At 47.6% G+C, this 72,089-nt stretch overlaps 2 protein-coding genes and 2 long non-coding RNA genes across 4 annotated transcripts; 3 read left to right on the top strand and 1 right to left on the bottom strand.

Moving 5' to 3' along the window:
• The first annotated feature begins 6,419 nt into the window (after positions 1–6,419).
• Positions 6,420–10,496, top strand: LOC140420138 (uncharacterized). The gene is made up of 2 exons (XR_011946196.1): positions 6,420–6,928; positions 9,111–10,496. It is a non-coding gene; the product is annotated as an uncharacterized lncRNA (long non-coding RNA).
• A 14,988-nt stretch (positions 10,497–25,484) lies between these two features.
• Positions 25,485–34,266, top strand: LOC140420125 (uncharacterized). Its single transcript, XM_072504145.1, has 2 exons — positions 25,485–25,628; positions 28,015–34,266. The coding sequence occupies exon 2, from the start codon at positions 28,372–28,374 to the stop codon at positions 29,377–29,379; it is 1,008 nt and encodes a 335-aa protein (XP_072360246.1). The 5' UTR covers positions 25,485–25,628; positions 28,015–28,371; the 3' UTR covers positions 29,380–34,266.
• A 19,003-nt stretch (positions 34,267–53,269) lies between these two features.
• Positions 53,270–61,807, bottom strand: LOC140420139 (uncharacterized). The gene is made up of 2 exons (XR_011946197.1): positions 61,509–61,807; positions 53,270–58,316 (listed from the first exon to the last, which is right to left on the bottom strand). It is a non-coding gene; the product is annotated as an uncharacterized lncRNA (long non-coding RNA).
• Positions 61,759–71,812, top strand: LOC140420116 (uncharacterized). Its single transcript, XM_072504131.1, has 2 exons — positions 61,759–61,956; positions 66,114–71,812. The coding sequence occupies exon 2, from the start codon at positions 66,473–66,475 to the stop codon at positions 67,817–67,819; it is 1,347 nt and encodes a 448-aa protein (XP_072360232.1). The 5' UTR covers positions 61,759–61,956; positions 66,114–66,472; the 3' UTR covers positions 67,820–71,812.
• Positions 71,813–72,089: the final 277 nt, after the last annotated feature.

Raw genomic sequence — 72,089 nt, 5'->3', positions numbered from 1 at the left:
GGCCTCCACAAAATAAATAGCCGGGTCTGTGGCCCCCCTGACCACACCCTCGCCAGAACAGAGATCCTGTCCCTTTAATCAGAGAGACCCTGTCCTTGGAACAGAACAGAGATCCTGTCCCTTTAATCAGAGTGACCCTGTCCCTGGAACAGAACAGCGACGGTGGGGCAGTTGATAAGGGTGAGAGGGGCGGTGTATGAGTATGGGGAGAAGGCAAGCAGGGTGCTAGCCCACCAATTGAGGAAACAGGAGGCTGCGTGGGAGATCGGGAAAGTGAAGGACGAGGGAGGGAAGATGGTCTTGGACCTGGCGGGGGTGAATGGGTTGTTTCGGGACTTTTACAGCAAGCTGTACGAGTCAGAATCCCCAGCCGGCGCGGAGGCGATGAGGCGGTTTATGGAGGGGTTGGAGTTCCCAAAGGTGGATGAGGAGCTGGTGGAGGTCCCGGGGACCCAATTAGGCTGGTAGAAGCGGTGGAGGGACTGGAGGCGATGCACTTGGGCAAGGGTGCTGACAGGTACCTGGTGGAATTTTATAAGAAATTCATGGGGGGTATTGGGGTCGCTTCTGGGAAGGGATTTTAACAAGGCAAGGGAGCTGGGAGTTCACCCCCGACGTTGTCGCAGGCTTCATTTACCCTCATTTTGAAGTGGGAAAAGGACCCGGAACAATGTGGGTCATAGAGACTCATCTCCATGCTAAATATTGGCTAAGATCTTGGCCTCGGGAATAGTGGATTGTGTCCCAGGGGTGATAGGGGAGGACGCAACATGGTTTGTGAAGGGGAGGCATTTGACGGCCAACATCAGGAGGCTACTCAATGTGATCACGATACCGCCAGAGGGACGAGAGGTCGAAGTGGTGGTTGCCATGGAGGCAGAGGTCTTTGATCGAGTGGAGTGGGACTATTTGTGGGAGGTCCTGGGGCAGTTTGGATTTGGGCAGGTTTTGTGGACTGGGTCTGGTGGCATTTATACGGACGAACCGGGTGATTTCAGATTATTTCATTCTGCACTGGGGGACGAGGCAGGGGTGCCCCCTCTCCCCACTGGTGTTGCCCTTGCCCTGGCGATAGAACCGTTGGCGATGGACTGAGAGCGTCAGGGGATAGTGGGATTGTGGATATTATGAAAGAGAACATTCTTTTAGCCAGACAAATAAATGTGTCAAGCTGAGGGAGCAAAGGATGTCAATGTGTTAAGAGAGAGAGAGACCTGGGCCAACCTTTCTGTGGTGTTGGGCGTTCTGACACACAGATGAGCCAACACAGTTGTATTTGGTACAACGCTGTTTTATTCAAACTTACTATCTACAGTATTGTCTTGATACTCTGCACGTGGGGACTCCCTGTCTGTGATGTTAAAACAGGTCTTGTCGTTGTCCTTGTCCCCAGATCTACTGTCCACCAGGTGTCGTGTTTGTCCTTTTATACAGTCCCTGTCTTTGTCTGTGATTGGTTGTGGTGTTGTGTGTTCTGATTTGTCTGTTGGTGTGTCTATCATGATGTGTGTGTTTGAATATCATGACATCCCCCCTTTTTACAAAGATATGTGCCTGCGTGGTTATAAATATAATCGTGTCGTGAGTGCATCTAAGAGTGTGTGTGTGTTGTGTACAGCATGTGCATATGACGTAACTATTTACATGGGGCGATGTCGGGTGCGTCAAGCTAACGAGGTTGTACCATAACAAAACATGAATGCGAAAAAAAAACTTTGAATAGTGGTCCGGTCAAACGATATCTGGAACGATAAACAACAACAGGTTATAATACAGTAGTGTTTAACTTTTTAAAAGTATGAACAGTGTTATAAGTCCAGTCTAATGGGTGTGCGACGAATTCGGGTTGACTGCCTCAAGGGTGGGTCAAGAACCACCGGCTGATGTGCAAGCCTGGCCATGGGTGGCGATGGAAGGGGCGTGATCTGCGGCAGCTCCACAAAGTCATCCTCGGAAGCCTGTTGAGGATCCGGCGTGTGTGTACAGTGTGGCTGCGAGCGTGGAAGTCGGCGAAGGGCGCGCCGATTGCGGCGACGCACTGAACCATCCGGCATGCGTATCAGGAACGAGCGGGGAGCCACACGTCGGAGAACTTCGGCCGGTGCTGACCAGCCACCATGCGGTAGATGGATGTGTACTTTGTCTCCGGAGGACAGGGGGGGAAGGTCCGTCGCCCGTGTGTCGTACAGACTCTTCTGGCGATCACGCTGCATTTGCACCTTACGAAGAACCGTATCATGGTCCGTTGTTGGTGCCAGGATGGATGGTACCGTCGTCCTGAGGGAGCGACTCATCAGGAGCTGTGCTGGCGAGAGACCCTTGGCTAGCGGGGCCGATCGATAGGCCAGCAAGGCGAGGTTAAAGTCCGATCCGGCAGCAGAGGAGCCGCTTGGCAATGTGAACGCCCTTCTCTGCCTTCCCATTCGACTGTGGATGTAGAGGGCTGGACGTCACATGAGTGAAACCATATGCTGCGGCAAAGGACGACCATTCACGGCTGGCGAAACAGGGTCCATTGTCCAACATGACAGTCATTGGAATGCCATGGCGAGCAAATGTTTCCTTGCAGGCCCCAATGACTGCGGACGACGTCAGATCATGTAGAGGCATGACTTCCGGGTAGTTGGAAAAGTAATCTATAATAATGATGTAATCTCTGCCGAGCGCGTGAAATAGGTCAACACCCATTTCGCCCAGGGGGACGTCACCATCTCGTGTGGTAGAAGCGTCTCCGGAGGTTGCGCCGGCTGAAACCTCTGACAGGTTGTGCAATTGAGCACCATGTTGGCTATGTCTTCATTAATACCCGGCCAATATACCGCCTCTTGGGCCCTCCGTCTGCATTTCTCGACTCCCAAGTGGCCTTCGTGTAGTTGATTAAGAATCATCTGGCGCATGCTGTGCGGAATGACAATCCTGTCTAACTTCATAAGGACCCCGTCAATGTTGGTAAGGTCATTTCGCACATTATAAAACTGCGGGCACTGCCCTTTGAGCCACCCTTCCGCCATGTGGCGCATCACTCGCTGTAGAAGGGGGTCAGTCGCTGTCTCTGCGCGTATGCGGGCCAGACTTGGGTCGTCAGCCTTCAGATTTGCTGCTGTCAGAGTAACGTGTGCCTCAATTTGACATACGAACCCCTCCGCATCTGGTGGTGTACTCACTGCTCGGGAGAGCGTGTCCGCCACGATGAGATCCTTCCCCGGAGTGTAGATCAGTTCGAAATCATACCTCCTGAGTTTAAGTAAGATGCGCTGGAGGCGAGGGGTCATGTCGTTCAGGTCCTTGTTTATTATGTTGACCAGGGGCCGGTGGTCAGTTTCGACCGTGAATCGTGGAAGACCATACACATAGTCGTGGAACTTGTCCAATCCAGTTAACAAGCCCAAACATTCTTTTTCTATTTGCGCGTAGCGCTGTTCCGTAGGGGTCATGGCTCGTGAGGCATATGCAACCATGGCCCATGACGACGTGCTATCTTTCTGCAAGAGTACTGCTCCAATACCAGATTGGCTGGCATCCGTCGAGATTTTTGTGGGGCGAGCCGTGTCAAAGAACGTCAACACTGGTGCCGTGACCAGTTTGTGCTTGAGCTCCTCCCATTCCAGCTGGTGCGATTGTTGCCATTGGAATTCTGTTGATTTCTTCACGAGATGGCGCATAGCCGTTGTATGAGAAGCAAGGTTGGGAATTAACTTCTCAAGGAAGTTGACCATGCCCAAGAATCTTCGGACAGCCTTCTTGTCAGCCGGCCGTGGCATGGCTTTGATGGCGCTAATTTTGTCTGCATCGGGACGGACCCCTGATTGTGAGATGTGGTCCCCGAGGAACTTCAGCTTAGTCTGGCCAAAGGCACACTTGGCGCGGTTGAGACGCAGGCCATTTTGTCATATGCGGGCGAAGACGCATCGTAGACGATGCATGTGTTCCTGCGGAGTGGTGGACCAAATGATGATATCGTCCACATATACACGTACCCCTTCGATGCCTTCCATCATCTGCTCCATGATTCGGTGGAAAACCTCAGATGCCGAGATGATGCCAAATGGCATCCGGTTGTAGCAGAATCTGCCGAAAGGGGTGTTAAACGTGCATAGCCTTCGGCTGGCCGGGTCCAATTGGATCTGCCAAAATCCTTTGGACGCATCCAGTTTGGTAAATATTTTAGCTTGGGCCATCTCGCTGGTGATTTCCTCTCGTTTCGGGATGGGATAGTGTTCCCGCATGATGTTGTTATTTAGATCTTTAGGATCTATGCATATGCGGAGCTTGCCAGAGGGCTTTTTTACACAGAGCATGGAGCTGACCCATGGCGTGGGCTCCGTGACCCTGGATAGGACCCCTTGGTCCTGAAGAGCCTGCAGCTGCAACTTGAGGCGATCTTTGAGTGGCGCAGGAACCCTGCGAGGTGCGTGAACAACCGGGATGGCGTCCGGTTTGAGGCGAATCTTGTAAGTGTATGGCAATGTCCCCATGCCTTCAAATACCTCCTGGCTGTGAGCAAGGAGGGAATGGAGATTTGCGTGGAACTCAGCATCCGGGAAGTCGGATATCTCATCTGGAGAGAGAGACATAATGCGCTGTACCAGGTGAAGGACCTTACATGCCTGTGCGCCCAGTAACGAATCTTTTGATGAGCCAACAACTTCGAAGGGGAGTGTGGCCGTGTGCATTTTGTGAGTTATCTGTAGCTGGCAAGAACCCATGGACGGGGTGACGTTCCCGTTATAATCAACCATCTTGAGCCGGGATGGCATGATGGGTGGTTTGACCTTCATGGCCTGGAATTCAGAATATGCAATCAGGTTGGCGGATGCGCCGGTGTCCAGACGGAAGGTGACGTGCGATCGGTTGACCGTTAGGGTGGCACTCCACTCATCGGCCGGATTGATGGCATTGACCCTGTTTACATTGATGACGGAAACCCGGAAGGCATCCTGGTCATCTGCATCATTTAGCTGGAAATCTTGATGCGTGGGCTGGACGGTCCTGACGTGTCTGCGAGGTTGTCGGAGATGTGTAGGATCCATGGGTTGAGCCGCACGACAGTAGGCAGCATAGTGGCCCATCTTGCCACATCGGAGGGACTGTCGGTTTTTAGCAGGACATTGCCCTTTTAAGTGTACAGCTCCACAGTTGCCGCACGTCATGACGTCACGGCGTTCGTTGCACCACTGCGCATGCGCAGTGTGATCTTGCATTGGGCGCGCCTGCGCGGTGCGTCCCTCGATGTTGCCGTTGGTTTTGGCGCGCACAAGCGCAGGAGACCGCGAAAAGCGCGGGAAGCGGCCGCTCTCGTCGGGGCCGCGGGTCGGGAGATAATCGATGGCCTGGATGCGTTCGGCGTCGTGGGCGGCCTGGCTTGCCGATTCGACGGCTGGGGACCCCCTCCGTGCCAATTCGGACGCCTGAAATTGGGCAAAACGGCTGGTTGCATTCTCGTGGAGGACACAGGCTTCCACTGCAGACGCTAAGGTGAGGCTTTTGATTTTAAGAAGCTGCTGGCGTAGGCCACTGGAGGCAACGCCAAAAACAATCTGGTCCCTGATCATGGACTCTGAGGTGTTGTCGTAACTGCAGGACTGCGCTAGAATTCGGAGGTGCGTCAAAAAGGGTTGAAAAATCTCCTCACCTTGCAGGCGTTGCTGAAAGAGATATCTTTCAAAACTTTCATTCTCTTCAACATTAAAGTGCTGGTCTAGCTTGAGGATGACTGTGTCATACTTGGATTGGTTTTCACCTTCTTCGAACACCAGTGAGTTGAAGACATCGATGGCATGCTGACCTGCGTAGAAGAGGAGCATTGCAATCTTTCTTTAATCCGAGGCACTCTGCTTCTCGTTGGCTCGGATGTACAGGTCGAATCGCTGCTTGAAGAGCTTCCAATTGGTACCAAGGTTCCCCGCGACTTGCAACGGCTGCGGTTTATCGGTGAAGTCCATGTCCAGAATGGCAGGTTAGTCGGCAGGTATCGATCCACTCCTGTACCATGTGGTGTTGGGCGTTCTGACACACAGATGAGCCAACACAGTTGTATTTGGTACAACGCTGTTTTATTCAAACTTACTATCTACAGTATTGTCTTGATACTCTGCACGTGGGGACTCCCTGTCTGTGATGTTAAAACAGGTCTTGTCGTTGTCCTTGTCCCCAGATCTACTGTCCACCAGGTGTCATGTTTGTCCTTTTATACAGTCCCTGTCTTTGTCTGTGATTGGTTGTGATGTTGTGTGTTCTGATTTGTCTGTTGGTGTGTCTATCATGATGTGTGTGTTTGAATATCATGACACTTTCCAGAGTCTACACCCTCCCTGGATTCACTTCCTTTCCCTTCAGTTGCTGCAAATCACCAATTGAAGGTCAGAATGAGAAAAGAAATGGAAAGGGGGAAAAAAGAAAGTGTTTGACTCACAGATGTTGGAGACAGGAGGAAGTTTGAATCTGTGTGAAGTTCAATCGTCATTCACACAAAACTCGAACTGATTGGCTAGAGGACCAGAGTCCTTCCGGTCCTAACTCTTGCCATTGGTCAATACCTCAGCAGGAAGGTCAGGGAGTGGACTTTCCCTCGAACATGCGCAGCCTCTCCTCTCTCTTGGACATGCGCAGCCCCGTGCCGGGGGGAGGGGAAATCACCCAGTGGCTTCTCGCTCTGGCCGGAGCTGTCAGCCGGTTGCCTGGAAACCTTATCTCGAGGAGGGGGAAGAATGAGTGGGGCGGAGCTGCTGTGTCCGCGCGCTGAGCCTGCGCACTGGAACCCTGGGACGTCACCGCGGACTCCGAAGCGTGCACCGGAAGGTTGTTGGTGAGCCGGAAGGAGTCTTTTCCACCATCCAATCAGCTCCCCCGTTGTCTGAATGCGGAAGCTGGACAATGAGGAAACCTGGGGCTTTCCACAGACTGCAAACCCCTCCTGTCTCCAACATCTGTGAGTAAAACACTTTCTTTTCTCCCCCTTTCCATTTCTTTGCTCATTCTGACCTTAAATTGGTCACTTGCAGCAAATGAAGGGAAAGGAAGTGAATCCAGGGAGGTTGCAGACCCAGGAAAGGCCCAGGCCTCTCTCGTAAAGACATTGACATCGTTTGCTCCCTCAGCTTGACACATATATTTGTTCACATTCAAAGGGCTGTTTTTTCCAGGAGATGGCTGACATTTAAGAAGACAGTAAATTAATGTCGGACAGAGACATGTCTCGTGTTGTTGTATGGTACAGATTAAATATAGTATTTATGGTTCTGTAGTACATTAAAGTACATTTATTATTATTTCTAACCTTGTAATATTGTACTGTTGCTATGTTATATCTTTCCAGTCATCTCACTCAGAGGGCTATTAGCCTCTGGATTTCACTTCCACAGGGACCAGTGGGGTGTGGGGGTCATTGAATATATTCACGGATGAGGTGGACAGATTTTTAATAAATTGTTATTTTTTAAATCATTTCTAAACAATGAGTGCAACAGATATATTGCCAACATAAATACAAGCAACACATTGCAGAATTAATTTGGAACAGGATATTTGAGGGACCAGAGCCTCGAGATGAAATGCCAAATCAATTGAACAACCAGTTAACAGGTTAAAATAGTGAGTGGGGAAAGAGGGTAAGATTATATAAAAACAGAGGATAACAATTCAGTTTGTAAAATATTACAAACAGACTAACAACATATACAAATTAAAATGAATAACACAACATGGATGACATAGAACTCCCGTAGTGCAGAAGGCCATTCACCCCTCAAGTCTGAAGTGACCCTCAGAAAGAACACTTCAATGAAGCTCACTCCCCATCCTATTCTCGTAACCCGGTGCATTGATCATGGTCAAGCCATCTAACCTAAACATCTTGGACACTAAGGGGTAATTTAGTGTGACCAATCCACTTTAGCACAGTGGAACCACCCTTCGGCAATGGCACCACTCTGTTCTGCCATGATTAACGCTCGGATAATAGAAGAAAGACGACGGATAATAAGCAAACGGCACATCTACCATAACTGAGATAAGATAATACGAGTCCCTGGAACACTCGAGGAGGAGAAGAAGACATTTAATCGGTGCTCACAGAATAACAACTCCCTTCAACAGTATAAAAGATAACAACACCATGATAGGGAAAGAGTCTGGATTAGAGCCTGAGTTAGTCTGAGCTGCAAATCATTGCTCCAATCCTATCCTTCAAGGATTTAGCGAAGACCAAGGCAGTAGTCGGATTATTGAAAGACTTGACGGAGTTGTCAGATACAATTTTCAGGGTTACAGGATAAAGCGACATAATTCACTGTAAGGTGAGGTGGGAGCCAGGTCCCACCTCACCTTACCCGTCTCCAGGACCCTCTGGTGATCTTTCAAGTTGTGGAAGTGAATGATTACAGGCCTGGGATGAAAACGATCCCTCGGCCTCAAAGACAGGATCCGATGCCCTTTCTATTTTGAAACACCCAGGCTTCATATCCAGCTTGAGAAAACGTGGCAGCCGGTCCTCGAAGAACCTAACGGGTTCTCCACACCCTCCACACCTTCTGGCAGGCCGACAACTTGGATGTTCTTTCTCTGACCCTCGGTTCTCCAAGTTCTACAGGAGTCCGCCACATCACTCAGCCGGTTTCCAAGGATTGAATTTGTGCCTCCGCCGAGGAGGCATCAGGCTCAACGTTCAGGATTCTCTCCTCCGGATCATCGAGCCTCTTCATGGTGTTTTACAGCTCGGCCTCATGAGCTCACAGATATTGAGTCAGCACATCCAGCCTCTGGTCAACAACACGGAGAATGCCGCTGACATAGATCGGCCAATGATCCCACAGAATAGATGGAGGCTCGATGGGCCGAATGGCCAACTGCAGCTCGTATTTGTTATGATCTCTGCCGAAGACACGAAGCAGTGAGCATGGATCTGTCAATCAACCTGAATCAGCACCTTCAGGAGAATTGGGAGGATGGATATTAGATACGGCAGAGTGAGAATGGAGGGAGAGTGTGTGGGATGGAGATTTACAGCTTTTGGGGAATGAGCGAGGAAAGAATGTTCTCTAGAAACTGGAATTGTCTGTTCTGAATTTCTATCCTGTACTGACAGTGATGTCTTTTGTAAATTGTTTTTACAGGCTATTAGAAGAGGAGGAATTACAGACCGAAATCTCAACTGTCAGCTCTCAGTCTGACTGAGTCTCTCAATTCCTTGGAAGTGAATATCACCGGACTCTGAATCTAGAAGGAGAAATGTTTGTCTTTTCTGTCTGCTTCAAAAAATTTTAACTATCAGTGTGACTGGAAAAGCACCGAAACACACACACCGGTGTGAGAGTGTTCCAGAGCACTGACTGTGGAAAGAGCTTTAACCAGTTACACAGCCTGAAAAAAAATCACACCATTCACAGGGGAGAGAACGGACACGTGTTCTGTGTGTGGACGAGGCTTCAACTGATCGACAAACCTGGAGAGACATGACGACACCCGGGCCCTGGAGAAACGGTGGAAATGTGGGGACTGTGGGAAGGGATTCAGGGCTCCATCACAGCTGGAAGCTCATCGGCGCAGTCACACTGGGGAGAGGCCATTCAGTTGCTCTGTGTGTGGGAAGGGATTCATTCAGTTATCCGCCCTGCAGTCACACCAGCGAGTTCACACTGGGGAGAGGCCATTCATCTGCTCTCAGTGTGGGAAGGAATTCACGCGGTTAGGCAACCTGCAGATGCATCAGCGAGTTCACACTGGGGAGAGGTCGTTCATCTGCTCTCAGTGTGGGAAGGGATTCACTCGGTTAGACAACCTGCGGATACATCAGCGAGTTCACACTGGGGAGAGGCCGTTCACCTGCTCTCAGTGTGAGAAGGGATTCACTACTTCATCGAGCCTGCTGAAACACCAACGAGTTCACAGTGGGGAGAGGCCGTTCACCTGCTCTCATTGTGAGAAGGGATTCACTACTTCATCGAGCCTGCTGTCACACCAGCGAGTTCACACTGGGGAGAAGCCATTCGCTTGTTCTCAGTGTGAGAATAGATTCACTCAATCATCCGACCTGCAGAAACACCAGCGAATTCACACTGGAGAGAGGCCGTTCACCTGTTTTCAATGTGAGAAGGGATTCGCTCGGTTATCCAACCTGCGGATACATCAGCGAATTCACACTGGGGAGAAGCCATTCACCTGCTCTCAGTGTAGGAAGGGATTCACTCAATCATCCCACCTGCAGACACACCAGCGAGTTCACACTGGGGAGAAGGCGTTAACCTGCTCTTAGTGAGAGAAAGGATTCAGATATCCATACACCCTGTGGGAACACTAGCGAGTTCATACCTGGAAGAAGCCATTCACCTGCTCTGAGCAGGGGAGACATTCAATGATCCATCCCAATCTCAGAGACACTAGCGAGTTAATTCTGGGGAGAGACCATTCATCTGCGCTCAATGTGGGGAGGGGGTTTGTGGTTCATCACACCTGTTGTGACTCCAACAAGTTCACAGTAAATTACAGATGTTGGCTCAGTTGTTATTGTTTCTGCTCTCACTGACATCCAGGACTGCATTTTGTTCATTCTGACATCTGGTGAATGGTGATGATTGGAGGGTTTCTTTCTGCTGGACTGGCCGGTCTAACACCTCTGCCTCCGGTGGGCTGACCATTTTTGAGCCTCGTTGCGATTATCTGGTTCCAAGTTTGACAAGGGGCTCAGAATGAAAAGGTGTTTGCACGTTGAAAGATATTTAGTCCCCAAGTAGCCATGTTGCCATGAAGATGGGCTATGGTGGTTACAGGGTTCTTTTGCCTAATTTATCTGTGTGTTTCTCGCAGAAGGAAACTGTCATGGTATGAGGGGCAAGTTGTCTGTGGTAGATTGGGAAATTACAATAAACATATCAAAGAAAGTGGCAACGCATGTGGATAAGGAGCTAAGAAGGCAGACGGCATGCTTGTCTTCATTGGTCGGGGCATGGAGTATAAAATTGGCAAGTCATGCTGCAGCTGTACAGAACCTTAGTTAGGCCACACGTGGAATATTGCCTACAATTCTGGTCACCACATTACCAAAAGGATGTGGCGGCTTTGGAGAGAGTACAGACGAGATTTACCAGGATGCTGCCTGGCCTGGAGGGTATTAGCTGTCAGGAGAGGTTGGATAAACTCGGATTGTTTTCACTCGAGCGACGGAGATTGAGGGACGATCTGATAAAAGTTTACACAATTCTGAGTGGCATGGACAGAGTGGATAGTCAGAAGCTTTTTCCCAGGTTGGAAAAGTCAATTACCAGGTGACAGAGGTTTAAGGTGCGAGGGGCAAAGTTTTAAAAATATTTGATTAAGGCATTTAACAAAGAACAAAGAACAAAGAAATGTACAGCACAGGAACAGGCCCTTCGGCCCTCCAAGCCCGTGCCGACCATACTGCCCGACTAAACTACAATCTTCTACACTTCCTGGGTCCGTATCCTTCTATTCCCATCCTATTCATATATTTGTCAAGATGCCCCTTAAATGTCCCTATCGTCCCTGCCTCCACTACCTCCTCCGGTAGTGAGTTCCAGGCACCCACTACCCTCTGCGTAAAAAACTTGCCTCGTACATCTACTCTAAACTTTGCCCCTCTCACCTTAAACCTATGCCCCCTAGTAATTGACCCCTCTACCCTGGGGAAAAGCCTCTGACTATCCACTCTGTCTATGCCCCTCATAATTTTGTATACCTCTATCAGGTCGCCCCTCAACCTCCTTCGTTCCAGTGAGAACAAACCGAGTTTATTCAATCGCTCCTCATAGCTTATGCCCTCCATACCAGGCAACATTCTGGTAAATCTCTTCTGCACCCTCTCTAAAGCCTCCACATCCTTCTGGTAGTGTGGCGACCAGAATTGAACACTATACTCCAAGTGTGGCCTAACTAAGGTTCTATACAGCTGCAACATGACTTGCCAATTCTTATACTCAATGCCCCGGCCAATGAAGGCAAGCATGCCGTATGCCTTCTTGACTACCTTCTCCACCTGTGTAGCCCCTTTCAGTGATCTGTGGACCTGTACTCCTAGATCTCTTTGACTTTCAATACTCTTGAGGGTTCTACCATTCACTGTATATTCCCTACCTGCATTAGCCCTTCCAAAATGCATTACCTCACATTTGTCCAGGTTAAACTCCATCTGCCATCTCTCCGCCCAAGTCTCCAGACAATCTAAATCCTGCTGTATCCTCAGACAGTCCTCATCGCTATCCGCAATTCCACCAACCTTTGTGTCGTCTGCAAACTTACTAATCAGACCAGTTACATTTTCCTCCAAATCATTTATATATACTACAAAGAGCAAAGGTCCCAGCACTGATCCCTGTGGAACACCACTGGTCACAGCCCTCCAATTAGAAAAGCATCCCTCCATTGCTACCCTCTGCCTTCTATGGCCTAGCCAGTTCTGTATCCACCTTGCCAGTTCACCCCTGATCCCGTGTGACTTCACCTTTTGTACTAGTCTACCATGAGGGACCTTGTCAAAGGCCTTACTGAAGTCCATATAGACAACATCTACTGCCCTACCTGCATCAATCATCTTAGTGACCTCCTCGAAAAACTCTATCAAGTTAGTGAGACACGACCTCCCCTTCACAAAACCGTGCTGCCTCTCACTAATACGTCCATTTGCTTCCAAATGGGAGTAGATCCTGTCTCGAAGAATTCTCTCCAGTAATTTCCCTACCACTGAAGTAAGGCTCACCGGCCTGTAGTTCCCGGGATTATCCCTGCCACCCTTCTTAAACAGAGGAACAACATTGGCTATTCTCCAGTCCTCCGGGACATCCCCTGAAGACAGCGAGGATCCAAAGATTTCTGTCAAGGCCTCAGCAATTTCCTCTCCAGCCTCCTTCAGTATTCTGGGGTAGATCCCATCCGGCCCTGGGGACTTATCTACCTTAATATTTTTTAAGACACCCAACACCTCGTCTTTTTGGATCACAATGTGACCCAGGCTATCTACACCCCCTTCTCCAGACTCAACATCTACCAATTCCTTCTCTTTGGTGAATACTGATGCAAAGTATTCATTTAGTACCTCGCCCATTTCCTCTGGCTCCACACATAGATTCCCTTGCCTATCCTTCAGTGGGCCAACCCTTTCCCTGGCTACCCTCTTGCTTTTTATGTAAGTGTAAAAAGCCTTGGGATTTTCCTTAACCCTATTTGCCAATGACTTTTCATGACCCCTTCTAGCCCTCCTGACTCCCTGCTTAAGTTCCTTCCTACTTTCCTTATATGCCACACAGGCTTCGTCTGTTCCCAGCCTTTTAGCCCTGACAAATGCCTCCTTTTTCTTTTTGACGAGGCCTACAATATCATTCGTCATCCAAGGTTCCCGAAAATTGCCGTATTTGTCTTTCTTCCTCACAGGAACATGCCTGTCCTGTATTCCTATCAACTGACACTTGAAAGCCTCCCACATGTCAGATGTTGATTTGCCCTCAAACATCCGCCCCCAATCTATGCTCTTCAGTTCCCGCCTAATATTGTTATAATTAGCCTTCCCCCAATTTAGCACATTCATCCTCGGACCACTCTTATCCTTGTCCACCAGTACTTTAAAACTTACTGAATTGTGGTCACTGTTACCGAAATGCTCCCCTACTGAAACATCTACCACCTGGCCGGGCTCATTCCCCAATACCAGGTCCAGTACCGCCTCTTCCCTAGTTGGACTGTTTACATATTGTTTTAAGAAGCCCTCCTGGATGCTCCTTACAAACTCTGCCATTTGTGCTTTTCTTACAATAAGCGATACAAATACAAATGTAAACATAGTTCATTGCGTAAACATCCCTCCATCTCCCACTGCTCCCTCCTACTCTAGACACAAAATAGCCTAACGCCCCCCTATCTCATCACACCCCCCCCACCCTTTATTGCCTCTGCTGACAGTTTAGTTTTCTCTGAAGAAGTCGATAAACGGCTGCCACCTCCGAACGAACCCTAACGTTGATCCTCTCCGGGTGAACTTAATTTTCTCAAGTCTAAGAAACCCAGCCATGTCGCTAACCCAAACCCCTGATTTCTGGGGCTTCGAGTCCCTCCATGCTAACAATATCCGTCTCCGGGCTACCAAGGAGACAAAGGCCAAGACGTCAGCCTCTCTCGCCCCCTGAACTCCCGGATCTTCCGAAACTCCAAAAATCGCCACCTCTGGACTCGGCACCACCCTTGTTTTTAGCACAATGGACATGACATCCGCAAATCCCTGCCAGTGTCCCCTAAGCTTCGGGCATGCCCAAACATGTGGACATGGTTTGCGGGCCCTCTCGCGCACTTTACACACCTGTCCTCTATCCCAAAAAACTTGCTCATCTGGGACACCGTCATGTGTGTCCGATGAACCACCTTGAATTGTACCAGGCTGAGCCTGGCACATGATGAGGACGTGTTGTCTCTGTTCAGAGCATCCTCCCACAGACCCGCCTCTACCTCCCCTCCCAACTCATCTTCCCATTTACACTTTAGCTCACCTAACTGGGTTTCCGCCCACTCCATAAGTTCTTTGTAAATTTCTGAAACCTCCCCCTCCCCACCCCCGTTCCAGAAACCACCTTGTCCTGTATCCCCTGTGGCGGTAGAAGGGGAAAGGTTGAAACTGCCTTCGCGCAAAATCCCTCATCTGCAGATATCGAAACCCATTCCCTCCCGGCAATTCAAACTCCTCCTCCAAATCCTCGAAACGTGGAAAGCTCCCATCAATAAATAGATCCCCTCGCCTCTCAATCCTCTCAAATGAGGGGCTCGTTGGTCTAGGGGTATGATTCCCGCTTTGGGTGTTTCGGTCTTGAAGATAGCGGTTTCAAATCCCGGTCGAGCCTGTTGATGATGTTATCTGTCGGTCAAGCAACATGTTTTCTCAGGGATCAGTGCTGGGTCCTCTGCTATTTGTGATTTTGATCAATGGCTTGGAGGAGGGGGCTGAAGGGTGGGTCAGTAAATTTGCTGATGACACCAAGATTGGTGGACTAGTGGATGAGGTGGAGGGCTGTTGTATGCTGTAAAGAGACATTGATAGGATGCAGAGCTGGGCCGAAAAATGGCAGATGGAGTTTAACCCTGATAAATGTGAGGTGATTCATTTTGGTAGAAAAAATTGAATGCGGATTACAGGGTCAACGGCAGGGTTCTGAGGAACGTGGAGGAACAGAGAGATCTTGGGGTTCATGTCCACAGATCTCTGAAGGTTGCCACTCAAGTGGATAGAGCCGTTAAGAAGGCTTATAGTGTGTTTTCGTTTATTAACAGGGAGCTTGAGTTTAAGAGCCGTGGGATTATGCTGCAACTATACATGACCCTGGTGAGACCACATTTGGAGTATTGTATGCAGTTCTGGTCACCTCATTATAGGAAGGATGTGGAAGCATTGGAAAGGGTGCAAAGGAGATTTACCAGGATGCTGCCTGATTTGCAGGATAGGTCTTATGAGGAAAGGTTGAGGGAGCTAGGGCTTTCCTCTTTGGAGCGGAGGAGGATGAGAGGCGACTTAATAGAGGTTTATAAGATAATGAGGGGGGTAGACAGAGTGGACGGTCAGAGACTATTTCCTTGGGTGGATGTAGCTGTTACAAGGGGGCATAACTATAAGATTCAGGGTGGAAGATATAGGAGGGATGTCCAAGGTAGGTTCTTTACTCAGTGAGTGGTTAGGGTGTGGAATGGACTGCCTGCTGTGATAGTGGAGTCGGACACTTTAGGAACTTTCAAGCGGTTATTGGATAGGCACATGGAGCACACCAGAATGACAGGAGTGGGGTAGTTTGATCTTGGTTTCGGACAATGCTCGGCACAACATCGAGAGCCGAAGGGCCTGTTCTGTGCTGTCCTGTTCTATGTAATCCCTGCTCTCTGCCACCTCCGAAGCCCCCAATCAAGCCTCCTCGGGACAAACCAGTTGTTGCCACAAATTGGATCCCACACCAACGCTCCCTGCACTCCTGTATGCTTCCGCTACGGCCCCCAAACTCTTAGAGCCGCCACTACCACTGGGTTTGTGAAGTACCGGGCTGGGGAGAACGGCCATTACCAATGCCCCCAAACTTGTGCCCTTAAATGATTCCACCTCTACCCGCTCCCACACTGACCCATTTGCTGGCCAGTAGTAGTTACTAAAGTTCGGCAGTGCCCCCCACCCCACCCAGCTCTAACAGCACCTTCTTTACTCGCGGGGTTTTACCCGCCCACACAAAACCAGAAATCACCCTGTTCACCCGCTTAAAAAAGGCCTTTGGTATAAAAATAGGGAGGCACTGGAAAACAAACAGAAATCTCGGGAGGACCGTCATTTTTACGGTCTGTACCCTCCTCGCCAGTGACAATGGGAGCATGTCCCACCTCCGAAAGTTCTCCTTCTTTGTTCATCTATCCGGGTCAAGTTTAATTGATGTTACTGCTCCCATCCCCGTGCCACCTGAATTCCCAAGTAACGGAAACTCCCACCATTTTAAACGGCAGTTCCCCCAGTCTCCTCTCCTGCCCGCTCGCCTGGATCACAAAAACCTCGCTCTTACCCATCTTCAATTTGTACCCCGAGAACCGGCCAAATTCCCCTAAGATCCGCAAAATCTCCCCCATCCCGCCTAACGGGTCAGAAATGTATAGGAGTAGGTCGTCTGCAGAAAATGACCCTGTGTTCCACTGCATGGCCTCCATTCCCTCTATTCTACAATCCCGATCGGGGCTCCCACCCCCTCAACTAACCCTTTCTCCACCTTCGGAAACTCCAACCCTTCCAAAAACTGCCTCAACCCCTCCACCCCAGCTGGGGGCTCCGACTCATACAGCCGACTATAAAACTCCTTAAACACCCCATTCACCCCCACTGGGTCCAAGATCGTGTTCCCCCCTCTGTCCTTCACTCTTCCTATCTCCCTGGCCACCTCCCTCTTCTTTAGCTGGTGTGCTAGCATCCTACTGGCCTTCTCCCCATACTCAGAAACCGCCCCCCTCGCCTTCCTCAGCTGCCCTACCGCCTTCCCTGTGGATAACAGACCCAACTCCATCTGCAGCTTCTGCCGCTCCTTCAAGAACCCTGCCTCCGGGGCTTCAGAATACCTTCTGTCCACCTGGAGTGTTTCCCTAACCAGCCTATCCATCTCTACCCGCTACACCTTCTCCCTTTGAGCCCGTATCAAAATTAGCTCCCCCCTAACCACCACCTTCAGCGCTTCCCACACTGTTGCTGCCGAAACCTCCCATGTCATTTATCTCCAAATAATTCTGGATGGCCTCCCTCACCCGCCCGCACCCCCCCTCGTCCACCAACAATCCTACATCCAATCTCCAGTGCGGTCGCTGACCCTACTTCTTGCTCACCCGTAGATCCACCCAGTGTGGGGCATGGTCCGATACAACAATCGCCAAATACTCGGTATCCACCACTCCCGCCAGCAAAGCCTTGTTCAAAATGAACAAAATCATCCGGGAATACACTTTGTGCACGTGGGGGAAAAAAAGAAAACTCCTCCGTTCTTGGCCGTCCAAACCTCCATGGGTCACCCCCCCCCCCCTCATCTGTTCCATAAACCCCTTGAACTCCTTTGCCGCGGCTCGCACCCTCCCTGTCCTTGAACTCGATCGATCCAACCTCTGATCTATAACCGTACTGAAGTCCCGCCCCATGATCAGCTTATGCGAATCCAGGTCCGGAATTTTCCCCAATCCGCGCCTCATAAATTCCGCGTCGTCCCAATTTGGTGCGTGAATATTCATTAATAGCACCGGCATCCCCTCCAGCTTCCCACTCACCATGATATACCTGCCCCCTGAGTCCGCCACTATATTCCCGACCTCAAATGACACCCGCTTATTAATCAAGATCACAACCCCCTGAGGGGCAGCATGTGGCGCAGTGGTTAGCACTGGGACTGCAGCGCTGAGGACCCGGGTTCAAATCCCGGCCCTGGGTCACTGTCTGTGTGGGGTTTGCACTTTCTCCCCATGTCTGCGTGGGCTTCATCCCCACAACCCAAAGATGTGCAGGTTAGGTGGATTGGCCACGCGAAACTGCCCCTTAATTGGAGAACAATTAATCGGGTACTCTAAATTTATATTAAAAAAAAGATCGCAACCCCCCTAGTTTTCGAGTCTAGCCCCGAATGAAATATCTGCCCGACCCACCCGTTCCTCAGCCCAGTCTGATCCACTACCCTCCGGTGTGTCTCTTGTAACATTGCCACGTCCGCCTTCAACCTCTTCAAATGCGGGAACACACGAGCCCTCTTGACCGGCCCATTCAGCCCTCTCGCATTCCATGTGATCAGCCTGGTCGGGGAGCACCCACCCCCCACCCCCGATCAACCATCACCCTTCTTAGGCCAGCCCACCAACACTCTACTTTCTCAGAAGACTAAGGAAATTTGGCCCGTCAGCTACGACTCTCACCAACCTCGCCAGATGCACCATAGAATGCATTTTTTCTGGTTGTATCACAGCTTGGTATGGAGCCTGCTCTGCCCAAGACCGCAGGAAACTACACAAGGTCGTGAATGTAGCCCAGTCCATCATGCGAACCAGCTTCCCATCCATTGACTCTGTCTACAATTTCCGCTGCCTCAGAAAGGCAGCCAGCATAATTAAGGACCCCACGCACCCCGGACATACTCCCTTCCACCTTCTTCCGTCAGGAAAAAGATACCAAAATTTGAGGTCACGGACCAACCAACTCAAGAACGGCTTCTTCCCGATCGCAACCATCAGACTTTTGAATGGACCGACCTCATATTAAGTTGATCTTTTCTCTACACCTTGCTATAACTGTAACATTATATTCTGCAGTCTCTCCTTCCTTCCCTATGCACGGTATGCATTGTTTGTACTACATGCAAGAAACAATACTTTTCACTGTATACTAATACATGTGACAATGATAAAACAAATCAAAAGCCTCCAGCTCGCGTCCCGCACCTCCTCAGGCCTGCCCTCGAGCGCCTACTATCATCGGCCTCCAATTGGTCTCCCAGCGCCAGTCCCTCCCGTCAGCAGAACAATTCCCCCCCCCTCCCCCCACCACACACTAACAAAACAGCAATCCCAACCCCCCATACCAAACTAGTCACCTGCTCGGCCCCCACTGAGCTGGCCCACCCAGCTAGCCTGGTAACCCCCGCCCATGGCACCAAACATCCCACCCCCCCATTGATCTCCCTCCCCCCGCTCGAACATACAGATGCAAAACATAACAATTCCCAACAAACATAAAGAAGAAAATTCCACCAACCATCCCCCCCCACAAGAACAAAGTTAACCCGCAAACAAAACTGAACAACGGCCCCAAAATTGGTTCAAAAACACTGTATACACAGCCCATGAAGAAAAGAAAGTTACCAGCATAGGTACAGGATTACTCGGCCCCAAGTTCAATGTCCTCCATCACCTGCCAGTCCCCTGTCCTTAACAAAGTTCTTCGCCTCATCTGGCGATCCAAAATAAAGTTCTTGCCCTTGGTAAGTAACCCACAAATGAGCTGGTTACAACGTGCCGATCTTCACCCCTTTCTGAAAGAGGCCGTTTTAACTTTGTTGAAGCTCGACCTTCTTTTGGCCAGTTCCGCACCCAAGTCGTGGTAAATGTGCAGCTCGTTATTTTCCCATTTACCGCAGCTCGTCTGCCTGGCCCACCTCAAGATCTGTTCCTTATCCAGGAACCGGTGCATTCGTACCACCATTCATACCACCATCACGCTCGGCGCCTCATTCATCCGTGGCTTCCTTGCAAGTGCTCTGTGCGCCCTGTCCACCTCCAAGGGTCGAGCAAACCTTCCCCCAGCAGATTCTCGAACATACACGCCACGTATGCCCCTGCGTCCAATCCCTCAATGCCCTCCGAGAGGCCTACGATCCTCAGGTTCTGCCTGTGTGACCTGTCTCCAGATCCTCTACCTTCTCTTGCAGCCTATTCTGATGGTCCCTCATCAGCTCCACTGCCATCGCGGTTAGTTGGTCCTCGTGCTCAGCCACCGTCTCTTCCACCTTCTGGATCGCCTGTCCCTGGGCTTCCAATCTTTGCCCCACCTGGTCAATCCCTGTCTTCATCGGGTCCAGGTACTCTTGTCTTTGCTTGGCGAAGCTCTGCTGAAGGAATTTCACCAGCTGCTCCATTGACCACTGGGCCGGCAATCCCAGTCCCTGAGCCTCCACCATGTTATCCTGTGCAGTCTTCACTCCCTTCTTTGCCCAACAGTCTCCCCTTTCCAGACCACTTCTGGTCCATGACTCCATAAACCCAGTGGGGGATTCTTCTCTACCTCACCAGTCTCCAATTTTACCGATCAAATCCCCAATAAGTCAGGGGAAAAGGTCCCAAAGGTCCACCACGAGCCGGAGCTACCAAATAAGCGACCTCTCACTCCAAGGCCGCCACCGGAAGTAATCTTTGACCTTCTTAAGCAAGAAGAAAATGGACGCCTGCCCCATCGTTTGCGGCAAGGCAACACTGTCCATTGCATCCTTGAACATTAACCATCAAAGGCACCAACCTATCCTTAAATCTTTAATAACATTCAACTCTGCCTCCCACCCCCCCCCCCCCCCCCCCCCCCCCCCCCCCCACCACCACCACCAATACTCAGACAGCCCCACTCGCCCTTCTCAGCAGATGCACCACTTTCCCTGTGGACAATCGGTCAAACCTCGCCTGTAACTCCTTCCTCTTTGCCAGGAGCCCCGGGTCCAGGTCCCCCACCTACCTCCCATCCACCTTCAAAATCTCTTCCATCAGTTGTTGGCATTCCTCCCTCTCCTTCCTATCCACCTTGGCCTTAAACAGGATCACCTCCCCCCTTACGACTGCTTTCAGAGCCTCCCAAACCACCGATGAAATGCCAAGCAGAACTTGAGTTGGCACCTTTAACCACAATTTCTGAAGAATGGATCTGTGGTTGGAAGAAAGATGTCATTCGACAGTTTGAAGTAGAGTCAATTTGACCTGTCTGGGACACTGGTCAGAAGGAGAATAAGAGCCAAGCCTCGAAGATTCTGTTTCAGCGACGACCGAGGATCAAATGGGTGAGGCTCAGAGAATAGAACAGACCTCCGAGAAGAATGTGGCCAATTCAGTTCAAAGGGGTAATATCTACTTATGTCTGAAGCTCTGACATCACCTCGGTCAGAGTATCCCCGGTGAGGGGAGCGGCCCCACCCGACGACCCAGCCCCGCCATCTTCCTTCCTGCAGGACTCACAGCAGCACTCGCTGACGGACCTTCGCTCGCCCCCTTCTTTCCAACACCTTTCCTCTGGGACTTCGACATTCGTCGGCCTCCTTATGACTTCCCTCAACAACTCATCTAAAAACTGCCCCAAAACTGGGCATAAATGTCCAAAAATCCGAGACTCTCACAGGAGCCACCTAACGTGCGACATCCAACGACATGTTGTCACCGGAAGTCCCCGGAATGAACAATATCAATATGACACCAGCATCTCCATATTAACGACAGGCCATTCATCTGCTCTGCTGTGGACAGAGCTTCTCTCAGTCAGGCAGCCTGCTGGCACTGGGGAGAGGACATTGAAAAATGTTCCAGGAGTGGGATGGAATTCAGCCAATCCTCCAGCCTGTTGACACACCAGCGAGTTCAAATTGGGGAGCTGCTGTTTCCATGTTCTCTGTGCGGATAGAGAGTCACTCACTCATCCCACTTCCTGACACACCAGTGACTTCATATTTGACTGCAGGGGTTGGACTCTGCTGAGGGGAATATTCCTGTATCTGAGCCCCTCAGAATTACACACAACTCAATTCAATCTCCACTCAGCCTCCTCTGTTCCAATGAGAACAACCCCAGCCTCTCCAATCTTTCCTCATAGTTAAAATTCTCCCTCCTGGGTACCATCATCATAAATCCCCTCTGCAGCCTCTCTCGTGTGATCACATCCTTCCTGTAATGTGGTGATCAGAACTGTCTACAGTGCTCCGGCTGTGGTCTAATTGGTGTTTTATACAGTTCCAGCACAATCTCCCTGTTCTTATATTCTTGGCCCTCGGCTACCAAAGGAAACTATCCCACCTGCCTTCCTAAGCACTGATAACAGAGAGTGAGAGGCAGCTGAGAGTGTCAGAGGGAGAGAGAGGCAGCAGAGGGAGAGAGAGGCACCAGAGGGAGAGGGGAGCATCAGAGACTGAGAGAGGCAGGAGAGATACAGAGAAGAGAGAGAGAGGCACCCTAGTCAGTAACAAAAGTAAGACACGGATCTGCATGAACTGACACCACTTTGTTCACAGATTAACAGAGTAATCACTGCATTTGAATAAATGTTATTCACTTTTGGAATTGAATGAATTAAGGGTCAGATTAACTATATCACCTCCAGTATCAGATAGGTCTGTTTAAGACAGAACAGGGTTAAACCCAGTGTCCATTATTACAGGTCTCTGTGGCTGTTGGATGCCTGGTTTCATTGTACAGCTGACGAGCCCACAGCTTCAGTGAACTCGTCTACCCAGGGTCTGTTTCTAAACCCTCATCACAACATATTACTTGGTTAGTTATTTATATATGGTCATCATGGTCAGACAGATAACACAAAGCTCAACCAGATACTGTGGTTCATCTTTCTACTGATTTCAGCTCCTAAAAGGAGTGACGGCATCTCCAGCACTCAGCTCTGTTGCTGGGCTGTCATTGACATGAGCAATAGAGAGACAGAAGTTGCCTGATGCTGAATAGGAAGTTGAAACTTGTAGCTCTAAATCAACTGTGTAAGATTTCTGAAAAGATCATTAACTTTAAAAGATAAATTCTAAACCCAGTGAACAAATTAAAGAGTTAGAAGGCAAAATCTTCACGTTTGATGACTTTTTCTGCAAAAAACTAGAAGTAACAATGCCTAAACACTATTTTTATTAGGAATGTATCTCTTAACCTATAAATAGTCTTTGCCCTTTTACTTTTTTTTAATTTTAGAGTACCCAACTTATCTTTTCCAATTAAGGGGCAATTTAGCATTACCAGTTCACCTACCCTGCACATCTTTGGGTTGTGGGAGTGAAACCCACGCAAACACGGGGAGAATGTGCAAACTCCATACAGACAGTGACCCAGAGCCGGGATCGAACCTGGGAGCTCGGCGCTGTGAGGCAGCAGCACTAACCACTGCGCCACCATGCTGCCACTTTGCCCCTTTACTTTAATATGGTAATGCTTGCGTTGGACTGGGGTGAGCACAGTAAGAAGTCTTACAACACCAGGTTAAAGTCCAACAGGTTGGTTTCGAATCACTAGCTTGCGGAGCACAGCTCCTTCCTCAGGCAAATGAAGAGGTGGGTTCCAGAAACATATACATAGACAAAGTCAATGATGCACGATGATACTTTTGAATGTGAGTCTTTGCAGGTAATTAAGTCTTTACAGGTCCAGACGGAGTGAGTAGAGAGAGGGATAATTACAGGTTAGAGAGGTGTGAATTGTCTCAAGCCAGGACAGTTGGTAGGATTTCGCAAGCCCAGGCCAGATGGTTGGGGGGTGGGGGGGGGTGAATGTAATGCGACATGAATCCAAGGTCCCGGTTGAGGCCTTACTCATGTGTGCGGAACTTGGCTATAAATCTGTGCTCGGCGATTTTGCGTTGTTGTCCTGAAGGCCGCCTTGGAGAGGCTACTCCCACTTAATAATAATAATAATAATAATCTTTATTTTTGTCACAAGTAGGCTTACATTAACACCGCAATGGGGCAGCTTGGTGGCGCGGTGGTTAGCACTGCTGCCTCATAGCGCCGAGGTACCAGGTTCGATCCTGGATCTGGGTCACTCTCCGTGTGGAGTTTGCACATTCTCCCCGGTATGAGTGGGTTCGCCCCCTCAACCCAAAGATGTGCAGCCCAGGTGGATTGGCCACGCTAAATTGCCCCTGAATTGGAAAAAATGAATTGGGTACTTTAAATTTTTTTAAAACACGGCAATGAAGTTACTGTGAAACTCCCCAAGTCACCACATTCTGACACCTGTTAGGGTACACAGAAGGAGAATTCAGAATGTTCAATCCACCTAACAGCACGTCTTTCAGGCATTCTAGAACGAGAGGTAATAGTCTTAGGATAAGATGGGCAGCATGGTAGCACAGTGGTTAGCACAGTTGCTCCATATCTCCAGGGTCCCAGGTTCAATTCCGGTTTGGGTCACTGGCTGTGTGGAGTCTGCATGTTCTCCCCATGTCTCCGTAGATTTTGTACCCGTGTTCCGGTTTCCTCCCACATTCAAAGATGTGCAGGTTAGGTGAATTGGCCATGATAAATTGCCCTTTGTGTCCAAAAAGGTTAGGTGGGTTTCCTGGGTTATGGGGTTGGGGTGGAGGCGTGGGCTGGGGTGGGGTGGTCTTTCCAGGGGCTAGTGCAAACTCGACGGGCTGAATGCCCTCCTTCTGCACTGTAAATTCTAAGATTCCACCGGGTGCTTCAGTTTCCTCCCACAAGCCCCGAATGACATGCTGTTAGATCATTTGGACATTCTGAATTCTCCCTCTGTGTGCCCGAACAGGCGCCAAAATGTGGAGTGTAGGGGCTTTTCAGAGTAACTTCATTGTAGTGTTAATGTAAGCCTACTTGTGACAATAAAGATTATTTTTAAAAAGAGGATGCAAATTCTAAAGAGTTGAAGAGAAGCTGCTTCTCCCAAGGGCTGTGAATCTGTGGAATTCATTACCCCAGAGTGCGGTGGAGCTGGGACAGTGAATAAATTTAGGGAGGAGTTAGACAGATTTTTAATCGTAGAATAGATTATCATAGAATTTACAGTGCAGAAGGAGGCCATTCAGCCCATCGAGTCTGCACCGGCTCTTGGAAAGAGCAACCTGCCCAAGGTCAACACCTCCACCCGATGCCCATAGCCCAGTAACCCCACCCAGCACTAAGGGCAATTTTGGCCAATCCACCTAACCTGCACATCTTTGGACTGCGGGAGGAAACCCACGCACACACGGGGAGGATGTGCAGACTCCACACAGACAGTGACCCAAGCTGGAATCGAACCTGGGACCCTGGAGCTGTGAAGCAATTGTGCAATTCACAATGCTACCGTGCTGCCGGTATTAAATCGGGTTGAAGGGTTATACTCGATGGGCCAATAGCCTAACTTGCTCCTATATCTTTTGAACTATTGAAAGGGGGAGACACTGATTTGCTCCCAGATGTTGCCCAGAGGAGAAAGTTTTAGTCTGAAACTCATTGTCCATCCTCCACATTGTCACATCACAAAGGAGCTCGTCCTCAAAATCAGCCAATAGGAATAAGACGTCACTGCCCAACGCGCAGTCGCGGCATCCCCCGCCCCCGCCCCCACCCATTGTTCCCTTTCCCCCACATATTCTCCAGATGAGGTTTCCAGGCAACCGGCTGACAGTTCCGGCCGTCGGTGATCACCCCCTCCCCTGACCCGGGGAGTACATGTCTCAGGGAAGGGGAAGCTGCGCATGTGCAGGGGAGCTCACTTCCGCTGACCTTACTGCTGGGGTGTTGACCAATAGGACGAATGGAGGACCGGAAGGACTCTGCTCCTCCACCAATCAGAGCTCCTTCATTGTCTCAATGCGGAAGCTGGACGTGGAGGTTTCTGCCGAGCAAAGCTGTTGTTCCTCCAACCCTGAATGAGCTTGAGTTGCTCAAAGACTCCTGTCGCCAACATCTGTGAGTAAAACACTTTCTTTTCTCCCTCTTTCCATTCCTTGTCTCATTCTGACCTTCAATTGGTAGCTTGCAGCAACTGAAGTGAAAGAAAGTGAATCCAGTGAGTGTGCAGACTCTGGAAAGCTTGGCCCAGGTCTCTCTCTCTGGCTGACTGAAAGACATTGACATACTTTGCTCCCTCAACTTGACACATTTATTTGTCTGGCTAAAATGATGGTCTCTTTCCTAATGTTCACATTTAAAGGGCAGCTTTCCCCAGGAGATGGCTGACATTAAAGGGAACAGTAAACAGGACAAACCAAACCCAACCAATTACTTCCCTGTCGGAATACTCTCCACCATCAGCAAAGTGATGGGAGGAGTCATTAACAGCGCTAGCAAGTGGTACTTACTCAGCAAAACCTGCTCACTGATGCTCAGTTTGGGTCCAACCAAGGTCACTCAGCTCCTGACCTCATTACAGCCTTGGTTCAAACATGGACAAAAGAGCTGAATGCCAGAGGTGAGGTGAGAGTGACTGCCCTTGGTATCAAGGCAGCATTTGACTGACTATGGCATCAAGGAGCCCCAGCTAAACTGCAGTCAATGGGAATCGGGGGAAAACTCTCCGCTGGTTGGAGTCATACCTGGCACAAAGGAAGATGACTGTGGTGGTTGGAGGTCAATCATCTCAGCTCCAGGAGTTCCTCAGGGCACAGTCCTGGGCCGAATCATCTCTAGCTGCTTCATCAATGACCTCCCTTTCATCACAAGGCTAGAAGTGGGAATTGTTTGTGGATGACTGCACAATGTTCAACACCATTCCTGACTCCTCAGATAATGAAGCAGTCCATGTCCAAATGCAGCATGTCCTACACAGTATCTGTGATGTTGGCTGATAAGTGGCAAGTTACATTTGTACTACACAAGTGGCAGGCAATGACCATCTCCTATAAAGGAGGATCTAACCACCACCCCTTGACATTCAGTGGGATTAGCTTTGCTGAATCCTCCACAGCCAACATCCTGAGGGTTACCATTGATCAGGAACTGAACTGGACGAGCCATATTAATACGGTGGCCATCCGGGCAGGCCAAAGACTACAGTGAATAATGCACCTTCTGACCCCCAAAGCCTGTCCACCATATACAAGGCACAAGTCAGGCATGTAATAGAATAATTACCACTTGCCTGGTTGAGTGCAGCTCCAACAACACTCAATATGCTGCTCTACACCATCCAAAACAAAGCAGCCTGCTTGACTGCCCCCCATTCCATGAATATTCAAACACTCCACCACCGACGAACAGTGGCAGCCGTGTATACCATCTACAAGATACACTGCAGTAACTCACCAAGCTTCCTCCGACAGCACCTTCCAAACCCATAAGCACTACTATCTAGAAGGACAAGAGCAGCAGATAGTTGGGAACCCCACTACCTGGAGGTTCACCTCCAAGTCACTCACCAGACAGACTTGGAAATATATCGCCCTTCCTTCATTGTTGCTGGGGCGACATCCTGGAACTCCTTCCCTGACAGCACAGGGGATGTACCAACAACTCAAGGACTGCAACGGTTCAAGAATGTAACTCATCACCACCTTCTGAAGGGCAACTAGGGATGGGCAATAAATGCTGGCTGAACCAGCAACTCCCACATCCCGTAAATGATTTTTAAAAAATGTTATATTGCACAGAGATATATCTAGTGTTGTATGGAATGTATTAGATATATTATTGATGGTTCTGTAATGAAATATATGTATTATTAGTTCTACCTACATGATATATTTCCAGTCATACAGTCATTGCAGCATTTACAGAATCCATTTGGGAACTCAAGTCAATGCTGACTCTCTGTACAGTAATCCAGTCAGTCCCATTCCCTTTCGATATCCCTGTTCCCCTGAAAGCTTATTTTCTTCATATATTATTTTGAATTATTGATCATCTCGACTTCCACAACGCTTGTGGGCAGTGAGTTCCATGTCATGACCACTCCGTGACCAAATAAAGTTCTTCCTCAGAATTTCCCTATCTCTAATCAGTAAATGTACTTGTATGGAGATTCTCTACTATTGTACAGGTTTTAGTGAGTTTAGATTTGTTGATCAACACCTTCAGGAAAATTGGGAGGGAAAGTAAGTGAATATAGGTCTCTCTGTCCAGGGCAGGAAGCAGTGAGCTTGGATTTGTCAATCAGCCTGAATCAGCACCTTCAGGAGAATTGGGAGGGGGAATATTAGATACAGCAGAGTGAGAATGAAGGGAGAGTGTGTGGGATTGAGATTTAGAGCATTTCGGGGAAAGAGAGAGGAAAGAATGTTTGATAGAAACTAGAATTGTTTGTTCTGAGTTTCTATCCTGTACTAACAATGATGACTATTGTAAAATCTGTTTGCAGGAAGTTCGAACAAGAGGAGTTTGAGGCCGAGATTTCAAACTAAATATCACGTCAAGAACTGACTGAGTCACTCAATTCTTGGGATCATTGGCCTTTGAATCTAGAAGGAGAAATGTTTGTCTATTCTATCTGCTTCAAGAGATTTTAAACATCAGTGTGTCTGGAAAAGCACTGAGAGACACACAGACAGCCCGTGTGAGACTGTTACGGAGCACTGACTGTGGAAAGAGCTTTAACCAGTGACACAGCCTGAAACAATACTACATTCACAGCAGGGAGAGACTGTATAGGTGTTCTGTGTGTGGATGAGGCTTCAACTGATCATCCAACGTGGTGAGACACAAGATCACCCGGACCATGGAGAAACCATGGAAATGTGAGGATTGTGGGAAGGGATTCAGAGCCCCACACGAGCTGGCAAGGCATCAACGCAGTCACACTGGAGAGAGGCCGTTCACCTGCTCTCAGTGTGAAAAGGGATTCACTGACATTGGCAGCCTGCGGCAACACGAACGAGTTCACACTGGAGAGAGGCCTTTCACCTGCTCTCAGTGTGAAAAGGGATTCAATGACATTAGCAACCTGCGGAAACACAAACGGGTTCACACTGGAGAGAGGCCTTTCACCTGCTCTCAGTGTGGAAAGGGATTCACTGACATTAGCAGCCTGCGGAGGCACGAACGAGTTCACACTGGAGAGAGGCCTTTCATCTGCTCTCAGTGTAAAAAGGGATTCACTGACATTGGCAACTTGCGGAAACACGAACGGGTTCACACTGGAGAAAGGCCTTTCACCTGCTTTCAGTGTGAAATGAGATTCAATGACATTGGCAACCTGCGGAAACACGAACGAGTTCACACTGGAGAGAGGCCTTTCAACTGCTCTCAGTGTAAAAAGGGATTCACTGACATTGGCAACCTGCGGAGACACGAACGAGTTCACACCGGGGAGATGCCATTCACCTGCTCTGACTGTGGGAAGGGATTCGCTCAGTTATCCAACCTGCAGAGACACCAGAGAGTTCACACCGGGGAGAAGCCATACATCTGCACTGTGTGTGATATGGGATTCACTCAATTATCCGGCCTGCGTAGCCACAATGTCACTCACACCAAGAGCAGGCCCTTTAAATGCTCTGACTGCTGGAGGGGTTTCAAAAGCTCACAGCGACTGATGTCCCACCAGCGTGTTCACTCTGAGGCGAAACCGTTCAGCTGCTCTCACTGCACAAAGTGCTTTAGAACCTCATCCAACCTGATGAAACACGAGCGAGGTCACACCGTTGAGAGCCCGTTCACCTCTCCGACTGGGAAAAGATTCACTCGATCATCACCTGCTGAGCCACAATGTCACTCACAGCAATGAGAGACCGTTTAAATGCTCCGACTGTGGGAGCGGGTTTCAAAGCTCTCAGGTACTGATGGAACACCAGCGCATTCACACTGAGGAGAGACCGTTCATTTGCTCTCACTGCACAAAGAGGTTTCAAACATCATCCAGATTGCGGATACACCAGCGAGTTCACACTTGAAAGAGGCCATTCACCTGCTCTCACTGTGGGGAGGGATTCACTCAGTCGTCCAACATACTGAGACACCAAATGGTTCACAAGTGATGTTGGATTGGATTCTGCTGTTAATCACATCCAGGACTGAACCTGGAGTGGGTGAAAGTGTTTGTCTCCTCGCCAACTCCTGGTGCTGTAATTGCGGACTCTGGCGAACTACTGCTCCCCGGACCTGGAATACCCGACTGTGAAGTGCTGTCCACACTGCCGTCCACGGAATTCACTTCTGCCATCATCACAGCGATCTACATCCCACGCCAGGCGGAAGTGAAGAAGGCGCTTGATGAATTGTAACCGCTATAAATAACAATGAAGCCTAATACCCGGAGGCCTTGTTCATCGTGGCCGAGGATTTTAACCAGGCCAACCTCGAGTGCACTGCCCAAATTCCCCCAACACATCTCCTGTCCCAACAGGGGCCCCAACATCCTTGACCACTGCTACACAAACATCAAGGGCGCCTGATGATCCATCCCCTGACCGCACTTCGTAAAATCGGACCACAAGATGGCGCTCCTTAAGCAGAAACTTAAGCTGGAGAATCTGGTTATGAAGGTTGTGCAATGCTGGTCTGAGGCAACAGAAGAGCTCTTACGTGACTGGTCCACATTCAAGAACTCGGCAGTTAACCTAAATGAGTATGCCAGCACCATCACAGACTTCATCAGTAAGTGTGTAGAAGATTGTGTGTCAAAGAAGGTAGTACGTACATTACCCAACCAGAAACCATGGTTTAATCGGGAGATTCACTCCCGACTGAAGGCCACGTCTGAGGCGTTCAAGTCAGTACAAAAAAATCTAGGTATGACCTCTGCAAAGCCAACAGGGTAGCCAAGAGACAACAGAAGAGTTGCCCAGACTAAGCGAGAATCATGGACTCTCATCGATTGTGGCGAGGCTTAAACAACATAATGCGCTAAAAAGCAAAGCTGAGTAGGATCTTTAGCAACAGCGCACCCCTTCCCGACAAACTCAATGCATTCTATGCTTATTTCGAGCAGGAAACCAACAAACCTCTGTCATCTGCCCCAGCAGCCTTGGTCACACCCATGCCCACCGTCCCAGCCTCCAAAGCCAGATTGGCCTTCTTGAAAGTGAACCCTCAGAAAGCGACAGGTCCTGACGGGATCCCTGCCATGCACCCAGATCCTGCGCGGACCAACTGGCAGGTGTGTTCGCGGACATCCTCAACCTCTCCCTACTCCGTTCTGAGGTTCCCACCTGCTTCAAGAAGATCACCATCATACCGGTGCCAAAGAAGAACCAGGCAACGTGCCTCGATGACATTGATCATTATGAAATGCTTAGACCACAGCTGGAGTAATGTGTGCAGTTTTACTCCCCTTACCTTAGGAAAGGTATTGCCACAGAGGAACAGCAACAAAGTTTCACCAGACTTGTTCTGGGTTTGGCAGGACTGTCCTGTGAAGAGAGATTGGGGAAACTAGGCCTCTTTTCTCTCGAGTTTCAAGGAATGAGAGGGGATTTCATTGAAATTTACAAAATCCATAAAGGAGTAGACAGGGTGGGTGCAGGTGAGATGTTTCCCCTGGTTGGAGAGTCTGGAACCAGGGGACACAATTTCAAAATAAGGGGGAAGCCACTTAGGACGGGTCTCTGAGGAGACATTTCTTTACTCCTCGGGTTGTGAATCTTTGGAATTCTCTACCCCAGAGGGCTGTGGGAGCTCAGTCACTGAGTGTGTTTAAAGCAGAGACTGGCAGATTTCTTTTTTTTTTAATGTTTAATAAATTATGTTTTTCTAATTAAGGGGCCGTGTGGCGAGGCCAATTCACCAATGCTGCACATCAAGTTCGGGTGTGGATCTGAGACTCACAAGCCACTAGGAGAATGTGCAAACTCCACATGGACAGTGACCCGGGGCCAGGATCGAACTCGGGTTCTTGGTGCCGTGAGGCAACAGTGCTAACCACTGGGCAACCGTGCCACCCAACTGACCGATTTCTAAATATCAATAACACAAATGGATATGGAGATAGTGTGGGGAAAAAGACATTGAATCATAGAATCATAGTATTTACAATGCAGAAGGAGGCCATTCGGCCTATTGAGTCTGCACCGGCCCTTGGAAAGAGCACCCGACCAAAGTCCACCCCCCCCCCCCCCCCTATCCCCGTAACCCAGTGACCCCACCCAAACTTTTTGGACACCGGGCAATTTAGCATGGCCAATCCATCTAACCTGCACATCTTTGGACTGTGGGAGGAAACCGGAGCACCCAGAGGAAACCCACTCAGGCACAGGGAGAAAGTGCAAACTCCGCACAGACCGTGACCCAAGCCGGATTCGAACCTGGGACCCTGGAGCTGTGAAGCAACTGTGCTAACTACTGTGCTACCGTGAAGTGGATGATCAGCCAAGATCATATTGAATGGTGGCGCAGGATCAATGGGCTGAATGGCCAACTCCTGCTCTGACGCTCCGATGGTATAAAGATTGGTAGGAAAGTAATTTGTGAAGAGGACATAAGGAGACTAGAAAGGATAGAGGTAGGTTACGTGAGTGGGAAAAGATCTGTCAAATGGAGAATAATGTGAGAAAATGAGAAATTGTCCATGTTGCCAGAAGAATAAAACAGTTTCTGATTTGAATAGTGAGAGATTGTAGAGCTCTGAGACTCCGAGGGATCTGGGTGTCCAAGAGCATGACTCACAAAAAGGGAATTGAATACAAAAGTAGGGAGGTTGTGCTTCAGTTATACAGGACATTGATGAGTCCACATCTGGAGCACTGTGTACAGTATTGCTCTCATTTAAGGAAGGATGTAAATGTGTTGGAAGCAGTTCAGAGAAGGTTTACTGGGCTCATACCTGGAATTGGAGGCTGGTCTTATGAGGAATGATTGGGCAGGCTGGGCTTGTGTCCAATGGAGTTTAGGTGACTTGATTGAACCATATCAGATCCTGAGGGGCCTTGACAGGGTGGATGTGGAAAGGATGTTTCCTCTTGTGGGAGAATCTAGAAATTGGAGTCACTTTAAAAGTAATACTTGCCCATTTAAGGCAGAGGAGAACTTTTTTCTCTCCGAGTTGGGAGTCTTTGGAACTTCTTCCTCAAAGGGCAGTGGAAGCAGAGTCTTTGAATATTTTGAAGACTGAGTTGAATAGATTCTTGATAAGCAAGTGGGGTGAAAGGTTATCGGGGGGAATCTGGAGTTGAGGTTACAATCAGATCAACTTATTAAATGGTGGAGCAGGCTCGAGGGGCCGAGTGGCCTACTCTTGCTCCTAATTTGTATGTTATCACATCCTTTATAATAGATTGTAGCATTTTCCCTCCTTCTGATGTCTGGCTAATAGGTCTGTGGTTCCCCGTTTTCTCTCTCCCTACTTAAATATTGGGGTTACATTTACCACCTTCCAATCTGCAGGAACCATTCCAGAATCTATAGAATTTTGAAAGGTGATCACCAATGTATTCACTATCTCTACAGCCACCTCTTTCAACACTCTGGGATGTAGAGCAGCAGCTTTTGGGGATTTATTAACTTTCAACCACATTAATTTCTCCAGTACTGCTTTTTCACTAATGCTAATCTCTTTCAGTTCCTCGTGCTCACTGGTCCCTTGGTTCTCGCGTGTTTTTGGGACAATTTCCGTATCTTCCTCTGTGAAGACAGATACACATTGTTTATTTTCACTGTCATTTCCGTATTCCCCATTATAAACTCTCCTGTCTCTGTCTGGAATGGACCCACATTGGTCTTTGCGAATCTTTTCCTTTTCACATTTTACAGGAACTTTTCCAGTTGTTTTTTTATGTTTCTAGCCAGTTTGCTCTCCTATTCTATTTTCTTTTTATGAGTTTCTTGATCCTCCTTTGCTGAATTCTTAAACAAGTTTCCAATCCTCGGGCTTACACTTATTTTGGCAACTATATGAGTGATAAGATTTTTTATTTTATCTTCAAAAATAAGCCCAAGATCTGGTTGATTGGAGGTGTCCAAAAATACAACTTTATTGCTAATTATCCATCTTGATTCTCTTACATAAAAAGAAATCAAAATTCAGATGAAATAATGCATCAAAACATAATAAAGAGAGTTAAACAAAAACATCAGAAAATATTAGAAAATTAATCGATGGTTCAGAATTTCTTAAAGCATGAATACAGAACAAACTTTAGTCATGAAACTTTATTCTTAAAGAAATTCTTATCAATGGTCTAACCCCTTATTGGTTTCAAATTCTCAGCTGAGGCTTCCTGATTTATTCAAAAAACTCTGTCACTTGGAGCATGATTTATTATCCAGGCATTGGTCATTACTTAAGATTCATTAATGTCTATCAAATTAATTAAATGTCTACATGCTCCCGCCATGTGTACCAATCCTCTGAAGATAAGGTGTGCTGCATTAACCTTGCTTGTTGCTGAGGCTTTGCTACATTTTGTAAATGTTTCTGTTGCTAAGGCTGCGATACTTTTTCATTACTTGATGTATTTGTAGAACAATGGTTTATTCATTACGAGGGCTTTTATGCAACTTTTTTTGAAACCGTGTTAGATTCTGACACATCAAGTTGCTGTACAGCAATTCTCATATTTTTATCTGAAACAATGACTTTGCCTTGTGGATATTCCATTTTCTGTCTGTATGTATACTGAATTTAAGAATTATACTGCATCGATTCTTCAAGGTACCAATAAATCAGTGAAGCAATAAATCTGTAATTGATCAATGAGCCTCTTCCTTTGACCTAATGGAATCTTTAATTTTTCTTGTTAACCACGGTTGCGTCACTTTTCCTGTTGGATTTTGTTTCTTAAAGGAATCTATATTTTATGTAAATATGTGGTAATTCCTTAAATGCGACTGCCTGTGTATCATTACACATTTTATTGTAAGTTCCCAATCAACTTGGCCCTCATAGCTTGACAGTTTCCTTCTGAGACGGAACCATGTAACCACCAAAGCCTATCTTCATCTGAACTGCATGCTTTGGGGTTCCAAACAGAAACAGGAACTATCTGTCATCTACCTTCCAAACACCCTTTCACTCTGTGATCCTTGTGAAATTTGAAGCCAAGTATTTGCCACAAGGCTCAAGAGCATCAGCCCACTGGAGGCAAAGTCGTGAGACCGGCCAGTCCAGCAGAAAGAAACCCTCCAACCCTCCCCATTGACCAACTGACAGAATGAACACAATGCTGTTCTGGGTGTAATTGAGAGTAGCAACAATAACAGCAGATTCCAATCCCTGTAATCACTTGTGACCTTGTTGGTGTCTCAGCAGGTACAAGGAAACACAGAATCCCTTCTCAATTTGAGTGCAGGTGAATGCTCACTCCCCGGGGTGAACTGGCTGATGTCTCCGCAGGGTGGATAAATGTCTGAATCCCTTCCCACATTGAGAGCAGGTGAACGGCTTCTCCTCCGTGTGAACTCGGCGGTGGGACGTCAGGCTGGCTAATTGAATCTCTTCCCACACTGAGAGCAGTTCAATGGCCTCTCCCCAGTGTGAACCCTCTGGTGTGTTTGCAGGGTGAATGACTGACTGAATCCTTTCCCACACTGAGAGCTGCTGAATAGCCTCTCCCAGTGTGAATGCACCGATGAGCTTCCAGTGCAGATGGGGCTTTGAATCTCTTCCCACAGTCCTGGCATTTCCACTGTTTCTCCATGTTTTTGGGTCTCCTCGTGTCTCTCCAGGTTAGACAATTGAAGCCTTACTCATACAGAGAACACGTGTACAGTCCCTCCCTTCTGTGAAGCTCTGTAACTGGTTGAAGCTCTTTCCACAGTCAGTGCTCTGGAACACTCTCACTCGGGTGTGTGTGTCCCAAAGAATCAAGTGACTCTGTCAGAACAAGATGTGATGTTTGGGCTTTCTGTCTGTAATTCCTCCTTTTCTAATATCCTGGAAAAACAAATTACAAAATACATCACTGTCAGTACAGGATAGAAACTCCGAACAGACAGTTCTAGTTTCTCTGGAACATTCTTTCCTCTCTCATTCCCCAAAAGCTGTAAATCTCGATCCCACACACTCTCCCCACATTCTCACTCTGCTGCATCTAATATTCACCCTCCCAATTCTCCTGAAGGTGCTGATTCAGGCTGATTGACAGATCCCTGCTCACTGCTTCCTGTCCTGGACACAGAGATCATAACAAATAGGAGCTGCAGTCGGCCATTTGGCCCATTAAACTTGCTCAACCCTTTATTTGTCGTATGAGGAATGGTTGAGGACTCTGGGTCTGTACTCGTTGGAGTTTAGAAGGATCAGGGGGGGATCTTATTGAAACTTACAGGATACTGCGAGGTGTGGATAGAGTAGACATGGAGAAGATGTTTCCACTTGGAGGAAAAACTAGAACCAGAGGACACAATCTCAGACTAAAGGGACGATCCTTTAAAACAAATGTGAGGCGGAATTCTTTCAGCCAGAGGGTGGTGAATCTGTGGAACTCTTTGCCCCATTTGAGTTTTCCCCATTTGAGAAGGCCCATGTGCCTCGGACACCAACGACATGGCCGGTAGGGACAAGCCCCACCATCAAGGTAGCGGATTTAATTGGATATTATCGATCAAGGCCAAATCACTGAGTGTCTTTAAGACAGAGATAGATAGGTTGTTGATTATTAAGGGGATCAGGGGTTATGGGGAGAAGGCTGGAGAATGGGGATGAGAAAATATCAGCCATGATTGAATGGTGGAGTAGACGCGATGGGCCGTGTGGCCTAATTCGGCTCCTTGGCCTTATTAGGGTCACAAGTAGACTTGTATTAACGCTGCAATGAAGTTACTGTGAAAATTAAGGCTGAACCTGTCAAACCTTTGCTCCCTTATACAATTGAAATCCACACCACCTCCCACCATAATCAGCTGGTGAGAATCCAAATCCTAGATTTGACTATTTTGAAGGCAGTGCTGGATAGATTCTTGATAAGCAAGGGAGTGAAAGGTTATCGGGGGGTCGGTGGGAATGTGGAGTTGAGGTTACAATTAGATCAGCTGTGAACTTATTGAGGGGAGCCTACTCCACAGTTTGGTTGTGGGATGCAGAATGTATTTATCCCAGAACCCGACTCATTCCACTTCCCTTTCTCTTTCCTCTTTTTTGGAGATCATGTTTGGCTGATCCCACATGCTATTTACACTTCTGAACCTTTTGGTGTTTGCTGCTACACGAAATCGGGCTGCCCTAAAATTCGGCCCCTTCAGTGAACCTCTGAGCACCCGGGACAAAACTGAATAGAACCGACCCCCCCCCTAAAATTCGGCCGGTTAAGAAAGCCTTAATCACTGTATTAAGTTTATCTTTTCTCTACACCTTGCTATAACGTAACATTGTATTCTGCAGTCTCTCCTTCCTTCCATATTTACGGTATGCATTGTTTGTACTGCATGCAAGAAACAATACTTTTCACTGTATCCTAACACATGTGACAATAATAAATCAAATCAAAAAAACTACATTTACATCATCATCAAAACATATACACAAGGGCAGGCAAAGAATTATACAGTCAATAGGAAAGATGATCTGGTGGGTGTCTATTCTGCACTGGTTGCCTGCTCACTGAAGGGATTTGGTTCTTCTTACCCTTGAATGTCCTCTCCTGGTCTTCAGAAGATGTCTCTCCCCTGGAAGGTGTTATAGTCTTTTTTGCAGACAGAAGATTAGGAGCAGCAAGGGGTTCTTCAGCAATCTTGGTTTCTGCGGATTGACCAGAAGTCGCAGCCACATGATCAGATAGTATGGATGGCGGTTCATCCTGAGGTAGCTCTAGCACACACAGTACTGGCACATTGATGGGTGTCACTAACAACTGATCTGTGTCGTCTCCACACTCACTCATCTTCAGTTTGCACAGTGTAGGAGACAGGGCCAGTTTCAGACAACACAGTTACAGGGACCCTCTTCTCGCTGGTGGTGCAGCTGCACACCAAAACCTGCTCTCCTTGTCCAAAAAAGCATCTTTTGGGATTCCCTTCTCTTCTTCAGGTTTGTGACTGCTGATTGTGTTCCACTGTCTCAGGCGTCTCCAGGGGAAATGTTGATGAGATGTCGTTCTCAGCTTCTTCTTCAGTAGAACAAAGAAAGAACTGTACAGCACAGGAACAGGCCCTTCGGCCCTCCAAGCCCATGCCGACCATGCTGCCTGACTAAACTACAATCTTCTACACTTCCTGGGTCCGTATCCCTCTATTCCCACCCTATTCATGTATTTGTCAAGATGCCCCTTAAATGTCACTATCGTCCCTGCTTCCACCACCTCCGGTAGCGAGTTCCGGGCACCCACTACCCTCTGCGTAAAAAACTTGCCTCGTACATTGACTCTAAACCTTGCCCCTCTCACCTTAAACCTATGCCCTCTAGTAATTGACCCCTCTCCCCCGGGGAAAAGCCTCTGACTATCCACTCTGTCTGCCCCTCATAATTTTGTAGACCTCTATCAGGTCGCCCCTCAACCTCCTTCGTTCCAGTGAGAACAAACCGAGTTTATTCAACCGCTCCTCATAGCTAATGCCCTCCATACCAGGCAACATTCTGGTAAATCTCTTCTGCACCCTCTCTAAAGCCTCCACATCCTTCTGGTAGTGTGGCGACCAGAATTGAACACTATACTCCAAGTGTGGCCTAACTAAGGTTCTATACAGCTGCAACATGACTTGCCAATTCTTATACTCAATGCCCCGGCCAATGAAGGCAAGCATGCCGTATGCCTCCTTGACTACCTTCTCCACCTGTGTTGCCCCTTTCAGTGACCTGTGGACCTGTACTCCTAGATCTCTTTGACTTTCAATACTCTTGAGGGTTCTACCATTCACTGTATATTCCCGACCTGCATTAGACCTTCCAAAATGCATTACCTCACATTTGTCCGGATTAAACGCCATCTGCCATCTCTCCGCCCAAGTCTCCAAACAATCTAAATCCTGCTGTATCCTCTGACAGTCCTCATCGCTATCCGCAATTCCACCAACCTTTGTGTCGTCTGCAAACATACTAATCAGACCAGTTACATTTTCCTCCAAATCATTTATATATACTACAAAGAGCAAAGGTCCCAGCACTGATCCCTGTGGAACACCACTGGTCACAGCCCTCTAATTAGAAAAGCATCCTTTCATTGCTACTCTCTGCCTTCTATGGCCTAGCCAGTTCTGTATCCACCTTGCCAGCTCACCCCTGATCCCGTGTGACTTCACCTTTTGTACTAGTCTACCATGAGGGACCTTGTCAAAGGCCTTACTGAAGTCCATATAGACAACATCCACTGCCCTAGTAGTAAAGCTGGGGAACTCTGAGTGGTCGAGTGTGTGGTGTTGCGAGATGTCACCAAGAAACTGTTTAGACGGCAATTTAATGAACCTTGGTCCTTGAAGGTTTTCAGTGCATCTTCAAGGACTGGACAAACATTTCGGCTGAACCATTTGTGGATGGGTGGTAAGGTGCTGATTTTATGTGTTGGATACCACTCATCTTTAGATAGTTCTCAAACTCCTGAGCTGTGAATTGTGGACCGTTATCACTCTCAATTTGTTCTGGTTTCCCAAATCTGGTGGGAAAATTGCATCGGGATTTTCGATGATTTGTTCTGCAGTTGTTGATTTCATTAGGACCACCGGCCATTTGGAGTGTGTATCTAGGACAACCATCAACACGTGCCCCTCGTATGGCCCTGCAAAGGCAATGTGTAACACCATGGTTGAAGTCTCCCTGCTGCCAATGAAAGAAAACCTTTTGTGGCCCAAAATAGTTAAGGGCCTGTGGGCCGTTAGCAATGTGAAGTGACGACCACAGAGATATTGGTGAAATCTTCTCGCACCATAAATAATACTCACTGCCTCCTCCTCCAACTGGGCGTAATCTGATTCAGCACTTGTTAAGGTATGTGACAAAAGCTATTGGCCTTTCTTCCCCTGAAGGTGGTATGTGTGACACCACCATCCCAACACCGTACGGCGAGACATCATTGGTAAGTTGTGGTGGTAACTTTGGGTTGAAATAGACCAACACTCCTGAATTCTTCAGTGTTTCTTTAACTGACTGATGTGCTTTTTCACACTCTGGTGTCCATTGCTATGCTTGTTTTATGCACAACTAATTAGGTCATGGTTTAAGCAGGGTTGCTCGCTTTGAATCAAATTTCTCATATTGGTTAATTAAACCGAGGAATGATCTTAACTGTGTTACATTCATTGGTCATGGATCCTCCATGAGAGCCTCCATCTTCTTAGCTGCCTTCTGTTAGAATGGTGAGCAAATGTGGAGATTCAGCCTCAAAATTCATATGCGGATAGGCCTGCGTTAGGTCGATTTTACTGAATTTCTGTCCTCCTGCTAGGCTGGTGAACAAAACCTCAATCAACAGCAGCAGGTATTGATCCGCACATAAAACCAGATTGATGGTTGTTTTAAAATCTCCATAAATGCGTATAGTCCCGTCCTGCTTCATTACAGGCACAATAGAGGCTGCACAGCCACGAGCGGTGATGTGTTGACTAGTAGTTAATTAATGCACTAATCTTCAATTGACACATTTGGTTAATATAAGATCCGATGGTTCAAAAAGACAATTTGTGGAAAACAATAGCTTTCTTTCTTACTAATCTTGAGTGGATTCAGCAATGAGCCTTATTCTTGACAGACTTTGACAGAATATGATGTCATGCAGTTTATTAAAATTAGGAAATATTCTCTTAGTTCAAATAATATCTGGTGGCTCTTCTGTTTCTTGGAACATTTAGGTGCAATGTTATTTTTAAAAATATACATTCATCTATGTTATTTTCCTTGACCTATTTATGACAGCGAATACGTTATTAAAGTGATTGATTTTAAATCTAGAATTGATTACCGAAGCCTACATACAGTTTGCTAAATTACAATGGTGATTACACTTCATTGAACATAGAACATAGAATTTACAGTGCAGAACGAGGCCATATGGTCCATCGAGTCTGCACCGGCTCTGGGAAAGAGCACCCAAACCAAGGTCCACACCTCCACCCTATCCCCAGAACCCAGTAACCCCACCCAACGCTAAGGGCAATTTTAGACACTTAAGGGCAATTTAGCATGGCCAATCCACCTAACCTGCACATCTTTGGACTGTGAGAGGAAACTCCGCGGAGCACCCGGAGGAAACCCACGCACACACGGGGAGAACGTGCAGACTCCACACAGACAGTGACCTAAGCCAGGAATCGAACCTGGGATCCTGGAGCTGTGAAGCAATTGTGCTATCCACAATGCTACCGTGGTGCCCTTAAACATTGGCTGTGAAACATTTTAGGACGTCCTGTGCAAAATTTTTAATTGTACAGGAATTTAGACATATTACACTCAATTCCTTCATCAAGATGATTAATAAAAATTCAATCTTCAATTTCTGTGATACCCATATATTTGACACCATTTTGAAAACTCTTGTGAAAATCCAAACACTGTGTCCTGAATGATTTGATTAAAAACACAGCGAGTTGTTGTGATTTGGAATATGCGCCTGAAAACAGCGCAAGAAGCAGTTTCAACTGTTGTCTTTCAAAAGGGAACTGGACAGATTCTTGAAAGGACAGGAAAATTGCAGGGTGATGGTTTTAATTGGATAGCTCGGCCAAAGCATGAGCTGGTTGGGCAGAATGGCCTCCTGTGCACTCTGAGCTACGTGTGCATTTAAACCGAGTGGTAATGAGCTGGAACCCATTTCCTATGAGGCCGGGAGAAGCCTAGATGACACGATGGTTAGAAATGGAATTTGGATCAATACTTTAGGGAAATAAACCTGCAGGGATATAAGGATAGAATGGGGAAATAGAACTGACTGGTTTGCTCTACACAGAGCCAGCATGGCCTGGTCCCGAGTGGCTCCATTCTCTGCCCTCATAAACCTACACACTAAAGAGAGAAATTTCATGAACTCCAGTCTCTCCAATTGAAAGCAGAAACGCATCTGAATCCAACCATTGTCATCACTTGTGAACTCGTGGTGTGCCAGCAGGTGGTGTGAGTGAGTGAATCCCTTCCCACACTCAGTGCAGGTGAACAGGCTATCCCCGGTGTGAACTCGCTGATGTCTCAGAATGCCGGACGACATTTTAAATCTCTTTGCGCAGTGAGAGCAGCTAAACGGTTTGTCCTCGGCGTGAATACGCTGGTGGACCCTCAGAACTGCAGCATTTTTGAAGCCCTTCCCACATTCCGAGCATTTAAAGGGTCGTTCATTTGTGTGGGTGACCTGGTGTACAAGCAGGCTGGATGACTGAGTGAATCACTGCCTGCACTTGGAGCAGGTTATTGCCCCCCCCAGTGTGAACTCGATGGTGTCCGCAGGGCCGGTGCATCACTGAATCACTTCCCACACTCAGAGCAGACGAATGGCCTCCCCCATTGTGTACCCGCTGATGTGTCACTAAGTTGGAAGAATTCCTAAATCTCTTCCCACAACTGGAGCAGGTGAATGGCCTCTCACCGGTGTGAAGTCGCTTGTGTATCTGTAGATAAGTTGACCGAGTGAATTCATTTCCACACTCAATGCAGGTGAAGAGCCTCTCCCCAGTATGAACTCGTCAGTGTGTCGGTAAGTTGGATGAATGACTGATCCCTTCCCACATTCAGGACAGATGAACGGCCTTTCCCCAGTGTGACTGCGGCAAAGAATCTCCAGCTTAGATGGGGCTGTGAATCCCTTCCCACCTAGGGAGCAGGTGAACGGCCTCTCTCCGGTGTGAATGCGACGATGCGTTTCCAGCACAGATGGAGATGAAATGAAAATGAATGAATGAAAACCGCTTATTGTCACAGGTAGGCTTCAAATGAAGTTACTGTGAAAAGTCCCTAGTCGCCACATTCCGGCACCTGTTCGGGGTGGGGGCTGGTACGGGAATTGAACCGTGCTGCTGGCCTGCCTGGTCTGCTTTCAAAGCCAGCGATTTAGCCCAGTGTGCTAAACCAGCCCCAGATCTGAAACCCTTCCCAGCCACCACATTTGCACGGGTTTCTTCATGATGTGGATGCATTTGTGACTCTGCAGGTTGGACAATCAGTTCAAACGTCATCCACACACACAGCACATGTACGGTCTCTCCCCGCTGTGAAGAATGTGATAAATCTCTTCTGCTTTATAATTAGTTAAAGCTCTTTCCACAGTCAGCGCTCTGGAACACTCTCACTCGGGTGTGTGTGTCTTGGTGCTTTTCCAGTCACACTAATGATTAAAATCTTTTGAAGCAGACAGAACAGAAAACATTTCTCCTTCCAGATTCAAAGGCCGATGATATTCCGGTCTCAAGGAAACGAGTGAATCTATCAGATCGAGACACATTTGAGATTTCGGTCTGTAATTGTTCCTCTTCTAATATCCTGGAAAAACAATACACAAAAGTTATCACTTTCAGTACAGGATAGAGATCCAGAACAAACAATTCTTTTTAAAAAAAATATATTTTATTCAAGATTTTTTGGCCAAACATAACAATATGTAGTGTTTCTTTTACACAACAATAAAGCAATGTAAATAACAGTGGCCAGTTTTAAACAAATAAATAAATAATATATAAACAGAAACAAAAACAAAACTAATTGGCAACTGCCTTGTCAAAAATAGATACTCTCCAAAGATACAATCCAACAGTCCAGTGTACAATTACCTATAACAAATGCCTATACATATACAATAACATCCCTGAGAGTCCGTCCGATTCCTCACCCCCCCCCCCCCCCCCCCCCGGGTTGTTGCTGTTGTCTTCTTCTTTTCCATTCCCCCTATCTTCTGTGAGGTAGTCGACGAACGGTTGCCACCGCCTGGTGAACCCTTGAGCCGAACCCCTTAATACAAACTTAATCCGTTCTAACTTTATAAACCCTGCCATGTTGTTTATCCAGGTCTCCACACCCGGGGGTTTGGCTTCCTTCCACATTAAGAATATCCTGCGCCGGGCTACTAGGGACGCAAAGGCCAAAACATCAGCCTCTCTCGCCTCCTGCACTCCCGGCTCTTCTGCAACCCCAAATATAGCCAACCCCCAGCTTGGTTCAACCTGGACCCCCACCACCTTCGAAAGCACCTTTGCCACCCCCACCCAAAACCCCTGTAGTGCCGGGCATGACCAGAACATGTGGGTGTGATTCGCTGGGCTTCTCGAGCATCTCGCACACCTATCCTCTACCCCAAAAAATTTACTGAGCCGTGCTCCAGTCATATACACCCTGTGTAACACCTTAAATTGTATCAGGCTTAGCCTGGCACACGAGGACGATGAGTTTACCCTACGTAGGGCATCAGCCCACAGCCCCTCCTCAATCTCCTCCCCCAGCTCTTCTTCCCATTTCCCTTTCAGCTCATCTACCATGATCTCCCCCTCGTCCCTCATTTCCCTATATATGTCCGACACCTTACCATCCCCCACCCATGTCTCTGAGATCACTCTATCCTGCACCTCCTGCATCGGGAGCTGCGGGAATTCCCTCACCTGTTGCCTCGCAAAAGCCCTCAGTTGCATGTACCGAAATGCATTCCCTTGGGGCAACCCATATTTTTCCGTCAGCGCTCCCAGACTCGCAAACGTCCCATCTATGAACAGATCTCTCAATTGTGCTACCCCTGCTCTTTGCCATGCTCCAAATCCTCCATCCATTCTCCCCGGAACAAACCTATGGTTATTTCTTATCAGGGACCGCACCGAGGCTCCCGTCTTCCCCCTATGCCGTCTCCACTGCCCCCAAATTTTCAATGTAGCCACCACCACCGGGCTTGTGGTGTATTTCTTCGGTGAGAACGGCAGCGGTGCCGTCACCAAAGCTTGTAGGCTAGTCCCACTGCAGGACACCCTCTCCAATCTCTTCCATGCCGCTCCCTCCTCTTCTCCCATCCACTTACACACCATTGAAATATTGGCGGCCCAGTAGTACTCACTTAGGCTCGGTAGTGCCACCCCCCCCCCCCCCCCCCCCCTTGTCCCTACTACGCTGCAAAAATCCCATCCTCACTCTCGGGGTCTACCCGGCCCACACAAAACTCATAATACTCTTCTCGATTCTTTTGAAAAAAGCCTTCGTGACCACCACCGGGAGGCACTGAAACACAAAAAGGAATCACGGGAGGACCACCATTTTAACCGCCTGCACCCTCCCTGCCAGTGACAAGGACACCATGTCCCATCTCTTAAAGTCCTCCTCCATCTGTTCAGAACAAACAATTCTATTTTCTCTGGAACATTCTTTCCCCTCTCATTCCCCAAAAGCTGTAAATCTCCCTCCCACGCACTCTCCCTCCATTCTCACTCTGCTGTATCTAATATTCACCCTCCCAATTCTCCTGAAGGTGCTGATTCAGGCTGATTGACAGATCCATGCTCACTGCTTCCTGTCCTGGACACGGAAACATGAAAATTTAAATGCAGGCTGCCAGACAGATATGTCTATATTACTGGACTAAAAATCATAGAATCTACTGTGCAGAAGGAGGCCATTCGGCCCATCGAGTCTGCACCGGCCCTTACGGAGAGCACCCTACTCAAGCCTACGTCTCTACCCTGTCCCCGTAACTGTCACCCAGTAACCCCCACTTAATCTTTTTGGACACTAAGGGCAATCTGGCATGGCCAATCCACCTAACCCACACGGCAGCACGGTACCACAGTTGTTAGCACAATTGCTTCACCGCTCCAGAGTCCCAGGTTCGATTCCCGGCTTAGGTCACTGTCTGTGCAGAGTCTGCATGTTCCCCCCTTGTCTGTGTGGGCTTCCTCTGGGTGCTCCGGTTTCCTCCCACAGTCCAAAGATATGCAGGTTAGGTGGATTGGCCATGATAAATTGTCCTTAGTGTCCAAAAAGGGTTGATGCGGTTACGGGGATAGGGTGGAGGAGTGGGCTTAGGTAGGGTGCCCTTTCTAAGGGCCGGTGCAGGCTCGATGGGCCGAATAGCCTACTTCTGCGCTGCACTGTAAATTCTATGATTCTACATCTTTGGACTGTGGGAGGAAACCGGAGCACCCAGAGGAAACCCACGCAGACACGGGAAGAACTGCAGACTCCGCACAGACAGCAACCCAAGCTGGGAATCGAACCTGGGACCATGGAGCGGTGAAGCAACTGTGCTAACCACTATGCTATCAGGCTGCCCCTAAAAAATGTGTTCTGCTCCTAAAAGTGTGTTTAACATACAGACTTGATTCCCTTTCTTTCCCTTCAATTGCTGCAAATCACCAATTGAAGGTCAGAATAAGAAAATGAATGGAAAGGGGAGAAAATAAAGTCTTTGACTCACAGATGTTGGAGACAGAAGGAGGTTTTAGTCTGTGTGAAGGTCAAACTTCGTTCAAACAAAGCCCGCGCTCTAATTGGCTGGGGGACCAGAGTCCTTCCGGCCTCCAATATTTTCCATTGGTTGCCGGCTGCCTGAAAACAATGGGCAATGATGTCACGTGGCACTGGAAAAGCTTTTGTCTCATGGAACGCAGACAATTTGGCCGAAAGGATTAGCAGTATCCTGCACATGCGCAGCTGCCCCTCCCCCTTGGACGTTCAGTACCGGGCTGCCCGCCCGTGCGGCGGATAGAGAGGTTTACCCAGCGTGGGGCATTGTGGGAGGCCCGGCCGCCATTGCTCACCCGTAGCCCAGTCTCCTGGGATTGGAATGAAAAGCGTCACTCTGACACAATGTACATATGGGTGGTCACTGGATTTGATTGTGACGCCCCCCTTAGCAAAACAGTTTCTTAACTTCAGGTGTAAAGATTTAGATAGCTAGATTACATATTGGGAAGGGCGATCGGTAAATGTGAAACTGAACCCGAGAGTCAGCACCTTTAGGGGAGAAGAATTGGAGAAAAGCAAGATAACATAGTGGGATGAATTAGTGTCACAATCAATAGGGAGTGTGTGGGTGACAGAGATGTATTGGTTAAGAGGGAGAAGGTTTCTGCTGTTGTTGCTGCTGTTCAGGACCAAACCTTATTCATTTGAAAAGTTGGGGCTCATTTTTTGCTGATGTTAGAGACCACTGTAACTGGGCTGTAGTTTAATGCTCTGGATTTAAGTCCAATGAACCATATTTGCATTGAACTCCCTGTATCATCTCCTTGATGTGGGATCAGTTGGAACTCTGATTTACTGGGTTATCAGTGTATCTTTAAGAACTGCTGTTTGTGATCTCTCCTCATTCATTCAGGGACTCTCAGCTGAAATTATTTTACAAAACAGTTCGCGTTCAGCATCGCACCCAAACAAATCTCAGGTGTGGATTTGACAATTCCAAGTCTGAAATGTTTCATTGATTGAAATGACATAGAATAGATATTGAAGAAACATGCCATTCAGGCCACCTGGTCTATTTAGAATTAGAATGTACAGTGCAGAAGGCGGCCATTCGGCCCATCGAGTCTGCACCGGCTCTTGGAAAGAGCACCCTACCCAAGGTCAACACCTCCACCCTATCCCCATAACCCAGTAACCCCACCCAACACTAAGGGCAATTTTGGACATTAAGGGCAATTTATCATGGCCAATCCACCTAACCTGCACATCTTTGGACTGTGGGAGGAAACCGGAGCACCCAGTGGAAACCTACACACACACGGGGAGGATGTGCAGACTCCGCACAGACAGTGACCCAAGCCGGAATCGAACCTGGGACCCTGGAGCTGTGAAGCAATTGTGCTATCCACAATGCTACCGTGCTGCCCTAAAGATGGCTTTGTTATGGCTTTGATGCTTCACACATGGTTCCTCCCAGTCTTATTCACCTTCACTGTCAGTCAGGGCTCAGTGGGTTACACGCCTACCTCTGAGTTCCAAGGTTCTGGGCTCATGCCCCCATTCAGGACTGGAGGACTACACTCAGGGCTGACACTGCAGTGCAATACTGAGGTAGTGCTGCTGTGTTGGTGTTACCATCCTTCAGATGAGATGTTAGTGAGGCCCAGTTTACCTGCTTGGTTAGATTTAAAAGTTGTTATGTTTGAGACGGGCAGGGGAGTTGTCCCGGTGTCCTGGTCAATATTTATCCCTCAATCACGAACAACAGCACAAAAACAGATCTTCTGCTCATTATCACACTGCTCTTTCTGGGGTTTTGTTAATTGTCGATAGGTTGTAGGGAGTCTACAAATAGGTACAGACAATGAGTGTGAAAAATTTGCAGATGGAGTATAAGGCAGGAGGAATAGAGAAGCAGTATCCTATTTAAATGGAGAGAGATTACAATACTCAGTGTTACAGAGGGATCTGGGTGTCCTGGTATAGGAATCACAAAAAGTTAGTGTGCAGGTACAGCAAGTGATTAGGAAAGCAAATGGAATATTGGCGTTTCTCACAAGGGGAAATGGAAGCTACAGCTATGCAGGGCCTTAGTTAGACCACATCTGGAATATTGTACACTGCATCTTCACCTTGTTTGAAAAACAAAGATATAATTGTGTTAGCTGTAGTTCAGAGGAAGTTCACTCGACACATTCCTGGGATGAGGGGCTTCTCTTATGAAGAAAGGTTGAACATGTTGGGTCCGTACCCACTGGAGTTTAGATGAAGGAGAGCTGATCTTAATGAAACATTTACAATCCTGAGGGGATTTGATAGGGTAAAAATCAGGAGGCTGTTTCCAATTTTGGGAGAGACTAGAACCAGGGGACACAGTTTATCAATATGAGGTCCACCATTCAGACGGAAATTGAGGAGAATGTTTTTCTCTCAGTGGGTCTTCAGTCTGTGGAATTCTCTTCCCAGAGAGCAATGGGGCTGGGTCATTGAATATATTCAGGGCAGCGTTGGACATATTATTAACAGAGGCGACAAGGGTTATGGGGGTGAAACAGGAAAGTGGAGTTGAGATTACAAGCAGATGAGCCATGATCTTATAGAATGGGGCAGCAGGCTCGAACGGCTGAATGGCCTACTCCTGTTCATATGTCCCTATCCGGTTGTGCCTTAATTTGCTGCCATGTTTCCTACATCACAACAGTGACTACACCTCAGAAAGTACATCATTGGCAGCAAAATGCATCGAGAATTCCAGTGGCCCTGAAAGGTGTTATATAAATACAAGTCTTTTTTTCTATCTGCAAATCCCTCTGTTCCTTTCTCTTTCATGGACGTATCCAGCTTCTCCTTAAAGTCACGCACACATTGACACTCAAATTGATAAAGGAACCAAAGGCGACATGAGGGGAAACCTTTTTTTACAGAGCGATGGGTGAGGATGTGGAAGGTTCTGGTGAGAGTGTGGTGGAGGCAGATTCAATCGCCGTTTTCAAGAGGGAATTGGGTAAATGCTATAAAGGGAAAGAATTTGCAGGGTTATGGGGGAAAGGCAAGGGAGTGGCACTAGCTGAGCCGCTCTTACTGAGAGGTGACAGACACAATGGGCCGAATGGTCTCCTGTGCTGTGAGCATTCTGTGATTCTATGCTGCAAATCGTGGGATCTCCATGATCCATCAGGAAGTTATGGAATGGGGAGAATCGAGAGTCCCTCAAGTGTTGCCCCTCCCTGTCTGGGTCAGGTTGGATGCATAGCCATCAGACAACATCCTTCTCCCTCTCCAACTACGAATCTCTGTCCCCCACAACCCACATTAATCACTTTGAACTTGAACAAAAGGAGCTATCTGGCAGAAGGGAGACCAAATTCAAGGAGACTCAGCAGAGGTGGCAGCAGAGTGGTGTTGAATTCACACAATGAGATAGGAGATGAATCAGTCTTGTTGCCGATGGTACAGAATGTCCAGCAGAGGCAGTGTAGATGGAGCCAGATGTCCAATCTGGGCCAGAGCCCCTTGTATGTGATGCTGCTGGATCAATGTTAAAACGGCAGACTGAGACTGTGTAGTACAGCAAGGCAATATTACTGGTTTCACAAACCAGAGGCCATGTCACATCACCCACATCTCTCCACACTGCGTTTGACAAAGGACCTGTATCCCTCATCGGGTATCCCTGAGATTGTTGAATGTCTCAGCCATTAAGAATTGAAAGGAAGGCTGTGGGGCTCTTTGTCTTAGCAGACAAGCAGACTCCTGTTGGACAGCCTGGGATGTGAAATGCAGATGGCTTTTGTACAGCTCTCTTTGAATTTTGTCTGTATGGCCCACAATGCGTCTTCGGTGGATCTTCAGTGATAACGAGGTGCAGGTTTTCTATCTACTACCAGATCGCTCCTTTTGTCCGAGGGCATCACTCTTAAACAGACATAGATTCAGTCATATTTGTGTCTTTGTTCAGTGACCATGTCTCTCCACTGGTTGAGATCGTTGTCCCTCAACATGTCACACAATCTTATCAAAACTTCACAGGACTGTTGTCCCAAAAGCTTAGCTTATGTCTCTCTTTATGAACATGATATGTCAGACAGCATCTCGGATTTTAAGCATAGAGCTGGATTCTCCACTGTCAGGATTTTCCGTTGCACCGGCAGTGCACTGACACCCGGGAATTTTCCAATGGCGTGGAGCTGCCCACAATGGGAAATCCCATTGGCCGGCTGGCAGGACGGAGAATCCCGCTGCCGGAGGGGGTGGCGCATATACAACTGGTGCAGCGGGACGGAGAATCCCACCCATGGTTTTCCTTTTAAGGTTCAGAGGTAATTGATCAAAATATTGTCAACAGAAAGGCAACTTATTCATCTCATCTACACGTTCCTGAATCTCACTGGAATATAGGTGGACACCAGATTGATACATTCCAGTTAACTACATCCAAGGTGAGTTATTCTAATTCCTTTCTGTCCAGGACAATCAAACGTTCCCATCTGATCCCAGGTATTAACATATTCTGTTTGTTTATCCTTTATTGTCGATGTCAGGCTGGGTTTGTTCACCTTGGAGCAAAGGAGGTTGTGGGGAGATTTGATAGAGGCGGACAAGGTTATGATAGAGTTAGGTAAGGTGGATAAAGAAAAGCTGTTCCCATTAGCTGATGGGACAAGGATGAGGGGGACACAGATTTCAGGTTTTGGATAAGTGTTTCAGGGGGATGTGAGGGAGAATATTTTTACACAGCAAGTGGTAATGACCTGGAACTCACTGCCCACGAGGGTGGAGGAATTGGAGATAACGACCAATTTCAAAATGAAATTGATGGGCACTGGAAGGAAGTAAACTTGCAGGGGAACAGGGACATCGAGGGGGAATGAGACTGACTGGATTGTTCTACAGAGTCAGCATGGACTCCAGTTACTGAATGGACCTTGTTGAAGGTAACTTTGTGACATTGAACCCGAATCTATGCACCAAATATTTCTGACTCTTGACCAATGAGAAAAGTGTTACCAGCTTCCCCACAACAAATTGAGCCAATCAGCTTGGAGCCTCTTCTAACGATGAACTAAAACTTGTGTCAAACAGGGCGTTCTGGAATAGCTGGTACTCTGACCCCTTCCTGACCTTAACACCAGTTTTTTTTATTCTTAAAGCTACAGTACAGTATTTGACACTTAAAGAGACAACCACTGAAGACATTTCATCACCGAGCTTACGTACAGGATAATTTATAAATTACACAAACGTGTTAATGAGGTGATGTCTAACTGATCCTGATGGCTGACTCCAGCTATTCTCCATGGAATCACCGCTCTTTTTAGTGACTACAATGTACTGACATCACCAAACCTAAACACATAGAGCTTTCATACTCATCGATCCTCAAAGAGGCTGAATGCGCCCCGGTGCCCAAAGTGGGGAGTCACAGGAACAGGGTACAGAGGAGCCAAAGAGAAACCATTTAGGTCCAGAACATTGTGAAAATCCTTTTACTCTGGTTGTCTTTGATCCTCAAGTCATTTTTGCTTTTTTAAACCATGTTCGGTTTCATTAATAAACTTGTATCAAGAAAAATATTTTATTTTTCTGGACTTTTCATGATTAGATTGATGCACTTTAGGGAAAGTGGGTGAGAGGGGTTGACAGGCTCTTTAACAGAAAGCGAGTCCCTCTTAGGTAATTGGCAAAGGAGCCAGAGGGAGGAATGAGATTTTATTTTATTTTTTGACACAGCGAGTTGTTCTGATCGGCCTGAAAGCAGATTCAATGGTATCTTTCCAAAGAGTAAATACTTGAAAGGGAAGAATTTGCAGGGCTGTGGGGAAAGGGCAGAGCAGTTGGATGAATCAGAAGAGACCTTTCAAAGAGATAGCAGGGGCACAATGGGCTGATTGGACTCCTCCTGCAGCCTGTGAATCTGAGTCTCCTGTTTTTGTGCAGGTTAAAAGGGACAGATTTCATTGCAGCCTCTTCCTTGTATATGTATTTAAAGAGACAAGTTTATCTTTAGCTCTGAGTGACCACTATAACAATTGGTTGGAGGCCCATTTCCCAGTCAGTCCTCCAGCACCTTCCTGTCTCTCTATTAGTGCGACGCCCATGGCAGTTTCCCAACTGGGGCACAGGCCCCGTTATTCTCAGCTAAATCGGGCAGGAGATACAGAAGTCTGAGAACACGCACGAACAGACTCAAAAACAGCTTTTTCCCGCTGTTACCAGACTCCTAATTGACCCTCTTATGGACTAACCTCATGAAATGAAAATCGCTTATTGTCACAAGTAGGCTTCAAATGAAGTTACTGCGAAAAGCCCCTAGTCGCCACATTCCAGCTCCTGTTCGGGGAGGATGATACGGGAATCGGATCGTGCTGCTGGCTTGCCTTGGTCTGCTTTCAAAGCCAGCGATTTAGCCCTGTGCTAATCAGCCCCAGTTATTAACACTACACCCTGTATGCTTCATCCGATGCCGCTGCTTATGTAGTTACATTGTATACCTTGTGTTGCCCTATTATGTATTTTCTTTTCTTCCCTTTTCTTCCCATGTACTGAATGATCTGTTGAGCTGCTTGCAGAAAAATATTTTTCACTGTACCTCGGTACACGTGACAATAAACAAATCCAATCCAATCCAATTCAGCCCACAATTCCGTCTCCTGCCTGTCATTGACATGAGCAATACACAGACAATTGCCCGAGGCTCAAATGGGAAGTTAAAACTTGTGACTCTAAATCAACACTTCAACATTTGTCAGTGAAATATGTTATTTATACTGGGGGTTTTTATGATTAGATTTAGGCACTGGAGGCAAAGGGTAGGGGTTTTAAAGGGTAACTTTCCCTTTCTAACTCTGTATTGTCTATAGCGTGAGCCATGGCTCAGTGGGCAGCTCTCTCACCTCTGAGTCAGAAGGTTGTGGGATCACAATCCCAGTCAGGGACCTGTGGACAAAAACCAGTTCCAACATTCGTCGTCGCAGCACTGAGGGAATGCTGCATTGTCAGGACAGCCTTCTTTCAAGTAAGATGTTAAACTGAGGCCCTGTCTGCCCCTCTCAGGTGGATGTTCCCACAGCCACTATTTTGAAGAAGAGCAGGGGAGTTATCCCCGGTGTCCAGGTCAATATTTATCCCTCAATCAACATCACTAAAAACAGATCATCTGCTCCTTATCATATTGCTGTGTGTGGGATTTTTCTGCATGTAAATTAGCTGCTGTGTTTCCTACATTACAACAGTGACTACACGTCAAAAGTACTTCATTGGCTGTAAAGCACTTTGGGACATCGTGGGTGTGAAAGGTGCTATAGAAATGCAAGTTTTTAAATTGAAGGTTTCTGTTATCTGATGTTGTTATCCGGAACTTTATTGATTTCAGCCACCCCCCAACTTACCATTTAATAAATTCACTTTGGTTCAGACAAGACTTTAACCAATTAAGACAAAGGCAGTATTCTCTGGACAGTAAATTTAAAAATAAGTTTATTAAATGAAAAAGGTTTACTGAACAACTTTAAGACATTGACTTTTCCAACTTCATGTGGGTGATCAGTCTGTAGAAGCGTAACCCACTCTGGCTCCTTCTTTGACAGTAATTCTTGTGGGATTCAGCCTCGGGAGTCTGGCTCCTTCTTTGACAGTAATTTCCTTGGAACTCGGCCTCGGGAGTCTTCAGTACTTGGCCAGTAAGGAAGACCTTCAGAACCTCTACTTTTGTCCCCAAGTGACCATTACCTCACGTCAGAGTTGGGCCTGTTGTAACATGACAATTGGTCAATTTGGTCACTAGATTAATTTAATTGGATCCTAATTACTGACACCACCGTCTCTCATTATCTCAGACAGGAATACAATAGAACGGTTTCATAATATCCCTTTATCTGATTCTATACAATCCCTTATTCATACAGTTTCAAATGTTGAGGCTAATCAGAGGTTGAAGGTCTCTCTTTCCAGTACATTTATCCTCATTGCACATTCTTCACATGCACAGCAATTAAGCTTTTACATTTTTACAGCAAATAAAACTCAATCTCTTACTGTAACTACTGATTCATTATTGATTATTTTATTGTAACTCAATTAAGGCTCATTACTGAATCAGTCATCTGTTACTGACTGGTAGCTAATTAATACAGTGATCTTTAATTAATACATTTGGTTAATACAATATCCACTGGTTGAAAAAGACTTTTATGGAAGACAATCACTTTCTTTCTTACTAACTTTGATTGGATTGAACAATGAGTCTTAGACTTGAGCCAGACTTTGGCAGGATGATACCCTGTAGCTTTACAAAATTTTGGAACAATGTTACTTTAAACAGTTTCGCCTCATTCAGCAGTTTCTAGAAACAGTTTGGTTTATACAGAATGAATTTTTAAAATAAAGGTCCAGTTTCAGAATTTAACATGGCTTCCTTAACCTTGTTACTTATAACAGTGAAGTTGGACGAGTGATTGATCTTTTAAACAAAATATTATTAATGAGGCATACCCAGAATTTCCGACATTACAACAGTGACTAAACTTCAAAACTACTTCAAAGGCTGTAAAAAGCTTTAGAAGATTGTGTGGTCATGAAAGGTGTTGTAGAAATAGATATAGAATCCCTTGAGTGCAGAAGGATGCCATTCAGCCCATCGAGTCGGCACCGACTCTTCCAAAGAGCAATCTACCCATATCCACGCACCCGTAACGAAAGAGAAAATGCTGGAAAATCTCAGCAGGTCTGGCAGCATCTGTGGGGAGAGAAAAGAGCTAACGTTTCAAGTCCAATGACTCTTTGTCAAAGTTAACAATCAGAGAATGTGGGGAATATTTATACTGTGGAGAATGAAAGATGAGTCATAGCCACAGAAACCCAGGGAAACGGGGTAATATTTCCCACTTTCTCTGTCTGTTAGCTTTGACAAAGAGTCATTGGACTCGAAACGTTAGCTCTTTTCTCTCCCTACAGATGCTGCCAGACCTGCTGAGATTGTCCAGCATTTTCTCTTTTGTTTCAGATCCCAGCATCCACAGTAATTAGCTTTTATCCACTCACCCGTAACCCCATAACCTAACGTGCACATCCCTGGACAGTGAGGGGCAATTTATCAGGGCCAATTCTCCTAACCCATATATCTTAGGACTGTGGGAGGAAGCCAGAGCACTCAGTGGAAACCCACAGACACGGGAGAATGTACAAACCCCACACAGACAGTGACCAAGGTCAGAATTGAACGTGGGTCATGGTGGGGTGAGGCAACAGTGCTAACTACTGAGCCGCTCAATTAAATGTAATTTATTTTTACAACTTGTCAAACTTGGATATATCACACTCGGTCCACTCACGAAGATCACTCATAAAGACTGAGACTTGATTTTATGTAACAACCATGTTTTTCACTGCATTTCAAATACCCTGTGAAAATCCAAACACAGTATCTCATGAAGGTATTAGATTTAAAACAGAATGACTTGTTGTGATTTGGGATTCACTGCCTGACAATGGTGCAGGAAGTAAATTCTACTGTAACTTTCAAAAGGGAACTGGACAGATTCTGCAGGAAAATAAACTTGTAGGGCGATGGGACCAATTAGACTGTTCGTTCAAAGAGCTAGCATGGGAATGGTGGGCTTAATGGCCTCCTTCTTTGCCCTTTGATTCCTGTTTACATTTGAAGAAAATCTTAGACTTGAACCAGAGTTTGGCAGTATTTGGGAATTACCTGAAACTCACTTCCGAGGAGCGGGGTAGAAACGGAGATGATGGAATGTTTCCAAAAGGAAATTGGATGGGCCTTCGAGGGAAATAAACCTAGAGGGATACGGGAATAGAACAGGGCAATCATTTGATCAATAGAAATCTACAAGTTGTGAATCTTCGGAATTCTTTACCCCAGAGGGCTGTGGGAACTCAGTCATTGAGTGTGTTTAAAGCAGAGACTGACAGATTTCTAAATACCAATAACACAAAGGGATATGGGGATAGTGTGGGGGGAAAGGCATTGAAGTGGATGATCAGCCATGATCGTATTGAATGGTGGAGCAGGCTCGACGGGCTGAATGGCCAACTCCTGCTCCTATGTTCCAATGATACAAAGATAGGTAGGAAAGTAAATTGTGAAGAGGACATAAGGAGGTTACAAAGGGATATAGATAGGTTAAGTGAGTGCGGAAAACATCTGTAAAATTGAGTATTATGTGGGAAAATGTGACATTGTCCATTTTGGCACAAAGAATAATAAAGCTTATTATCTAAATTGTGAGAGATTGCAGAGCTCTGAGACTCAGAGGGATCTGGATGTCCGAGAGCATGAATCACAAAAGACAAGTATACAGGTACAGCAAGTAATTAGGAAAGCTAATAGAATGTTATTGTTTATTGTGAGGGGAATTGAATATAAAAGTAGGGAGGTGATGCTTCAGTTATACAGGACATTGTGGTGGGACCACATCTGGAGCACTGTGTACAGTATTGCTCTCATTTAAGGGATGATGTAAATGTGTTGGAAGCAGTTCAGAGAAGGTTTACTGGACTCATACCTGGAATTGGAGGCTGGTCTTATGAGGAATGATTGGACAGGCTGGGCTTGTGTCCGATAAGAGTTTTGGTGACTTGATTGAACCGTAGAAGATGCTGAGGGGCCTTGATGTGGAAAGGATGTTTCTTCGTGTGGGAGAATCTAGAAATTGGAGTCACTTTAAAACTAATAACTTGTCCACTTAAGGCAGAGGAGAACTTTTTCTCTCCGAGGGTCGCGAGTCTTTGGAACACTCTTCCTCAAAGGGCAGTGGAAACAGAGTCTGTGAATATTTTTAAGACAGAGCTGGATAGATTCTTGATAAGAAGGTGAAAGGTTATCGCGGGGGTCGCCGGGAATGTGGAGTTGAGGTTACAATCAGATCAGCCGTGAACTTATTGAATGGTGGAGCAGGCTCGAGGGGCCGAGTGGCCTACCCCTGCTCCTAATTCGTATGTTATCACACCTTTATAATAGATTGTAGCATTTGCCCTCCTACTGATGTCAGGCTAATGTCTGTGGTTCTCTGTTTTCTCTTTCCCTCCTTACACAGTGGGGTTACATTTACCACCTTGCAATCTGCAGGAACCATTCCAGAATCTATAGAATTTTGAAAGATGATCACCAATGTATCCACTATCTCTACAGCCACCTCTTTTAACACTCTGGAATGTGGAGCATCAGCTTTTGGGGATTTATTAACTTTCAATCCCATTAATTTCTCCAGTACTACTTTTTCACTAATACTAATCTCTTTCAGTCCCTCCTGCTCACGAGTTCCTTGGTTCTCTCGTGTTTTTGGGACGATTTCTGTATCTTCCTCTGTGAAACAGACACACATTGTTTAATTTCTCTGCCATTTCCTTATTGCCCATTATAAACTCTCCTGTCTCTGCCTGGAATGGACCCACATTGGTCTTTGCTAATCTTTTCCTGTTCACATTCCCATAGGAGCTTTTCCAGTCGGTTTTTATGTTTCTCGCCAGTTTGCTCTCATATTCTATTTTCTCTTGATCAGTTTATTAATCCTTCTTTGCTGAATTCTAAAACAAGTTCACAATCCTTAAGCTTACACTTATTTTGGCCATTTTAAGAACCTCTTCCTTTGATCTAATGAATTTTTAATATTTCTTGTTCGCCACAGTTGCATCACTTTTCCTGTCTCAGATTCACTGAAAGAGAAGAGAGAACGAAATGCAGCCCTGGGTGTAATTGAAGCAGAAACAATAACAGTAGAATCCATCACTGTAATCAATTGTGAACTTGTTGGTGTCTCAGCAGGGACGAGGAAACACAGAATCCCTTCCCACACTGAGAACAGGTGAACGGCCTCTCCCCAGTGTGAACTCGCTGGTGTGTCTGCAGGCTGGATAATTTAGTGAATCCCTTCCCACACTGAGAGCAGGTGAACGGCTTCTCCAGAGTGTGAATTCGCTGGTGTGACTTCAGGCTGTCCAACCGTGTGAATCCCTTCTCACACTGAGAGCAAGTGAATGGTTTCTCCCCAGTGTGAACTCGCTGGTGTTTCCTCAGATTGGATATTTCAGTGAATCCCTTCCCACACGGAGAGCAGGTGAATGGCCTCTCCCCAGTGTGACTGCGTCGGTGAAGTTCCAGCACAGATGGGGATCTGTATCCCTTCCCACAGTCCCCACATTTCCACGGTTTCTTCATGTTTTGGGTCTCCTCGTGTCTCTCCAGGTCGGACAATCACTTGAAGCCTTGTTCACACACAGAACACGTGTACGGTCTCTCCCCGCTGTGAATGGTGAGATGATTTTTCAGGCTGTGTAACTGGTTAAAGCTCTTTCCACAGTCAGTGCTCTGGAACACTCTCACCCGGGTGTGTGTGTCTCGGTGCTTTTCCAGTCACACTGATGTTTAAACTTTGTTGAAGTCAACAGGCCAGGCAAACATTTCTCCTTCTAGATTTAATGGCCGATGAACCGAGTGACTCTGTCAGATCCAGACGTGATGTTTGAGATTTCTGTCTGTAAATCCTCTCCTTTGGAGTTTACAAAAGACATCACAATCAGTCCAGGAGAGAAATTCAGAGCAGATTATTTTAATTTCTGTGAAACAGTCTTTCCTCTCTCGTTCCCCAAAAGCTGTAAATCTCTATCCCACACACTCTCCCTCCATTCTCACTCTGCTGTATCTAATATTCACCCTCCCAATTCTCCTGAAGGTGCTGATTCAGGCTGATTGACAGATCCCTGCTCACTGCTTCCTGTCCTTCACACAGATCATAACAAATAGGAGCTGCAGTCGGCCATTCAGCCCATCAAGCCTACTCGACCATTCAATGAGATCATTGGCGGATCTACCTCAGCACCATTTTTCCACACTATCCCCCATATCCCTCGATATCTTCAATATCGAGAAACCTATCACTCTTGGTCTAAAAATACTTGATGACTGAGGCTCCACAGTCCTCTGGGGCAGAGAATCCCAAAGCTTCACCACATTGTCTTTAAATTCATTGCCGGGGGCAGCACGGTGGCGCAGTGGTTAGCACTGCTGCCCCTCAGTGCCGAGGACCTGGGTTCGATCCTGGCCCCGGGTCACTGTCCATGTGGAATCTGCACATTCTCCCTGTGCCAGCTTGGGTCTCACCCCCACAATGTAAAACGATGTGCAGGGTCGGTGAATTGGCCACGCTAAATTGCCCCTTAATTGGAAAAAAAAGAATTGGGTACTCTAAATTTATTCTTTTTGAAGGACAACTAAGTTTTGCATCCAGAGGTGTAATTAAAGCATCGTAAAAAGTGTGGGCTAATGGAATGATGTTTGGATGAAGGGGATTCCCTGTGGAGTTAATTAGATTTCAGCTTGGTAAGATGATGTCAGTACTGGGAGGAGCCACTGTTTCAGGCTTTTTGCAGCAAAGCAGTGTTTTAGTTGAGGATTAGTTCAAGATGTGAGCAGAGGTCAAGCATCTCAGTTCAGTTGAAAATATATGTCTGCAGCTAGATTAGCAGTTTCTTTCCAAGCAGTTCAGAAGAGTGTCATTCGAAGGCAAGCTGAAACAAGCTGAAACAGCTTCCCAAGTTTCTTCATGGTTCTGACAGGTTTGAGATCTTGTCTTTAAAGTGGTGACACAAGAGCTCTCTTTCTCAAAGAACATCTGTGTAAAGCAGGTATTGCTGAGGGCTAACTGTGTTTAACGGTGGATTGAGAGCTGAGATGTGTTTTTGCTGTTTGAGTGGGAATAAAGGTAGCAGTTAAGGGTTACTGTATTCACTGTATTGATTAGCATTGTTTAAGGGCTAATTGTCAGCTGTTTTCTGGTGTGATGTTATATATTTGAATATTGTGTCAATAATAAAGTTTGTTTTCACATAGCATGGCCCTATTTTGTGTGAAATCACTCCTGGAGTGAGGTATCCTTGCCTCACAGTCTGACAAAACACAAATAAAATATTGGGGTTTGTGCCCAGTATCCGAGCCACTGTTGGGGTCTGGTCCGGGATCATAACCGTGAGAAGGTGGGTTATGTAGGTGTTTAGAGCACTTTGCACCTGAGGAGCAGAGATTTTACCTTCTTTCAGTGTAGAGGCGGGTACAAATTTGTCCTTTAAAAAGCAGTTAGATAGTTACATGGGCAGGGTGGGTAGAGGGATATGGGCCAAATGCTGGCAAGTGGGACTAGCTTAGTGATAGAAACTGGGCGGCATGGACAAGCTGGGCCGAAGGGCCTGGTTCCATGCTGTAAACATCTATAACTCTACCTGGAACAAAATGTTTGTTCAGCTCCAATCACCAAGATAAGGGAGGGTATGGTCTTCCGAAAATCAGGCTTCATCAATTGGCCTCTCATCTTAGGTTCATAAGGGATTGGGTTAGGATGGAGCCAACATTCATCTGGCTCAATACAGAAGCAGACCAGTCAGTTCTCTCTCGATCCAAAACCAGCATAGGCTGATTATGGAATGCATCTCCATGCAATTTTTAATGTCCGTGATTCATTCTGAGTCTTATGCATTGGGTAAAGGATGGGACTCCTACATTTGACTGACTTGCTCCTCCTGGGCTTTCCATGAGTGAATTCAATTCAACTTAGGCCGGGAGTAGGGCACAGTGATTAGTGCTGCTACCTCAGCGCCAGGGACCCAGGTTCAATCCCAGCCTTGGGTGGCTGTCTGTGTGGAGTTTGCATATTCTCCTCGTGTCTTCGTGTGTTTCCTCCGGGTGCTCCGGTTTCCTCCCACTGTCCAAAGATGAGCAGTGAAAGTGGATTGGTCACGCTAATTTGCCCCTTAGTATCAAAGATGTGTAGGTTAGCTGGGTTGACCATGATCAATGCAACGGGTTACGAGGATAGGATGGGGAATGGGCCTCAGTGAAATGCTTTTTCTGAGACTCAGTGCAGACTTGAAGGGGCGAATGGCCTTCTGCACTATAGTTCTATGTTATCCGTGTTGTGTTATTCATTTTAATTTGATTATGCTGTTAGTCTGCTTGTAATATTTTGGGGTTTACAAACTGAATTGTTATATAATCTTGCCCTCTTTCCCCACTCACGACTTTAACCTGTAAACTGGTTCTTCAATTAATCTGGCATTTCATCTCGAGGCTCTGCTCCCTCAAATATCCTGTTCCAAATTAATTCTGCAATGTGTTGCTTGGATGTATGTTGGCAATATCTCTTGTTCTGCTCTGTACCCATTTGCCACGATTTTTTCTGTTACTCTGTTGCATTCATAGTTTAAAAATTATTTAAAACATAACAAGTAATTAAAAATCTGTCCAACTCATCTGTGAATATATTCAATGACTCCACACCCCACTGGTCCCTGTGGAAGAGAAATCCAGAGACTAATAACCCTCCAAGGGAAGAGATGACTGGATTGCACTTTATCGCAGAACCATAAATAATATATCTGATGTGTACCATATAAGACATGCCTGTCTGGTATTAATTTACTGTCCCCTTAAATGTCAGCAATCACCTGGAGAAACTAGCCCTTTATTGTGAATATTAGGAAAGAGACCATCCTTTTAGCCAGACAAATAAATGTGTGAAGCTGAGGGAGCAAAGGATGTCAATGTGTTTCAGAGAGAGAGAGGGACCTGGGCCAAGCTTTGCCGAGTCTGCGCCCTCCCTGGATTCACTTCCTTTGCTACAAGTGACCAATTGAAGGTGAGAATGAGAAAATAAATGGAAAGGGGGGAGAAAAGAAACTGTTTTACTCACAGATGTTGGCGACAAAAACAAGTTTTCAGTCTGTGTGAGGCCCCAGTTTTGCTCATTGTCCAGCTTCCGCATTCAGAAAACGGGAAGGTAATTGGATGGTGGAAGAGAGTCCTTCCGGTTCACCAACTCTTCCCATTGGTCAACAACTTTCCTCCGCCTCACTCATTGTTCCCCCTCCTCGAGACAAGGTTTCCAGGCAACCGGCTGCGGCCAGAACAAGAAGTCTCTCGGTGATTCCCCTCTCCCCACCCCGGGACTGCGCATGTCTGAGGGAGAGAATGCGCATGTGCGAGGGAAAGCTCACCCTTGACCTTCCTGCTGAGGCGTTGACCAATGGGAAGGGTTGGATGACCGGAAGGACTCTGGTCCTCCAAGGCAATCCGCGCGGGCTTTGTGTGAATGGAGCTTGGACGTCACAGACTGAACCTTCCTCCTGTCTCCAACATCTGTGAGTAACTCTTTTATTGTCGTCACAATTATTACAGAAACCAATTTACAAGGCTCCAGGCCTCATTACACTTCAAATTGACGATTAAACACACGTCAAATTGATGATTAAACAGTCACTTAACACAAAACAGCTGCAAGGCACAAGGCCCAATTACATTTCACAATAACGTTGTAACAGTCATTGAACACAAACAGCTGCAAGGCGCAGGGCCGAAATTCGTTTCCAGATACCAATTAACCAGTCACTTATCACAACCAGCCGCAAGGCACAGGCCCTACACATAGTTCAAGTAACAATCGGACAGTCACATAACACGAACAGTCGTGAGGCACAAGGCCTCGAAACCCAACGACCATTCCAAAGAAAAAAGGAACAAAAAAACCACAAGACACGAGTACATTTCGAGGTAACGGCCTCTAAACACATAAGACAAGCAGTCGCGAGGCACAAGGCCCCGATACAATACGGCCGCTTCGGAAACAAGTATGACCCACAGGGCCTCGATACATTTTAACAGTGTCATATCAAACCCAATCATCAGGCACCAGGCCTCAATTCACCCCAGAAAAGATTTAACAGGATAGAATCAATCACCGAACACTAATCCCCGCTCACCCACCCCCGTTCACCCCGCCCTGCAGCCGACACCCCGGGGGAAAGGCCCCTCCTCGCTAAGAGCACAGACCACCGGAGAGCCAGACCCGGGCGCAGCGGAGGAGAGAGGGTTCCCCCCTCCTGTGGACCCCGCCCAAAGGCTCGGGACCATTCGGAGGGAGAGCAGTTTTGCACCAACTAGCGTTCCACCACAATTACTAATTACCATTTCAGGGAAACCCGAAATGAGTTGAATGTCATAGGCTGCTAAAGAAAACGAAAGCAAAGAAAACATGAAAACAAAATCCCTTAGTACTCATAGAAAAGTCCATAAAAAAAGAGTCCATTAATTTTGCACGTTCCACATCATGACCCCAGCGCTCCAGCCGAAATTTCACAAGGAACAACATGTCCTCAAAGTCCTCCAATGGCAGCGGCCAGAGTCGCTCCAATGTTGGCAACAGTCGACAACAGGGAAGAAAGTCCCAGAGTCAGTCCCAACCGCCCACAGGGCGTCCAGGGGGGCCGAACCCCTGGAGACCCCAGGAACGGCAGCAACCCACCCCGGCTGCAGGCCGCGGGCCGCCCATCGGGTATCCACTCCCGGTTCTGACCCGCCATTTCCAGCAGCCTATCCAGCTGCCATCCTTCCTCCATTCCTTTGTCCTCCATTGGGCGAACTCAAACCCGCCGACAGCAAACCTCGCAGTCCAAAGCAGCGTCTCCGCAGCTCAACCGCTGACTTGAAACACGACTGGTCGCAGTACTCCAAAACCGGTCTTCTCCCCTTCCCTCGGGGACCAGGAGCAATGGGCGCCGAGTTGCTGTTTCACCCCATCCAGGAAGCTCCCAGAGGCGGCCTGCCTTTCGAATCGGCCCGGGGGCGGACACCAAGCTCGCACACAACCGCCCAAGCCTCCTCCACTTTTCACCCCAGGAGTTTGGACAGTGTCGGCCGTAGCTCCCACAATCCCCCGCGCTGGGGAACCCGCTCTATCCGCCGCACGGGCGGGTGATCAGGTACTGCGCATGTCCAAGGGTGAGGGGAAGCTGCGCATGTGTGGAGGAAAGCCCAGCCCCTGACCTTCCTGTGAGGTGTTGGCTAATGGATAGAGTTAGGACCGGAAGGACGCTGGTCCTCCAATCAGCGCGGGCTTCATGTGAAAGGAGATTGGGCTTCACACAGACTGAAATGTCCTCCTGTCTCCAACATCTGTGAGTAAAACACTTTCTTTTCTCCCCCTTTCCATTTCTTGTCTCATTCTGACCTTCAATTGGTCACTTGCAGCAACTGAAGGGAAAGGAAGTCAATCCAGGGAGGGTGCAGACTCTGAAAAGCTTGGCCCAGGTCTCTCTCTCTGAAAGACATTGACATCCTTTGCTCCCTCAGCTTGACACATTTATTTGTCTGGCTAAAATGATGGTCTCTTTCCTAATGTTCACATTTAAAGGGCTGGTTTCCCCAGGAGATGGCTGACATTAAAGGGAACAGTAAACAGGACAAACCAAACCAATTACTTTCCTGTCGGAATACTCTCCACCATCAGCAAAGTGATGGAAGGGGTCATTAACAGCGCTATCAAGTGGTACTTACTCAGCAAAACCTGCTCACGGACGCTCAGTTTGGGTTCCACCAGGGTCACTCAGCTCCTGTCCTCATTCCAGCCTTGGTTCAATCATGGACAAAAGAGCTGAATGCCAGAGGTGAGAGTGACTGCCCTTGGTATCAGGGCAGCATTTGACCGACTATGGCATCAAGGAGCCCCAGCTAAACTGGAGTCAGTGGGAATCGGGGGAAACTCTCCGCTGGTTGGAGTCATACCTGGCACAAAAAAAGATGGTTGTAGTGGTTGGAGGTCAATCATCTCAGCTCCAGGAGTTCCTCAGGGCACACTCCTAGGCCCAACCATCTTTAGCTGCTTCATCAATGACCTACCTTTCATCATAAGGCCAGAAGTGGGGATGTTTGTGGATGACTGCACAATCTTTAGCACCATTCATGACTCCTCAGATAATGAAGCAGTCCATGTCCAAATGCAGCATGTCCTGCACAGTATCCAGATGTTGGCTGATAAGTGGCAAATCACATTTGTGCTACACAAGCGCCAGGCAACGACCATCTCCTACGAAGGAGGATCTAACCACTGCCCCTTGACATTAGCATTGGTGAATCCTCCACAACCAACATCCTGAGGGTTATCATTGATCAGAAACTGAACTGGACTAGCCATATTAATATGGTGGCCACCAGGGCAGGCCAAAGGCTACAGCGAGTAACACACCTCCTGACCCCCAAAGCCTCTCCACCATCTACAAGGCACAAGTCAGGCATGTAACAGAATAATCACTACTTGCCTGGTTGAGTGCAGCTCCAACATGCTGCTCTACACCATCCAGAACAAAGCAGCCCGCTTGACTGCTCCACATTCCATGAATATTCAAACACTCCACCACCGACGAACAGTGGCAGCCGTGTATACCATCGACAAGATACACTGCAGTAAGTCACCAAGGTTCCTCCGACAGCACCTTCCAAACCCACAACCACTACTATCTAGAAGGCCAAGAGCAGCAGATAGTTGAGAACCCCACAACCTGGAGGTTCACCTCCAAGTCACTCACCAGACAGACTTGGAAATATATCGCCCTTCCTTCATTGTTGCTGGGGCGACATCCTGTAACTCCTTCCCTGACAGCACAGGGTGTGTACCTATAACTCAAGGACTGCAGCGGTTCAAGAAGGCAACTCATCACCACCTTCTGAAGGGCAACTAGGGATGGGCAATAAATGCTGGCTGAACCAGCGACTCTCACATCCCGTAAATGAATTTTTAAAAATGTTATATTGCACAGAGATATATCTAGTGTTGTATGGAATGTATTAGATATATTATTGATGGTTCTGTAATGAAATACATGTATTATTAGTTCTACCTACGTTATATATTTCCAGTCATACAGTCATTGCAGCACTTATGGAATCCATTTGGGAACTCAAGTCAATGCTGACTCTCTGTACAGCAATCCAGTCAGTCCCATTCCCCCTCGATATCCCTGTTCCCCTGAAAGCTTATTTTCTTCATATATTATTTTGAATTATTGATCATCTCGACTTCCACAACCCTTGTGGGTAGTGAGTTCCCTGTCATGACCACTCCATGACTAAATAAAGTTCTTCCTCAGAATTTCCCTATCTCTAATCAGTAAATGTATTTATATGGAGATTCTCTACTCTTGTACAGGTTTTAGTGAGTTTAGATTTGTTGATCAGCACCTTCAGGAAAATTGGGAGGGAAAGTAAGTGAATATAGGTCTCTCTGTCCAGGGTAGGAAGCAGTGAGCTTGGATTTGTCAATCAGCCTGAATCGGCACCTTCAGGAGAATTGGGAGGGGGAATATTAGATACAGCAGAGTGAGAATGGAGGGAGAGTGTGTGGGATTGAGATTTAGAGCATTTCAGGGAAAGAGAGAGGAAAGAATGTTCGATAGAAACTAGAATTGTCTGTTCTGAGTTTCTGTCCTGTACTAACAATGATTACTATTGTAAAATCTGTTTGCAGGAAGTTCGAACAAGAGGAGTTTGAGGCCGAGATCTCAAACTAAATATCACGTCAAGAACTGACTGAGTCACTCCATTCTTGGGATCATTGGCCTTTGAATCTAGAAGGAGAAATGTTTGTCTATTCTGTCTGCTTCAAGAGATTTTAAACATCAGTGTGTCTGGAAAAGCACTGAGACACACACAGACACCCGTGTAAGACTGTTAGAGAGCACTGACTGTGGAAAGAGCTTTAACCAGTGACACAGCCTGAAAAAATACTACACCATTCACAGCAGGGAGAGACTATATAGGTGTTCTGTGTGTGGACGAGGCTTCAACTGATCGTCCAACGTGGTGAGATGCAAGATCACCCGGACCATGGAGAAACCATGGAAATGTGAGGATTGTGGGAAGGGGTTCAAAGGCTCGTACGGGCTGGAAAGGCATCAACGCAGTCACACCGGAGAGAGGCCGTTCACCTGCTTTCAGTGTGAAAAGGGATTCACTGACATTAGCAACTTGCGGAGACACGAACGAGTTCACACTGGGGAGAGGCCTTTCACTTGCTCTCAGTGTGAAAAGGGATTCACTAACATTAGCAATCTGCGGACACACGAACGAATTCACACTGGAGAGAGGCCTTTCACCTGCTTTCAGTGTGAAAAGAGATTCAATGGCATTGGCAACCTGCGGAAACACGAACGAGTTCACACTGGGGAGAGGCCTTTCACCTGCTCTCAGTGTGAAAAGGATTTCACTGCCATTAGTAGCCTGCGGAAACACGAACGAGTTCACACTGGAGAGAGACCTTTCACCTGCCCTCAGTGTGAAAAGAGATTCAATGTTATTGGCAACATGCGGCAACACGAACGAGTTCACACTGGAGAGAGGCCTTTCACCTGCTCTCAGTGTAAAAAGAGATTCAATTACATTGGCAGCCTGCGGAGACACGAACGAGTTCACACTGGAGAAAGGCCTTTCACCTGCCCTCAGTGTGAAAAGGGATTCACTGAAATGGGCAGCCTGCGGAGACACGAACGAGTTCACACTGGGGAGAGGCCTTTCACCTGCTCTCAGTGTAAAAAGAGATTCAATTACATTGGCAGCCTGCGGAGACACGAACGAGTTCACACTGGAGAAAGGCCTTTCACCTGCTTTCAGTGTGAAAAGAGATTCAGTGACATTGGCAGCCTGCGGAGACACGAACGAGTTCACACTGGAGAGAGGTCTTTCACTTGCTCTCAGTGTGAAAAGGGATTCACTGACATTGGCAGCCTCCGGCAACACGAACGAGTTCACACCGGGGAGAGGCCGTTCACCTGCTCTGACTGTGGGAAGGGATTCACTCGGTTGTCCAGCCTGCAGAGACACCAGAGAGTTCACACCGGGGAGAAGCCGTTCATCTGCACTGTGTGTGATAAGGGATTTGCTCAATTATCCAACCTGCTGAAACACAATGTCACTCACACCAATGAGAGACCCTTTAAATGCTCCGACTGTGGGAGTGGGTTTAAAAGCTCTCGGGTACTGATGTTGCACCAGCGCATTCACACTGAGGAGAAACTGTTCAGCTGCTCTCACTGCACAAAGAGATTTCAAACATCACCCACATTGCGGAGACACCAGCGAGTTCACACTGAAAGGAAGCCAATCCCCTACACTCACTGTGGGGAGGGATTCACTCAGTCGTCCAACATGCTGAGACACCAAAGGGTTCACAAGTGATGACGGGTTGTATTCTGCTGTTATTCCTGCTGTTAATCACATCCAGGACTAAACCTGGAGTGGGTGGAGGGGTTTGTCTCCTCGTCAACTCCTGGTGCTCGGATGTGGCGACCCTGACGAACTACTGCTCCCCGGATCTGGAATACCCGACTGTGAAGTACCGTCCATACTACCTTCCACGGAGTTCACTTCTGCCATCATCACGGCGGTCTACATCCCACCCCAGGCGGAAGTGAAGAAGGCGCTTGATGAATTGTAACCGCTATAAATAACAATGAAGCAGAATACCCGGCGGCCTTGTTCATCGTGGCCGGGGACTTTAACCAGGCCAACCTCAAGAGTGTACTGCCAAAATTCCACCAACACATCTCCTGTCCCAACAGGGGCCCCAACATCCTTGACCACTGCCACACAAACATCAAGGGCGCCTGATGATCCATCCCCTGACTGCACTGCTGGAAAATCGGACCACAAGATGGTGCTCCTTCTCCTGGCGTACAAGCAGAAACTTAAGCTGGAGAATCTGGTTATGAAAGTTGTGCAAATGCTGGTCTGAGGCAACAGAAGAGCTCCGATGCGACTGGTCCATATTCAAGAACTCGGCAGTTAACCTAAACGAGTATGCCAGCACCATCACAGACTTCAGCAAGTGTGTGGAGGATTGTGTGTCAAAGAAGGTAGTACGTACGTTACCCAACCAGAAACCATGGTTTAATCGGGAGATTCACTCCCGACTGAAGGCCACGTCTGAGGCATTCAAGTCAGGCAACCGTGACCTATACAAAAAGATCTAGGAACCCCTGCAAAGCCAACAGGGATGCCAAGCGACAACAGAAGAGTTGTCCAGACTAAGCGAGAATCATGGACTCTCATCGATTGTGGCGAGGCTTAAACAACATAATGCGCTAAAAAGCAAAGCCGAGTAGAATCTTTAGCAACAGTGCACCCCTTCCTGACAAACGCAATGCATTCTATGCTTATTTCGAGCAGGAAACCAACAAACCTCTGTCATCTGCCCCAGCAGCCCTGGACACGCCCATGCCCACCTTCACAGCCTCCGAAGTCAGATTGGCCTTCTTGAAAGTGAACCCTCGGAAAGCGACAGGTCCTGACGGGATCCCTGCCATGCACCCAGATCCTGTGCGGACCAACTGGCGGGTGTGTTCGCGGACATCCTCAACCTCTCCCTACTCCGTTCTGAGGTTCCCACCTGCTTCAAGAAGACCACCATCATACCAGTGCCAAAGAAGAACCAGGCAATGTGCCTCAATGACATCGATCATTATGAAATGCTTAGACCACAGCTGGAGTAATGTGTGCAGTTTTACTCCCCTTACCTTAGGAAAGGTATTGCCACAGTGGAACAGCAACAAAGTTTCACCAGACTTGTTCCGGGTTTGGCAGGACTGTCCTATGAAGAGAGATTGGGGAAACTAGGCCTCTTTTCTTTGGAGTTTCAAGGAATGAGAGGGGATTTCATTGAAACTTACAAAATCCATAAAGAAATAGACAGGGAAGATGCAGGTGAGATGTTTCCCCTGGTTGGGGAATCTGGAACCAGGGGACACAATTTCAAACTAAGGGGGAATGCACTTAGGATTGGTCTCGGAGGAGACATTTCTTTACTCAGAGGGTTGTGAATCTTTGGAATTCTCTACCCCAGAGGGCTGTGGGAGCTCAGTCACTGAGTGTGTTTAAAGCAGAGACTGACAGATTTCTGTTTCTTTGTTTAATAAATTATTTTTTTCTAATTAAGGGGCAGTGGAGCGTGGCCAATTCACCAATGCTGCACATCAAGTTCGGTTGTGGATCTGAGACCCACAAGTCACTAGGAGAATGTGCAAACTCCACATGGACAGTGACCCGGGGCCAGGATCGAACTCAGGTTCTTGGTGCCGTGAGACAACAGTGCTATCCACTGGGCCACCATGCCACCCAAAGGCAGATTTCTAAATATCAATAACACAAATGGAGATTTCCGGTTGCGGCGATGACCAGCTAAGCCGCACGTTTCGGCACCTCCCGTTTTAACGGACTTTTGGGCTCCTATCGGGAGCCCCAACGGAAATTCTTTACGGCCAAACCCAGTGTGAGGTTGCAGGTTGAGTCCGTAATTAAGAAAGCAAATGCAATGTTGTCATTCAGCTCAAGAGGCTTGGAATATAAAAGCAGGGATGTACTTCTGAAGCTTTATAAAGCATTAGTTAGGCCCCATTTAGAATACTGTGAGCAATTTTGGGCCCCACACCTCAGGAAGGACATACTGGCACTGGAGCGGGTCCAGCGGAGATTCACACGGATGATCCCAGGAATGGTAGGCCTAACATATGATGAACACCTGAGGATCCTGGGATTATATTCATTGGAGTTTAGGTGGTTGAGGGGCGATCTAATAGAAACTTACAAGAAAATGAATGGCTTAGATAGGGTGGACGTAGGGAAGTTGTTTCCATTAGCAGGGAGACTAGGACCCGGGGGCACAGCCTTAGAATAAAAGGGAGTCACTTTAGAACAGAGATGAGGAGAAATTTCTTCAGCCAGAGAGTGGTGGGTCTGTGGAATTCATTGCCACAGAGGGCGGTGGAGGCCGGGACGTTGAGTGTCTTTAAGACAGAAGTTGATAAATTCTTGATTTCTCGAGGAATTAAGGGCTATGGAGAGAGAGCGGGTAAATGGAGTTGAAATCAGCCATGATTGAATGGCGGAGTGGACTCGATGGGCTGAATGGCCTTACTTCCGCTCCTATGTCTTATGGTCTTATGGAGGTGACAAAGAAAGGAGTCCCCCCCGGGTGTGGATGGAAAGAAACAACAGTAGTGGCCAGATTGCGGAGGATCCTCTGGAGCAGCGGCCGAGAAGAGAAGGGAGAAGCAAGATGGCGGCTGAGGGAGCCCAGATGGTATGGGGCCCAGAACAGCAGGAGTTCCTCCGACGATGTGTGGAGGAGCTCAAGAAAGAGCTGCTGGCGCCGATGTTACTGGCAATCGAGGGATTGAAGGAGACACAAAAGATCCAGGCGATGGAGCTCCGTGGAGTGAAGGCAAAGGCAGCCGAGAACGAAGACGAGATACAGGGTTTGGTGGTGAAGACGGAGACGCACGAGGAACTTCACAAGAGATGCATAGAAAGGCTGGAAGCCCTGGAGAACAGCTCGAGGAGGAAGAATCTAAGGATTTTGGGTCTTCCCGAAGGGACAGAGGGAGCTCATGTTGGGGCGTATGTGAGTACGATGCTCCATACTTTAATGGGAGCTGAGGCCCCGACGGGCCCCCTGGAAGTGGAGGGAGCGTACCGGGTCCTCGTGAGAAGACCAAAGGCAGGGGAAACACCGCGAGCAATAATGGTGAGGTTCCACCGCTACAAGGACAGGGAGATGGTCCTGAGATGGGCTAAGAAGACACGGAGTAGCAGGTGGGAGAACGCGGTGATACGCGTATATCAAGATTGGAGTGCGGAGGTGGCGGGAAGGAGGGCGAGTTTTAATCGGGCCAAGGCGGTGCTCCACAGGAAGAAAGTAAAATTCGGAATGCTGCAACTGGCAAGACTGTGGGTCACACACCAGGGCAAACACCACTTCTTCGAGACGGCAGAGGAGGCATGGACATTTATTCAAGAAGAGAAATTGGACTAGACTTGAGGAATTGATGTTTGGAAAGAGGTAGCGAGGTGGTGGCACAGAAATGTAAAGTGGGGAGAGGGGAGGGCTAATCTGTAACAATGTTAGACGGGGGAATTTCCCCCCCCCCCCCGAGGGGACACACACGAAGAAATGTGGGTGCCGGTGGGGAAGGGGAACAAGGGAACTGCGCCATTAGGGGCGGGGCCGCAAGGGAAGCGCGGGTTTTTTCCCGCGATATGGAAATTGCGGCGGGCAAAATGGGCGCAGGAAGGAAGGGGCCTCACACGCAGGGAGGCCAAGGATAAACGGGGGAAGCCGAGGTCAGCCAGAGTTTGCTGGCTCCCGGAAGCAATATGGGGGGAGCAATCAAGCTAGAGGGGAATCTAGCCGGCAAGGGGGGGGGGAATTAACTGGGTTGCTGCTGCTGAGGGTAGGGGGGAGCTGATACGAGATGGGGTGGTCGGGACGGGAGGGCGCCGTCTGGGGGACAGACGGGTGCGTGGGACCCGGGTGAGGAGCTGGTTTAAAAAAGGGGATGGCTAGTCGACGAGGGGGGGGGGGTAAAGGGCCCCCCAACCCGGTTGATCACGTGGAACGTGAGTGGTTTGAATGGGCCGATTAAGAGAGCAAGGGTATTTACGCACTTAAAGA

This window comes from Scyliorhinus torazame, chromosome 5 (assembly GCF_047496885.1).
Source record: "Scyliorhinus torazame isolate Kashiwa2021f chromosome 5, sScyTor2.1, whole genome shotgun sequence".
Taxonomy (NCBI): domain Eukaryota; kingdom Metazoa; phylum Chordata; class Chondrichthyes; order Carcharhiniformes; family Scyliorhinidae; genus Scyliorhinus; species Scyliorhinus torazame.
This window is presented reverse-complemented; position numbering and strand designations above follow the sequence as displayed.

Coding starts and splice junctions, on each gene's coding strand:
- LOC140420116 (XM_072504131.1), top strand. CDS start 66,473: ATGGAGAAACCATGGAAATGTGAGGATTGTGGGAAGGGGTTCAAAGGC.
- LOC140420125 (XM_072504145.1), top strand. CDS start 28,372: ATGGAGAAACCATGGAAATGTGAGGATTGTGGGAAGGGATTCAGAGCC.